This window comes from Lates calcarifer, linkage group LG16_LG22 (genome assembly GCF_001640805.2).
Source record: "Lates calcarifer isolate ASB-BC8 linkage group LG16_LG22, TLL_Latcal_v3, whole genome shotgun sequence".
In the NCBI taxonomy this organism is placed as follows: Eukaryota; Metazoa; Chordata; class Actinopteri; family Centropomidae; genus Lates; species Lates calcarifer.
The window spans coordinates 4,824,729-4,884,825 of NC_066848.1; the positions used below are offsets into that span (position 1 = coordinate 4,824,729).

Consider the following 60,097-nt stretch of genomic DNA (forward strand, 5'->3'; position numbering starts at 1 on the left):
CCCTTTACTATACTATGACATTTTTGACCATTTTTACCTTTACTTACTTGACCATTTTTCATGCCTTACTATATTTTGACATGTTTTGGTGGTTTTTGACTCCTTACTATACTATGACATTTTTTGACAATTTTTCATGCCTTACTATACTATGTCATTTTCTGACCATTTTTCATGCCTTACTATACTATGACATTTTTGGTGGTTTTTGACTCCTTACTATACTATGACATTTTTTGACCATTTTTGACCCTTTACTATACTATGACATGTTTTGGTGGTTTTTGACGCTATACTATACTATGACATTCTTTGACCAGTTTTGACCCTTTACTATGACATTTTTGACCATTTTGACACCTTATTATACTATGACATTTTCTGACCATTTTTCATGCCTTACTATACTATGACATTTTTGGTGGTTTTTGACTCCTTACTATACTATGACATTTTTTGACCATTTTTGACCCTTTACTATACTTTGACATGTTTTGGTGGTTTTTGACGCTATACTTTACTATGACATTTTTGGTGGTTTTTGACCCTGTACTATACTATGACATTTTCTGACCATTTTTCATGCCTTACTATACTATGATATTTTTTGATTATTTTTGACGCTATACTATACTATGACATTTTTTGACCAGTTTTGACCCTTTACTATACTATGACATTTTTGACCATTTTGACACCTTATTATACTATGACATTTTTTGACCATTTTTGACACCACACTATTCTATAACATTTTCTGACCATTTTTCATGCCTTACTATACTATGACATTTTTGGTGGTTTTTGACTCCTTACTATACTATGACATTTTTTGACCAGTTTTGACCCTTTACTATACTATGACATTTTTTGACCATTTTTCATGCCTTACTATATTTTGACATGTTTTGGTGGTTTTTGACCCTGTACTATACTATGACATTTTTTGACCATTTTTGACACCACACTATTCTGTCACATTTTCTGACCATTTTTCATGCCTTACTATACTATGACATTTTTGGTGGTTTTTGACCCTGTACTATACTATGACATTTTTTGACCATTTTTCATGCCTTACTATACTATGATATTTTTTGATTATTTTTGACGCTATACTATGACATTTTTTGACAATTTTTCATGCCTTACTATATTTTGACATGTTTTGGTGGTTTTTGACTCCTTACTATACTATGACATTTTTTGACCATTTTTGACCCTTTACTATACTATGACATGTTTTGGTGGTTTTTGACGCTATACTATACTATGACATTTTTTGACCAGTTTTGACCCTTTACTATACTATGACATTTTTGACCATTTTGACACCTTATTATACTATGACATTTTCTGACCATTTTTCATGCCTTAATATACTATGACATTTTTTGATTATTTTTGACGCTATACTATACTATGACATTTTTTGACAATTTTTCATGCCTTACTATATTTTGACATGTTTTGGTGATTTTTGACTCCTTACTATACTATGTCATTTTCTGACCATTTTTCATGCCTTACTATACTATGACATTTTTGGTGGTTTTTGACTCCTTACTATACTATGACATTTTTTGACCATTTTTGACCCTTTACTATACTATGACATGTTTTGGTGGTTTTTGACGCTATACTATACTATGACATTTTTTGACCAGTTTTGACCCTTTACTATACTATGACATTTTTGACCATTTTTCATGCCTTACTATATTTTGACATGTTTTGGTGGTTTTTGACCCTTTACTATACTATGACATTTTTTGACCATTTTTGACCCCACAATATTCTATGACATTTTTTGACCATTTTTCATGCCTTACTATGCTATGACATTTTTAGGTGGTTTTTGACCCCTTACTATACTTTGGTATGTTTTGGTGGTTTTTGACCCCGTACTATACTATGGCATTTTTTGACCATTTTTGACCCCATTCTATACTATGACATTTTTTGACCATTTTTCATGCCTTATGATACTATGACACTTTTGACACTATACTACATTTTTGATGGATTTTTGACACCTCGCTATACTATGACATTTTTTGGTCTTCTGGGATCCCTTATGATGACATTTTTTGATGGTTTTTGATGCCTTACTATGACATTTTTAATGGTTTTTGATGTCTTACTATACTATGACATTTTTTAATGATTTTTGATGCCTTACTATACTATCAATTTTTTGGCTGTTTTGATGCCCTACTATACTATCACATTTTTTGATGGTTTTGGATGCCTCCCTATACTATGACATTTTTTGGCCTTCTTTGACCCCTTATGACACTTTTGGCTGTTTTTGATGCCTTACTAAACAGTGCTCTGTGTTGGACAGTTGATGTAAAGCTGTTTGTGAATTACCTGGAGGCCTCTGTCTTGGTCTAAAAGAACATCTCCATTGTACGAAGACTCTCTGTGATCTTGGACTACATCTCTGTCATCGTGGACTACGTCTCTGTGATCGCGGACAATGTCTCTGAGATTATGGACAATGTCTCTGCGATCATTGACTATGTCTTTGTGATCGTGGACGATGTCTCTGAGATCATAGATGGTGTCTCTGTGGTCATCGACAATGTCCCTGATCGCGGGCAATGCCGTCAAATCGGTGACCCCCGTCTCCGCCGATTCTATCGCAAGGTCTCTACGAAGCATGGACAATGTCTCTGATCACGGACAACGTCTCTCTCATCTTTGACAAGGTCTCTGCGATCATAGACAATGTCTCTGATCGTGGACGAAGTCTCCCTCATCCTCAACAATGTCTCTCCGATCATGGACCATGTCTCTGCGATTGTGGATGATGTTGTGGACGAAGTGGTGACACCTGGAGGAAATCAAAGAGAAACATACAAGGGAAAATGATCAATACACTACTACCTATTCTTCATCAACAGTTTAACCATGAAAACACAAATAAATATTCAACATTACACCTGAACCTGGTTTTTGATGCCTTAATATACTAGGACATATTTTGATGACATGATGGTTTTTGACACCTTACTATATCATGACATAATTTGATGGTATTTGACACATTACCATCCTGTGACATTTTTTGATCATTTTTGACGCCTTACGATACTATGACATTTTTTGACCATTTTTGATGCCTTACCATACTATGACAGTTTTTGACGCCTAAATATACTATTACATTTTTTGACCATTTTGATGCCTTACTAAACAGTGTTCTGTGTTGGACAGTTGATGTAAGGCTGTTTGTGAATTACCTGGAGGCCTCTGTCTTGGTCTGAAAGAACTTCTTCATTGTACAAAGACTCTGTGATCTTGGACTACATCTCTGTCATCGTGGACTACGTCTCTGTGATCGCGGACAATGTCTCTGAGATTATGGACAATGTCTCTGCGATCATGGACTATGTCTTTGTGATCATGGACGATGTCTCTGAGATCATAGACAGTGTGTCTCTGTGGTCATCGACAATGTCCCTGATCGCGGGCAATGCCGTCAAATCGGTGACCCCCGTCTCCGCCGATTCTATCGCAAGGTCTCTACGAAGCATGGACAATGTCTCTGATCACGGACAACGTCTCTCTCATCTTTGACAAGGTCTCTGCGATCATAGACAATGTCTCTGATCGTGGACGAAGTCTCCCTCATCCTCAACAATGTCTCTCCGATCATGGACCATGTCTCTGCGATTGTGGATGATGTTGTGGACGAAGTGGTGACACCTGGAGGAAATCAAAGAGAAACATACAAAGGAAAATGATCAATACACTACTACCTATTCCTCATCAACAGTTAAACCATGAAAACACAGATGAATATTCAACATTACAGTTGAACCACAACATTTGATGGTTTTACATGCCTTAGTATAATATGACATTTTTTAACCATTTTGGACACCTTGCTATACCATGCCATTTTTTGACGCCTTACACATTTTTTGACTAGTTTTGAAGCCTTAATGTACTATGGCATTTTTTGATGGTTTTTGACACCTTACTATACTGTGGCATTTTTACTTCTATTTTGGATTACTGTTACTTCGGAATTGCTTTTATAGTACAGATTACTTTGATTGTGACCTCTTTTATCATATTACTTTTCCCTTTACATATTACTATTCTCATTATGTATTACTAAATTTACAAATAACTTTTACTGTTGCAAACTACATCTAGTAACAGATTACTCTTACTATTACATCTCACATCTGACATTGCTAATTACTTTTACATTACTTCTATTAAAACAAATTACTTATACATTACATTTATATTGCAGATTACTTTTATTATTACACTTTCCTGATGTATTGAATACTGAACATAAACAGTTTAATGTCAGTGCTCTGTGTTGAACAGTTGATGTAAAGCTGTTTGTGAATTACCTGGAGGTCTCTGTCCTGGTCTCAAAAAACTTCTTCATTGTACGAAGACTCTCTGTGATCGTGGACTACGTCTCTGTGATCGCGGACAGTGTTTCTGAGATTATGGACAAAGTCTCTGTGATCATGGACAATGTCTTTGTGATCGTGGACGATGTCTCTGAGATCATAGACAGTGTCTCTGTGATCATTGACAAATATCTCCATGATCGCGGTCATGCCGTCAAATCGAGGAACCACAGTGTCTCTACCGATTCTTGCGCAGAGCTCTGCAAAGCATGGGACAATGTCTCTGATCATGGACAACATCTCTCTCGTCTTTGACAAGGTCTCTGCAATCATGGACAATGTCACTGATTGTGGACGATGTCTCCCTCATCCTCAACAATGTCTCTCTGATCAGGGACCACGTCTTGGCGATTGTGGACGAAGTGGTGACACCTGGGGAAATCAAAGAGAAACATACAAAGGAAAATGATCAATACACTACTACCTATTCCTCATCAACAGTGTAACCATGAAAACACAGATAAATATTCAAAATTACAGCTGAACAGGAACATTCTCCAAATATTAGAAGAGTGTTTCAGAAAATGATCTGTTTACTGTCGCATATGACAACAAAAAGCATCACATCTTTAAGAATCAACAACAAAGTAACCAAAATGTTTGAGGCTCAAACTTGTGGAGGAGCACAGAGTTAAAATTTAGTTTTCAGGCAAAAATTTTACATATAACTGAGCTCAATCAAGTGTTAAGACACCACAAACAAATTTCCCATTACAAATATACAACTGTGGGTCGATAGATAGCTATGGAGAGATTACTGCCACAAATATACAAAGACAAACAAAGACAACTGCCAAAAAAACCTCAGATGGAAAACAATCACAATGAGATGCTTAACTGCCACGATGAAACAAAAAATGACCTCAAAAACATGTAAAATAATCAGGAATGGACACAAAACTATAGAGACGCAGTGGGAACAACCACACAGAAACAAAGAAGTAGACCAGAAATAGATGTAAAATAACCAACTAAAGACGCAAAATGATGCAATAAAACCACAAATAGATACAACGATAAGCAGACAAACAGACTACAGAACAGTTTCCTTACCTCCGTAAGGTGCCCACAACTCATGTCATGGACGCTATAGTCACAGAAACACAAACACGCCTTAACCCACGCAAATAAAAACAACAGAAAGTGAAAAGTCTCAAAGGTATTAGAGATAAAACTGATGCTAGCGCTCGCCGCTAATGCTAACGCTAATGCTGACAGTGTATATGCCAGGGAACAGACGCAATAATGCCAAAGACCACAAATAGACACAAACCGATGACAACGACATGATAGACCGCTATAAACTTAACTAAGGTGACCAGGATGGAACACAAAGTTACAAAGAAATGCAACATGTAGGTAAAGTGACTGTAAACTATTACGATAGGGATTTAAACAGACTATCAGGAGCTAGTTGTGTTTTCACCCGTCCACGTTGGGGATCCACAACTCACCTCAGGGACACCTCAGTCACGGAAACACAAACACTCTTACCCACTCGATAAAAATGCTTGGAATGGAAATCAGGTCAAAAGGAGAAGGCTAATGCTAACGCTCGCCGCTAACGCAAATGCTAACGCTAGGCGCTAGCTAGTTACCTTCACGCTGCAGGTGTATTGTCCAGCTTCACTCGCGTTTCGTCAAAAAAGCAGCTCCAAAGCTTGTTTTAGCTTCCAGGCGTCTTCGGTCAATAACTTTTATTCGGTAATTAACTTTTCTTAGTACTGGCAAACCGAAGGCAACAATTCAAACGTTGGTTTAAATCTGCTTTCCAACTTCGTTTCAACGCCTCTCTGCGCTCCGCCTAGAGGGTCATGACCGATGACGACACACGCAAACTGACAACACACGCAAACTGACAACAGCAGAAAAAACATCAATTGTCAGCTGATTCTGTACCACCTAGCAACCGCCTCTGATTTCCCTTATAATACATCCACCATGAATGTATTATAGGAACTGGATACGGTGCCTTTAATGCCTCTAATAATACATCCATTAGTGACAGTGATTGGATATTTACTGAGGGCTTTTTAGTAGGAATTTTAAACTAACAGTAAACATTTAACTCCATTTTTAATGGGTAATCTATGAAAATGTGTTTTCTTAGCTTATAAAATTTTGATTTGACGGGGCAAAACATTTGTTTGGGGGGGGTGCGCTGCTCTCTCGTGCCCCTGCGTAGAGGCGGCCCCGTGACAACCATTTCTTCGAGATGTTGGTTGTTTGCTTTGGGCCTTGCACTTCAAGATTCACTCCATCTCATTTCCTGTAAAGAAACAATATTAGTACGACACAACTAATAAAATAGACTACTTAACATACTGCCACATAAACACATACTGTATTTGCTGATTAGTCATGATCTCCTAAATTGATAATTGGTTATCATCCAGGTAACTTGCTAATTTAAGGGACCACATATGGACTCTGTAGAATTTTTTTAAGACTTTGGTTTCAACAATAACATTTGTCTGGGGATCAAACCTTTGTTCAGTCACGTGTTACACACATATTTGTCATTCTTTTAGAGGTGAAATGACTTGAATAATTCAAATCCAAAGGCATGGTCATTTATCAATGATACTCCAATCCTCACTACCACCATGTGAAAGGGCAGATTCTCAAACAGGAAGGGGGAAATTCAGTTTAATTTAAAGTGGTAGGTGGGGCCCAGATACTGTACTGCACTATATATGAAGTAGTTGTGAGTTACAATAGTAATGATGCTTACATACTGATGAGCCAAAGCTAAAAACTTACATGATTCTCCCTGTTGGATGCCTCCAGTCCAGATGCAGTTAATCTGCATGTCCATCTTTGAATCCAGGTGAACATTTGAGCTAAATTTGAAGAAATTCCCAGGGTGGTAGAGTCCCATTTTAGGCCACAATTAGGAAAATGGTTGGATGGAGGTTTATAGACCAAACACCCAGTTTTGTCATTTTAGTATTGCATATCATGAAATCCTAATGCAAAACCTTGGTAAGAATACTAATCTTAATTCAGTTCACAGCAAAGGGAAAAACAGTGGATTGGGATCACTTTAATTGTTAAAAATGTACAGAGCAGACAATTGGCTCAGGGTTTGAAGCAGACAATTTGAGATGTTTTTTGTACGTTAGAAATGCAGTGATTTACAAACAGTAGGAAGAGTGCAAACAATGGGAGATGAGTGGGAGGTACATTCTCAGTTTAATTACCTCCATATCAGCTCCTTAAAACAAAAAACAAACATTTTCTGTCTACAAAATAGAAATCTGTTTAAAGGATCAGACATACTGCTAAAAGTAATGCCAGTCATTCTTAACACACTGAGCTGTCTTGCCTTTTTGAAATCAGTTCCTCCAGGTAGAAGGGATAGAATACAGTTAAGGAGGGGTGTCTGAAGACCCATCAGGACCGCAGCCATCTGATGCTATCAACATAATATCAACACGTGAGACTTGAATTTGTGTCTTATACAACACATACACACCACACCCAGCAAGCAGTATAGGGAAATACAACCGAAATTATGCAAATCTGCAAAGCCCAGTGGTAACACTTTGGGACTTCTGCTCAGGAAAGCAACAGGCTGAGCTACAGGCCACTCTACATGTAGTCACTCCTTCCTTGCTCCCCACCCTCCTGCCAAAAAAAAAAAAAAAACAACAAATGTCCAGTCCCTTTCCACCATGACATCTTTCAAAATATCAAAGTTAATTTAAACATAAATTGCAGTCATTTAAGTCTATTAAAAAAGGAAAACAGGACAAAAATTAAAAGTGGGAAGCGGCTCTACAGTATTTTTTCTTTAATTCCCTACAGATCAGTTTGTGCTGTTCTTCCTCCTCTTCTATACCCAGACATGGCGTTTGCAGTGAGCCACAGCCTAAAAGACAGAAACAATTGGTTGGACAGGCCCATCAAAGCAAACTTGTATGTAAAAAGTTTACATGATAAAAAAAAATAAAAATAAAGTTACAGTTACACAATATAGTTAAAGTGGAATCATTAACTTAGTGGCAAAGAGTTTAAAAAAAAAAAAAAGAAAAAGATGTAGATTACTCACATTGCACCGAGTTGCCGTCTCCATGTTCTTGCACCAGAATGCAGGTCCCCAGCTGCACTGCTCTGTTCCCAGCAGCCTACGGACAGCTTCAGGACAGGCTCCTAGTTTCTGTTATACACACAAACACATACATACACAGCTTAAAAAAAAAAAACAACATCAGGAATGACTTAATTTCTCTTTTAATCCAGGAAATTTTTGAGGAGTTTATGCTTCCTGTTAGATCCAAGTGACTTGAACTTCTGCACAATGAAGATAAAGTGTTCATCTTACTTAATGAATAATAAAATCACAGAATGAAGGAGTTAATCTAGTTTTACTATTTACCATGCACACGAAATCTGGATCAAGCATCTGGAGCAGCAGCTGTACAAGCACTGGCTCATACTGTTCAATCATCTGGTCACACTGTTGACACAGACACAAGGGGGTTAATGCAAGGCTGTCACATGAGGATGGATAAAAATTACACAAGCTTGAAGATGCAACTACTCACCTCAGTCTGGAGAGTGTCAGGCAGGAAGCTGCACACTTTCCTCACAGCCTCCTCAATCTGTGCCTCTGTGGCGTTCTTCTCCAGGATCTGGTCAATGTAAGAGACGGCCATCTTGCACACCTCACAGTAGCCACCAGCCTTGAAACGAGCCTGGTCAAGTACAGCTGGAAAAAATTAGAGCAGAAATCGGTGTTATTATCCATATGTGGAGAAGTGCTTTTGGCTGTATAGCAGTAAATAAAAACAGAATCAGACCTCACACCCCTGCACAACATCTCTGTAACTTCTCTGCTGTCAGCAAAGCTAACATCTGCATTCAGTGTGTGCTGTAAAGAGTGAGAACTTACGGACGTATGCACGCCTGGCATCTTTACAGAGAGCCAACACTGTGCAGACAGTCTTGGGGTCAGCCTGCTGCACTAGCAGCTCAATGATGGCCTGGCCATAGGTCTCAATAAGGTCCTTACACTGGGCAGACAGACTGTCAGGCAGAAGTGTGCACACCTTCTCCACAGCTTGAATCACCTCCTCCTGAGACAAAGACGTGGTCAGCTTGACACAACAGCTATGTCTAACTGCACTGGCAGCAGATTTGTAGGGCTGTAGTGGATACATCTAGTTGCATATATCTCACCTCGGTTGTCTGATCCTCCAACATACTCTCCAGCTGCTTCATCACAAACTCACAGATGGCACATGATGGGGAATCACGGACACGCACCATGGGCTGGAACACAAAGAGGAAATGTCTCATGTGGGTGTGTAATAGTGCACTACAAGACTGATTTTTATCTTGCATCACTATCAAATGCTGATAAGCAGGCAGTCAAGCGCCCACCATGACTTACCTTAGCAGAATCCATCTTTGTGGCAGGGACAAGTTTGAGAGCAGGTACAGTCTTGGCAGCTGGCACAGTCTTGGCAGCTGGCACAGTCTTGGCAGCTGGCACAGTCTTGGCAGCCTGCAGCTTCAGCATGGGAATGGACTTCTTCATAGCAGCAGAACAGAAGCCAGCGTGGGCACAGATATCCTTGGGTTGCTGAGGGCACAAGAAATTATTTTAGGATACACAACTAGGGGTCAACAAAGCTTGCCACATTGCATGCTGTTAGCATAAACCACCTGTTTCTAATGTGCATACCATTCCACTGCATTACCATTCATGCAATATTGCAAAAGTCTCCATATCACCCCACCCACCACCCCTGTCCAAAAAGAAGACATCTAATGCAGTTTACCTTTAATACCAAAAACAGTGAAACACACATACTGGCAAAAATGTTTACTTCTGCAGCTCTGAACTTCAGCCATATATGGTACAACAGAGATGGTGTTTTGTGATGGTAACTGCCACCAAGATTATTAAAAGACCAGTGCATCTCTGGGTTGACTTGTTCATGCAGTAAGTCTTAAGATCCAAGCACACATCACAAGATCCAAGCATACTTTAAATATGACAGCATTGTATGCTCATCTGATGTGAAGAAACAGGAGAGGATCTTAACATTGCCCTTTGCTGTGGTGTTCCAACAGGCACTTAAGTGTCAAGTCATTAACCAAACAAGCAGAGTGTTCAGGTGAAGTGAAGTAGTCTCACTCGTAATTACACCATCATTCAACATGCAACTCTACAGTGTGAGGTGAGTAGCTCTAATGAAGTGGACAGTACAAGAAGCAAGAGCTAAGGGTTAAGAGGCTACAGGCTGAACACAGAGAGACCTACCTGTTCCTGTGGAGCAGCACACAAAACCCAGAGCGGGAGAAAACAGAGCAAAACCACATGAATGGAGAGAAGGAAAGTAAAGAAGAAACACAGACGAAAAAAGACAACAGAAATTGAGAAAATGAAAAAAAAAGTAAGCGATTCAAAGATATGAATAAATTCTGTCAGCAAGCCAGTAGGTGCTGGATATGGGCTTAGCACCACCAAAATGTACAAATTACCACAGTCATTAGTTTTGATGACCAGTTCAATAAGCTTATCATTGAATATTAGAATAGAATGGCCATTCATGTTATGTGGTTTATGTATGCAAACACAAAAACTTATCTTAAAAATCAGTGAAGCACATGAAGTGGAGAAGTTAGAAGACTCACCATAGACATAAGCTGCATAATAACAAGGGTGCCATATTCGTTGACATACTGCTTGCACTGCAATGAGGAAAAAACACTGTTATACAACATTTTTGGAGAGAAAAATATGTTTTTAAATCAAAACTCCTCCACTTGTAGGATTCTTACCATTGCAGACAAGCCTGGCCCCAGCAGGTCACACTGGTTCTCAATATTCTCAATGAGAGCATCAACAAATGAGGAGTTTTCCTTGGCTTCAGCTTGAGCATCGGTCAGGAACTTGATGCAGTCCTGGCACACTGTATCACTTTCCTATAGGGAAGACAGGATTTAGGGCAAAATGAAGACAATGCTCAACAACAGGAGGATAAGATTATGTTGTGCATGTAGGTGCACAGGAGGGCAAAAGTACCTGCTTTGGACTCTCCTGTTTGGGAGCCTCCTGCTTGGGACTTTGAGGATAGAGGAGCTCGGGAACATTGAGGAGGAAGGGAGCAACTTGCTGGGAAAGGTCAACCTGAGGGATTTCATTGGACACGAGCTGCTCCTGGGCCTGAGCCTTTGCCAGGGCTGCCTGCTGAGACTTGCACAGCCCGATGGCACCACACACCACACTGGGATCCTCCTAAAAAACAACTTAAAGTTACTTCAATAACTGGCACATTTTAATAGTAACTTTATAGTGAATTGCTTTCTTTAAAAGCCTTGCATACATGTTAGCTATAAGCAGCAGAAGTAACTTAAGTGACTCCTAGCATTATGGCAGGATGACACATACAAGAATGCAACCTGTGGTTTATATCTAGAAAAATCGGGTTTTGTTTGTGTAGGATCTGTGGAAGGGTCTCTTTTGCTCCCACAGTTGCTGTAGCAGGTGAGAGTTGAAACAAAGAAACTTAAATCAAATGCTCTCCCAGTCATGAGGTTTAGTATTACACAATGACTACTCTGTTCCCATTTAGACTTGGACTCACTTCCCCATCAAAAGCCCTTATTCAGCTCACTGCACATTGCTCACAGCCACTTCTGTTTTCCCTTTTTTTTTTCCCTTTTTTTTGACACCAAGTGGCAGATGGATCATTTTAAGAGTCTTAGATGAAGCTAACGATAAACTGACAAACAACCAAACCCAAATAAGCTTTATTAAGATCTTTGTTTACAGCTCAATTGAAAGCATCCACTATGGTACCCAATAATGGTAAAATTAAAGAGACTAGTTTGTGGTAGCCCTGAACTAATGTTCAGCTAATTATTGCATTCCTGAACCTTTCACCACTGACTCCGTATTTAAACAGAAAAACAAGAGGATTGCATAGACGGGCTGATGGTGCCTACCAGTTCTCCTTTAATGATTCCCATGATGATTGGGTAGTAGTCATCCACCATCTCTTTGCACTCTGCTGTCAAACTCTCATCAGGAATGAGCTGGCAGGCCTTCTCCAGGTACCCAAGAACCTCACTCTGTTATCACAGAAATAACCAGATATCAGTTTTCCTAATTAGTGTTTAAATCTAGGTAGTCACATATCACTTATCACACAGGGAGTTTTTTTTCCTTTTAATCTTACCTCAGTGGCATTGTCCTTCAGTATCTGCTCCACCACAATCAAAACCTCTTTACACAAGTCACATGGCACTGATTTCTGGAAGTAAAATAAATGTAGTTGTCTTAAATTTCTAAGTTTACAGAACACACATAAGAAATTCATGAAACTTGAGGCAGAAGAGCTGATAGTGATCCATGTCAATACAGAAGAACCCACAAGGGAACAATATTTTTCAATTTATTATTTTTTAAATAGCACACGTCACTTCCATTAGGAGGGAAAGCAGTCTCACCATCTGGGGTTTGTTCCACACATTCTGCTGGCAGTGAGTCACAGCTCCACACAAAGATGCCGTCTTTACATTCTGACACCAGTAGGTGGGGCCCCGAGCACACTGCTCTGTGCCCAGAAGAGGGGTTGCCACAGCTGCAAAGTGGGGAAAAAAAGGGAGACAAATTTAATACCTTTGGAGAAAACATATTCTGGATATTTTATTTCGGCTTTTTCTTCCTTTAAGAGGTACTGCATCTATTGGTTTGAGGTTTTACCCACTCCCAATACATCTAGAATAGCCATTAAACAGGTCATCAGAGTGCCTTTTGTTGTGTGAAGTGAAAGTCTTGTTTTGTTAAAAGCAGACACTATGTTATGCCACAACAATCTGCCTGGTGATGAGGATGAGGAAACTATTAACTGTAGGGGGGAAACTCAAAGTTCACATACTTCCTCATACCTTTACAGGACGAAGATTTAACAAAATAATTTTCAACTATGCTTCCCCTGGCTGTATTTAATTAAGAGATTTAAAAAAAACCTCTGTCAAGAATGAGTTTAAGATGTTTTGCTGATGTCAACAAGCATTGTTGTATTTTGTTATTTAAACTGAACCTAATACCTCAGAGCTGTCAAGTCTGATAAAGCTGAACTATTTGAATTTGGCACTGGAGAGTGCAAGTATATTGAATTTGCACTTTGCATAGCTGGGGTCAAATGGGATTTTTTTTAAAGAACAGCAGCCATGTCTTTCAAATTTAGGGAATAATTTATTTTGATGTTTCAATAAAGAAGTGCACCTGTCAGTCATATGCTAGTTACAGGCAAATTCTACCATCTGCCAGCCTACCTGAACCAATCAAATGCAATTAAGTTCTGTTGTTCAGTAAGCTGACAAAAAAAAACAAAAAAAAAAAAAAAACAGTGTGCTTGCTCTGTGAAGCTAGAACTCCTTCAAACACTTAGCATTGTGGGAAAATAATCTGCCTAACTGTTTTATAATCACTATCAAGGAAAAACAAACTAAATCCTATTAGTTCAAGTTGCTGAGTTGCATTAGCATATGCCTCTAAATCCAGCATGATTTCCCACCACCAACCACCACAAACTAGACTGACCGTGTCAGTAAGAAAGCAACAGACCAAGAAGAGACAAGGCACAAGGGGGGAGATTTATTATCTACATGTAAATCATGGTCACAGAAGTGAGTAATTTGTGGCCAATGCAAAATGCATTTTACTGAAGTGAAAGAAGTGATGTGGGAAAGCACCTAATACTTTGCACTGTTTCCTGTTTTATCCATTGCTTTCTTAACCCTTCTTAAAAAAAAAAAGAAAAAAAAGGGAGGTACAGATCATGTCCATGTAAGAGAAACTACATTTGGAAAATAAGACTAAAATGTTTTCAGATGAACAGGTCTAAAACACAGCAGAGTAAATAGAAAATAAACAGATCAGTATGCGGATATTGTGAGCGAGTGGTGATAACAGCCAAGAATTGGCACTGCATGTCAGTCTGTATAGACAAACCTTCAATCACCAACCACTGTGAAACCCCTCCTGCTCAGCATTCATACCAGTACAGTGCAGGCAGGGCACTCCCGCCCTCCACATGAGTCACATGAGCAGTCAAACAAAATAACAAGCTGTTCTCAAGCAGACAGACTGTACTGATGAGGGCATCTCTGGCTGTGGCTTTAGCACTGCAGTAAACCATTTTGTGTTTAAAAGGTAATACACAGTAGCAGAAAATATATACTGTATATTTACATTGGTTTTATGTAAATCGTTGACAGAAGAAAGACAAGCCACAGGTTTACAGAATATACGTTTTATGAGAAGTCAGCAAAAAAAAGCTGTGACAGCTAATGTAATATTTTTGACTCACTTTCTGTGACCCATGACTGAAAAAGAAAAACTCATCATAATGAGAGTGAATCAACATTACATGACACAGCAAAGTGCAAAAGGCTTTAAACAGGATTCAGATTGCATTGTTCAACAACAGCATGTGACCTGTAAAACTGTTTCAGAGCAACCGGCATAACCAAGCAAAAGATTAATAGAGGGGATATGAACAACATAATTGAGCTCTAAATCTTCAATTAGGAATGTCTGCAGCAAACATGCAAGAATGTGGAAGTGCAAAGAAGGCATTATATACAATTGATGTTTTAAACCACAAGTCACATTGCAGATAAGCACTAAATACACAAATATCATGACTTATAGGAACCAATATTGCCACTGGGCTGCAAAAACACAGCTTCTGCTCTGATAAGAAGTAAACAACTGATGTTCATTTCAGATCCATATTCCAAATGCCACAAGACAAAGCCAACAATATGTAATGTATTAATAGCCCAGGTTTCTGCAGATTATGTATAGCACTGAAGCAATATCATCTGTTGCTTTTACTGACCCAGATATGTCTGAACATAAAGATAAACTGGCCAGGGCTATTACTGACGAAAGTGCACAGGAAGGCAAATACAGGTATAACAGAAAGTAATCCAGAGGAACAAAAAAAACGAAAATAAAACTGTTACAGTTTCTACCTTTTTACAGAAAAGCTGAAATGAAAGTTGCTTGTTGAGAGGATCTATCTACACCTTTTGGTTAAAAAAAAAAAAAAACCAAGGGTCAACAAAGGACCAGATGCAGTGTTTTATCTGGTCCGAGCAGGTAGGGCGAGTCAGCCCTGACTGTTTCAATGATAAAACATTAACCCACGCCAAAATATAAGTTAGCTAGCAGCTCAAGTATCTAGGTAATTTTATAATGACGTGCCTATATATCTACAAAAACAAATACTAACCTAAGGCTAATGTAGGGGTGATGTTTACCTAGCCAACTAGCGCTAGCTGGCATGCTAACGTTAGCCGAGCCGTTACCAACTGAGGCTGCGGGCCAAACAAACCTCAAAGACAAACGGTCAACATTTGTGTAACACGACTTCTTTACAGATTTAGGACAGGTATGGCAAATTAAAACAATGAATACTAACACCGGATTTGCTTTTATAATTCACAGCCAGTGTTCGCTGTTTGAGTTAACATTAGCCGATTTGCTTCTGTTTATTAAAGCTAACGTTGCTTGAGACGTTTCCGCGTTTTGATGTTGAAACGCATTTAGTTACACAACCACGCAGCCTTAACTGTGAACTGACAACTGTCTCAACAATATCACCACCATGTACAACACACCAATCATTATTTCTTTGCGTACTGACATTACCTGAAGACACGAAAAGCAGAGTTAAAAGCAGCATGACTGCGCTGTTTTCCGGCTCGCCTCTCTGTTCCTGTTTCTCTGATGGTTGAAGCAGACCGGAGGGTAGAGAGCACTGCAATGCAGACGATAGAGCTTGTTGATGCCTTTATGATGTCTCACTGTCAGGTGACCTACTACTCAACAAGACATGTGACTCGCCTTCGGATTTGGTGTGTCTGGTGAGATCATTTAGTATCGAACATCAAGAGTCTTTAAAAACTTATGCGAAAGCCATTAAAAAAAAATCCAAACACATCCGTATGTAATTACCAAGACTGAGACAAATCAGATTTTAACAGTTGCGCAACGGTTGGTGATGTTTGGACCTGTCGGTTAATTATTGTACATATTTATGTTTCTACATTGCACACTAGATTTTTACTTTGCACAGCAGTAGTTCCAGTGGTGGCTGAATAGCTTCTCATCAGTATCTAAATAAAAAGCCATCTGAAAGACTATATGCTAAATAATACAATTTTCATGAAAATCGTTTAATTTATCAGAAGTCCAGAAATGTATTGTGTGGTGTTTACTGTATGTTTGAATAAAGCATGGACAAGCACAGGTAGACTTATACAACATGACTAACAACTGATTAAATTCAATCAGCCTGAGAAAGTCCCTGAAAAACATTAGTAACTTTTATCTCTTATAGTCAGGCAGGGCTGTGTAATTTGATCAGGTAAGGAAAACTCACCCAAGCTTGGTAGCCTAATAGCCGTGTCTTATGGGACCCTCTCAGATGATAGTGGTCAAGGCTGGATAGATTTTTACAGTAACTTTAGGCATGTGAATTTTCTATCTGAATTTTAGACTTTTTAAATAAACAGAGACTTGAAATCATGTTTTTTCAAATTTCACAACCTGAGACTGGAAAAATAGTTTTCAAAGTCAAAATATTTCAGTGCAATAAATTAAGTGGTATTTAAAGTTCAACATTAAGTATCCAATAGTGATTAAAATTCAAAATGTGTTATTCAGTTACTAAGATAATTCAAATTATTGTACCAGTGAACATTTTTATACCTACATGAACCACCTCTAAGAATGAAATTGAGAACTGAAATCACCACCACTAAACATTATGTGAAGCACAATGTCTAAAGATAGAAAAAAGTACTTTATTATGACATAACATCCAAATGCAGGCCAACAACTATGGAAAGGTCAAAGACAGAAGCATCACGCTGTACATCATCTGGACATGAGTTGTGAAAACCTGTAAAACAAAAGGAACAACCATTACATGGGGTTAACTTACAGCACAGTCAGCACGACATGAGCTCCATAAAGAGAAGGAAAAGGACACTGACTGTATGAACAGTAACTGAACTCACTAACCACATTTTAGAGAGTTTAGAGGAAGATACTAATATCAATATTTGAAAGTCATTCAAATCTCAAACTGGTTTGTTAGTTGTTTTTGTTTATCATAAACACTTAGCACTAACATTTTGATAAAGATCCACTCAAGTTGTTTGTTTAAGAATTGTGACAAAGTTGTTTACTGAGCATAAAATTTAACAAATGAAAAATAAATTTGTCAGTACTCTCTGGTGGACAAACTGTGTAATGGCATCAGCTTTTTGTTAGCTTATACCAATGTATCTATGATAAACCAAATAAGACAATAATATCTGCCATGTCAACATATTGCATATCTGCTTCTTCTTCTTCATTTACCACATATTCAGACAGACTGGCACTGATCATGGAGAAATACTTCTAGCATTGCTGGTGCACTTAGGATGTAATAGTCAACATTTTTGATATGTAAGCTCTATAGACAACTATTCATCTTTCTTGACCTCAAGGAGGTCACCACCTTTACATCTTACACTATTATGCATGATACTGGAACACATTTTTGTAGTAGTTTTAGTATGACTTTTCAAAACTTAATCTTAGTATTTCACTTGTCATTTTACAGACCTGGGAATTGCAGTTCTGGACATCACTCTTATTGTTTGTTTGTTATTGTTAGTGTTTTAATCAAGAGTTTCATTGATGTCAACTGGATCAAATCCACAAATATAGTAATAAGTCTTAGAGCTGTCCTTTATTTGAGGGACAGCTCTGGATCCGTAAAACTGCCAAGGATAAAACTTAAATATAGACAAGGTCCTTGCCATAATTTGCTTCTTGTTAACCCAATTTACTACTGATGATTATCCATGAGCTGGTTAGCACACTGACAGAAAATTCATTTACTCCCATTACTCCATTAACTTTTTTATTCAATTAATGCATGCAACATCTAAACTTAGATGCCACAGCTACAAAGATGCAATGACTTGTTTCATCTTTTGAGCTTTATATTACAGAATATTTCAGGTATCCATGCACATATGTGTATGAAGCCATTATTCCTGCTCATACACAAGCTGTGGGTTTCATCCAACAGATGCATGGTTTTCGACTGGTTGCACTTTAACCACATTTTGCCATTCCTTACATTCAGTCACTGTTGGGGGCCACAGCAGTTGCTACTGGGAACCGGGTCGTCCTTCTTCAGCACAGTGGGCCTCACCACGTCTACATCACGGTGCAGGTGATTCAGTAAGCCCGGGAGGATGTCAGGGGCTGCGTAAAAATCAACCAGAAAGTAAGCCCCACGGCTGTGCCTCTCGTTGTGTTTGGTTATCTTGTAGGGCAGCACTCTCTCTCCCAAGTTCTCTAGGTGCCTGACCACCGCGCCCCGCTCCATCAGAGTCTCCACCGTCCGCCGGAGAGTAGCCGCCGTTTCCGGCCGCTGCATTGCCTTCAAGATCAGGGCCAGTTCGTACCGAGGCATGGCTTCACCGAGAGGGTCCTCGAATCACAAACTTCTAATTCAGCTTCTTCTAGGTCGATATCATTGCCACACTCCTCACCTCAAAGACGACCATATTATGACACGAGGGACAGGAAAGGTCTTCTGGTGATGACGTGTAAAGCATGCGCCTGTATTGACAACAAAATGGCTAACAAAATATACAAAAAATAGTGTATGAAAACATGCTGTTAAACTATTAACCTGTCAAATGTAACTATTGTAATCCTATACTGATTTAATAAACTAACGCCGTTTCTTTTGAAAAAATATTTTGTAAGTATTAAATGAAAATGAGCTAGCGAAAGAGGTCTCACTCTACCTCAATTTCATGATACCACCGGGCCGATTTTTTTTTAATGTAGAGCCCTAACGTTTATATATGCCTATTTCTTATTTTATAGAGATATTAGTTTGAAATTTTCTGATTTTTATACAATTTCTCGGCAATAAACTGCGGGTAAAATTAACCCATGATTTTTCTTCAAAAGTGCGTCAGATATTTTCGAATCGAGTTAACCATCTAATATCCAAAGAGTGTGTTGACGACATCATTATGCGCCGGATTCCGGACTCCTCCTTCCTTTCCAGAAGGAGCGTGGTGAAGATGGCGGCGCAGAAGTCGGTGCCGAGTGATCTTTTCAAATGCGTTTATTCATTTCTGCTGGAGAACAAGTTCACTAAGGCGGCGGAGCAGTTTCTGAAACAGACGAAAGTGGTAAGCGGCTCTTGTTGTTATGTGGCTGACAGCCGTTTGAACGCTGTCTTCTCTCCAGGCGCCTTGTGGTGAAGTTGTCCACACAGACCACGCGAGGAGTTGAACCTATAGCTACGTATAGAGAGAAGTTAGCACGTGTAGCGGCTCACGCGCAAGTTGTGTGTCAATTGTTTATTCTGAACTAATTAACGCTTTCTTTCAATAGATCGCGAAGGGGAATCATACAGTGCTCTGCTTTATAGCGAATTAAAACTGAGTAGTAAACTCTACAGAGTTTACAAACTTGAGGTGACTGGCTAATTTAGTGATTCATCTGTTTTCTCTACAGACTCCACTAGATGAAAAGGAGGAGAGCCTCGTCAACATCTACAACTTCTGGGTGAAGTAAGTTGTTTATTGTCTTTTCCCCTACTGTTTCAATCGTCAAGTTTTTTTCGTTAATACCTTTATTACCTGGATAATATGGCCAAACCAGCTGTGTGGTTCGTGTCTTATTTCTGTCAAGTGCTGTCACTGCTTAGATTTAGACATATTGGTCTACTGTCTAAACCCCGTAAAGCAAAATATATCTTAGCAGTGATTGAACTGCTGACGTAATCAAATGATATTTACTTGGTCCATAAACACTTGAGTTTGCTATAATTGGAAATGGACCCATATCCAATTAAATACACTTAGTAGCTAACCTAATACCTGGCTGATAGACAGTAGTTGCAAATCTCAAGGATTTATCTTTAATTATCATCAGTACTCTCTTGGTTGTCTGTTTATCTTAAGGCTGGAATCGGTCATATTTAAAACTAAAATATAAACTATTTGTCATTTTACAAATGGCACATGAAGTATGCTTTAGGATGGACTCTTGCTTTAATATCACTTCACTTTGGGTCTTCCTAGGTCTCCTGAGGCCAAGAAACGAAAAGCACCTAATGAGGCAGACATTACCAACGGTCCATCGGCCAAGAAATCAAAAACCACTACAGAGAGCTCCAGCAGCGAAGAGTCAAGCAGTGAGGATGAAGAAGCTGTTGCAAAACCAACTAAGGCCCCTGCAGGTAATAGTAATGCATTTGACACTAAGACTGTTTGAATTCTGTCGGTAATGTGCCATTCAGAAACCTTCTACAGCATTATCAGATTCAATTTCTCTACTTTAGCAGCCAAGGTGGTGCCTGCTAAAGCAGCAGCAGCTGCAGCTACTAAAGCTGCATCCAGCAGCAGTGAAGACTCCAGTGACTCTGAGGAGGAGGAGAAGGCTCCTGCAAAGGCTCCCACAAAGGTAGGAGGAAACATCCTGTTTAAATGCATCCCACATCTAGCCATCGGTGCAAGGTTTAAGCTATCAAGGTCTACGCTCTTACTTAAATGTTGTTTTTTGCTTGTAGGCTCCTGTGAAGCCAGTTGCTTCTGCTCCCGCTGCTGCAGGCAGCACAAGGAAGAAAGACAGCAGCTCCAGCAGTGAAGAATCTGACTCTGAGGATGAGCAGCCCGCTAAAGCCCCTGCACCAAGTGAGTGTATTGCCAGATGTCATTAATATTGAGTAATGCAACAGTCTTTCATTGTGAGCTAAATTTAAGCTGATGATGAAAATGTATGTTCTGTCTAATTTATCCTATAGAACCCAAGGCAGGTGCAGTCACACCATCCAAACCAGCTGTTCCTGCCAAAGGAGCAGTTCAGAAAAAGCAGCAGAGTAGCAGTAGTGAAGACAGTTCCTCAGATTCTGAAGATGAAGAACCAGCTAAGGTATGCTAAATAATCTGGCCACATCTAAATATTATTACATGGGTTTGATTGTCTTTATTCCTGAGTTTAGAATAATGTTGATTATTGACTAAATGTATACATCAGACTGCTAACTTCCTGTGTCCTGATAGGCTCCAGTCAAACCCACCCCAGTAAAGGCTGCTGCTGCAGCTGCAGCTGAATCAAGTAGTGAAGATTCTTCATCTGAAGATGAGGCTCCTCCCAGCAAAAAACCAAAAGCAGGTGTGGTGTGGGTTTTTTTTTTTTTAACTTTTGCATGCTCAGTTACCTGACCGTGTTTATTTTGTAGGAGAAAGTCTGTTCTGTTATCTTTTCCCCACCCAGAAACTGCTTCAGGTGGCTTTCTTTTTTTTCTTTTTTTTTTCATTTGTCTGTTTTGCTAGTGCCTTCTTGGAGGCCAGACTTGAAATCACCTCATCCGACCTGGAATGATATCAAAGTGATTCAGATGTTGTATGATTGTACAGAGTCCCTGTGTTATACATCATGATGCTGATCTGCTTCCTCTGTCTTGTTAGGAGCGTACAGTGCAGTCCCACCACCTGCTTCAATCCAGAAAGCCCCAGCTGCACCGGCAGCCAGCAAGGCCAAGGACAGCGACTCCTCAGACAGCAGTGATGACAGCAGTGACGAGGAAGAAGAGAAGAAAGCAGCTGGTAAGAGGTGTCCACTTTTCTCAACTTGAAGTGCCAGTGTTTAAATGTTGTGTCTAACAGCACTGCAATCCTCACAGCGAAACCTGCACCGGTAAAGACAGCTGCTGCCAAACCTGGTGTGGCCAAGCCTGCTGCAAAGAAGCAGGAATCCAGCTCTGAGAGTTCAGGTAACAACTGAGATTTGAGTTAGTAATTTTGTACTCAGTGTAGCCCGATGCTGATGGAGTGATAAGCATTCTTCTTTATGGTTGTGGCCTTTCCAGATTCAAGCTCAGATGAAGAGGAGGCAAAGAAACCCTGCAGCCAAAGTCACTCCAGCTAAAGCGGCCCCAGCCAAACCTGTCCCGGCCAAGGCTGCACCCGCTAAAAAGGAAGACTCAGACTCTGATTCATCAAGTTCAGAGGATGAAGAGGAGGTGAAGAAACCTCCAGCGAAGGTGACCCCTGCTAAGGCTGGCCCAGCTAAACCTGTTGCAGCTAAAGCCACACCAGCTAAAGAAGACTCCTCAGAGGAGGATTCCAGTTCAGAGGAGGAGACAGCAGCAAAGAAGCCCCCGGCTAAACCTGCACCCGCCAAGACTCCCCCAGCTAAAAAAGATGAGTCCTCAAGCTCAGGTAAGAGATGCCAAAAAAAGCATGTGAGTTAGCCATGTCTGCGAGACTGATACATTTCCTGCAATTCCTTAAGTTTGCTCTCACTTTGTAAATCTCTTTAGGCTAGAATCCAGATCACCTACAACCCAAGAACTGTCAGTTATGATTTAAATATACTTTCTATTTCCATTCTTCCCTTGCTATATAGTCATGTTTGTTTGAAAAATGTTCAAAATGCTTTTTTTTTTTTTTCATCTCAGATTCAGACAGCAGCTCTGAAGATGAGGCTCCAGCAAAACCTGCCACCAAAACTGCAGCTCCAGCAAAACCTACTGCTTCCAAAGCCCCAGCCAAGAAAGCAGAGAGCAGCTCTGATTCAGAGGACTCCTCCGAGGATGAGGAACCAGTGAAATCTAAGCCAGCAGCCAAACCATCCACCCCTGCTTCAAAGGCTGCTACCCCTGTTGCAAAGCCTCCTGCAGCAGCTGAGAGCAGCTCTGACTCTGATTCCTCTGATGAGGAGGAGGAACCAGCTAAGGCCAAGCCCACAGGAACTAAACCTGCAACTCCAGCTTCAAAGGCTGCTACTCCTGCAGCTAAACCTGCTGCTGCAGCAGAGAGCAGCTCAGACTCTGACTCCTCTTCTGAAGATGAAGAACCAGTCAAGGCTAAATCTGCAGCAGCTAAACCAGCTACTCCAGCCTCAAAGCCAGCTACTCCTGCAGCAAAGCCTGCTGCAGCAGCAGAGAGCAGCTCAGACTCAGACAGTGACAGCTCAGACTCAGACAACAAGGCCACCAAACCTGCAGTCAAGAAACAAGCTCCAGCAGTAGCAGCTGCTGCCAAGAAACCTGCCGCCGCTGCTAAGGATTCTTCTGACTCCAGTGATGAAAGTTCCAGTGACGAGGAGGAGGAACCCAAGAAGGCAGCACCGGCACCCAAGCCAGCAGCCACAAAGGCTGCTGCTGCTCCAACAAAGAAGGCTGAGGAGAGCAGCTCTGACTCCTCCAGATAGCTCTGATTCTGAAACCGAGACCAAGTCCATCCCTGCTGTTACCAATGGCAAAGCAGCAACACCCAAGACAGCCAGTGCAGCAGCCAAGGCCCCAGCAAAACCAGAGGAGTCCTCATCCAGTGACAGTAGCTCTGAGGAGGAGGAAGAGGCCAGTAAAAGTACAAAAGTACCAGTAAAAGTACAAAAACCTGGTACACCTGCTGCAGCAGCAAAGACAACTCCTGCAGCTAAACCTAAAGAGAGAGCAGCAGCAGCTCCTCAGACAGTTCATCAGATGAGGAGGAAGCACCGCGCAAAGCAGCCACAGCACCCAGCACCCCTGCAACTAACGGTACGTCTCAAGCAAATACTGAACATCATGTGTCCATTTAACAGGGAAATTAAATGTATTTATGAGTAAATGGCACACTCAAACAACTATTATCACTAAGTTCACTTTTCACCCCACCTTTATTGGCCTATAAGTGTTTCATTTCATGCATCTTAGGTTTATGGAACTCTCGTAGTGTTTACTGGTACATAATTGTTCTCTTCATGCAGGTACCAATGGAAAGAGAAAAAGAGACAAAGAATCATCAGAGAGTGAAGAGGAAGAGACAGAAGTCACGACACCAAAAAACAAGAAAGCAACAACAACACCTCAGACTTTCCCTAAAGCAAATAAGAAGGTAAGACCTGCTAGAGACTAGAACTTGGTCTTAAGCCTGATTTGCCAGCGAATGTTAGGTTTTCTAAAACTTAATAAGTCAAAACCCCTACACCTGCACCTTCCTGATGAGATGAAATTTGATGGAAATATCTTGTGTCTTTCAGTCTTCCAACGTCCCTTTCCGTAGAATAAGGGAGGATGAAGTAGAAGTGGATCCCCGTCTTATGGACAACTCTTTTGATGCAAAGGTGAGTTCAGTAGGGATTCTCGCAGCAGTGCTGCATATCAAGATTGCTAAGATGACCACGTTATTTACTGTCATGTTCATTTGTCTTTTTAATTCCAGCATGGAGCCACAGGGGATTGGGGGCAGAAAGCCAATGAGATACTCAAGTTCACGAAAGGCAAGTCATTCCGCCACGAAAAGACCAAGAAGAAGAGGGGAAGCTACCGTGGCGGAGCCATCTCCACCACAGTCAACTCCATTAAGTTTGACAGTGACTGAGCACCTTCTCCCCGTGGTCCCTCCCACCTGAACTGTACTGTACCTGTGTGATCAGGACTTCTCAACTGTCTGCTTTCCCCCCTTGTATCAAGTCTCTCTGTCGTCACCACCCTGCAGCAGCAGATTGACAGAAGAATGTGACCCGTAGAGCTGAGCTGGCACTTGCATTTAGTTAGCTGCCCTTAGTTTGTAATGGAGACCTTTTGTTTGATCTGTGTGGCAGCAGGAGAGATGTACCCAGCTGTGACCTCACACTTGTACTGGTTGACATCCATGTGACATTATTACACTTATAGCCACTAGGTGGCTGCAGGCCGCCTGATAATGGTTAAAAGCCAATGTGTGTGTTGGGCCCTTTCCTTTTTTTCTTGTTTTGAGTTTGTTAACCTGTTCTTTATTCTCAAATGACAAATGATTTGTCATTTTTTCGGTGACATTAATTTTTTTTTCGTCTGTCTGAATGACAGCCAGCCATCCTATAAATTTCTTTATTATATGTTTAAAAAGGCTGATATTGATTTTTAATGGATCACATGGATTCTTGAAGTTTGTTTGGTTTGTCAATTTTTATGTAGCCACATTTAAATGTAGAGAGGGTGTGTGCTTGGGCTTTTTCTCTTAACATTACATAAAAACATTTAGCGAGTAGAACTGAGTTTTATACAGTATATTTATTAAGTTTTATTCCATTTCAACCTCAAGCCATTTTGCTTTGAAACCATTGTTTCTTCTGATGTTAGGATGCCCCTGTAAGCCCCTCCCTATTCTGTTAATCAGTGGTATTGAATGAATTGTTCACAGACATAACAGAGAGCCATGATCGTTTCTATTATTTGAATTTACTGTTTGAATTTGTCATTTTTTATTACCAGTTCTTGTAGCTGTAAATAAACAGACTTAACAGATTAAATGTTTGTGTGATGGGAATCATGATTTTATCTATTTTTTTTATCCTTTTCCTTCCCTCAGATTGGACACTGACACTTATTTGTGGCCACTGAGTCAGAAAATGAACTTGAAGGTGTCACCAAAGCCACTAGATGGCAGTCACACATTTCTACACTGCAGTACTTACCTTCAGTAGTAAATGTGAGACAGTTTAGTACATGAGCTGTCTCCTTTTTACTTGATGCCATGGGACAGATTTTGAGGGTGGCTGCTGTGTCCAGGCCTTGCAGTCTGCCCATTCCTGCTTTTGTTTCCTGCATGACATGGTACATGTGATATTTGACTTGTTCACTATAAACAAAGTAGAAGAGAGCTGTCAGAATTACAGGTGGAAAGTAACAATAGAAAACATCAAACATCAAAACATCAAAATACAGATACCCTGACAATGAATGGACCCTACACTCCCAATATCTAAGCCAAAACAGAGATAACCCAGATTACATCACTGACATCACATAATATATTAAACAGCTACTTTGGTTGACAGTGTAGTACTCACCATGAAAAGTAAAGTGACATTTTTGTGGAAAATGGGAATGCCCCTTTTATTCCAAACATCTGAATTCTTGGTCTAATCCCCTGTTCAGTGTCATCTTTACATTCTCATTTGGCCTCATTAATCTGTAAACACATTACTGGTACATCAATGATGCTCAACTGGTTCTCACTAAAACCTGCCAGTCCAACCAGGTTTGCCTCAGGGATTCTGAATCATGAGTGTCGCAGAACATTTTACAGCACAGCAGTGGTAGTTTGAAATGGTTTTAGCAGCTCCTGTCACTCCCTGCTCTTACAAAACAAAGATAAGTGGTTGTCTTTGCATGTTGGCAGTAAAAGCTAGTAGTTCTTGTCAGTGACAGTAACACTAGGTTGGTGGATTGTATCAGAAAATAAATAACTTTTCTTAAGACTCCAGAAACTCCCTTTAAACAGGCCTGAGTGAGCTCTATTATTGCTACTGCTAACATGCATATGAAAACAGTTAATATTTTGTATTAACGTATAATACATGACAGATGCCACAACATTTGCCTTAATGAAGCATAGACTCACTGCATTCAGTGTGAGGTAAAAGCTTAATTCTTATGTACACCTGATGAACAGTACATGCACTGTCCATACAGCTCATGTGTATATACACTGAGATACTGTGTACATTTCTGTGCCTACACATAAAGAGTTGTTTACTTAGGAGGGAGGTCTGCAGTCACTCCAAATATAACCTCCCTCCCAAGTCTGATAACAGTGAACCACTGAGCGTGGCCCCAGTGCTCAACAAGCGGGGAAATCTGACAGAGCGTTGCTTGCTTGGGGTTTACATGGCTGAGCTGCTGAGCAGGAGAGTGTGCTGCACAGCTACTGGAGAGCTGTTACTGGGCAAGTTTACGGTGCAGAGACTCGATGCATTTGGAGGCCATGCTGCTCGGCTACATGTTGTGGTCTACGAAGTCTCTATGGGCCACAGAATAAATAGGTGTTTTGCTTTGTTAGTAGTGCTAAAAAAAGTTAATTCAATGACAATGAGAAATGACTTTGTATTTAATTAGGTTTTGATAACTGATAAGTTATAACAGTCGTTTATCAGGCAAATACTCTACACAGTCTCCATCTCCACAGGTGTGCACACTGGTTGCTGTTTTCTGCTTTTAATATTACATTTATAAAAATTAATTTCTTTGGGTGTTGCTCCACATCTAGCAGCAGGGCATAATGGGTATTTTACAAAATGTTCTGACATTGCATAGACTTGTTAATTTATCAGTTAATTGACAATCAACATATTAATGGTCCATGAAAATAATTTCCTGCTCTGGTTATAGTGGACGAACTGCTGTTGGGTAAAGCTGTGCTGCAGATAAAAGTTTTGTGTAATGAGAATGAGTTACTGTTGCTATCCAAAGAAAACTATGTATCTCCAAATTAGATGATTTAGAATTTTATGAATAATAATGGGTTGAGAAAGTTCTCCCATTTTTTAAGCTACATAAACCATTTAAAACCCACTGGATTAGCAAAGGAACACACTTTCACAAAGCTGAAATCAAGCAGTTTTCCTTAGCTCATTAAAAGTTGACACTTTGGAGACACATGGTTTTCACTGGACAACAAATTAATGTTTTGTTGTAAAGTTGATGCAACAGTGAGGAAGGATTTTCTGTTAAAAATCATTTTATGTTCCATGTGAAGTGTAATGCCAGACTTAAGCTCTGGAAAGAACATGGGTTAAGAATACTGATGAGAGGCCCTTCAACCTAATCTCCTAAACTAGCAATCGCACCCAAGTACCACTTCCGTCTGTCAGCTGCAGTGTGAGCAAGAGAGCGAGCCAGGTTGTTCTGGGCCAATGCAGCAGAGTGTGTGCCTGCGAAAGGGCTGCAGGACAATCTTTTAATGGGCAGCAGAGGCCGAGGACTGCCCATCCTGTCCATTTCAATTAGACAAAACTGCTGACTTCTCTTGCACACACAGACACACACATTACCATATTTTTCTGCTGGCACGCATTCAGAACCACTGCATACAATCAGCCATGCATTTTCTGACTAAAAATGTTACACTCAATTTCATTACACATGACAAATGACTTCCTTGGTGCCCCATAGATTAGTCTCACTAATCCTCCGCTGTGCTTTTCTCCGAGTCAGAGTGAAAATGAGAACATGGCAGGACAACAATCCAACTTACAAGTCAAGCAGAACAGCTGTTTGGAAATAAAGCTTAATCAGTTTTACATTATTAAAACATCTTTAATAGAGCGTTTCTTTTGCCATCCATCTTATATAAAGTGTTTCAGTGAGCAACAATTAGAAGGATACACACTTTGAACAATACATTGTAGAGCAAGACAAGCATTGTTGATCTATGGGACAAAATGACAGGAGTGAACTGCAGCTAGCAGACTGAATGAAATGCTGTGCTAACAAAATTAGAGTTCTGCTCTGTCCCAGCAAAGGAATAACTAAGAGTCTGTTTTCAGTATAGAACAGACATACTGCGGCATTTATACAGCTGAAGGTCAAATAAGATTGATTTCACTTCTTGTCTTACCTTTTGCAACAGCTTAAATACAGATATAAAAGTGCTGTTTTTAGCGTCATACAGTTACCCTCTGACACGACTTTCCTCTGTAGAATATGGCAAAATACACATACAAATTTTGGTTGTATGTTTCAAATATACAAATACCCACAATGCCTTAGACAGGCACACCAGAGAAGCCTTTCAAGACACACTGTGCTGTGTCAGCATGCTTCAGTCACTGTATTGATAGCTTGATCTACAGCGGTGTGTGTTAATGATTGATGATGCCCCTCAGAGCTGTAGTCCTAATGAGTTCATTGCATTAATTGTCTATTTAAATTCTCAAGACCTGTTGAAGGAGAAAGCCTTTAATGCTTTGATGTGTTGTTGCTTTATTCGCGCATTGCCTCTCTCTTTCTCTCTCTCTCACACTCACATGTTGCCTCCTGTCTCTATTATGTCTTTGGTGTGGCAAAGTCCCAGGCGGTATCCTGGGCACACTTCCACATGGCACGCACCAGCCGGGTGAAGCCCATGTCCTTGGGTTTCTCCAGCCCACGCATCAGTCGCTGCTTCATGATGGCTATGAACTCCTTATTACTAAGCTCTCCATTCCCTGAAGAAGACAGACAGGGAGGAAGGGGGAGAGAGGGGTGATGGACAAGGGGAGGGAGATGATGAAATAATAGAGGAAGAGGAAGTCAGAGGAGGAGAGGACTCCCATTTATTGAAGATTTCCATCTGTCAGCGGAGGCGTTATTTGCTTTCCATAAATATTTAGAGATGGGATGAACCTGTCAGCTACTTACCATCACAGTCAAACAGAGCGAACACCACATCGCACACATGATCCGACAGCTCCACCTTGGCCACGGTGCGGGCCACCTGCTTCATGGTAACTAGGAGACAGAGAAGGACGGAACCACAGATAGAGAGGTTCAACATTTGTGAAAGAGAGAAATAGAGGTGCGAGTGGGCACAGACTCTTAAGAGCCAGCTCATAAATGGCCCATGTGGAGGACATCGTGCGTGAGTGCAAACTGCTTCGGATCGATAGCAGGCAGGACTCCCATTCACTGAGACGACTATGTGATAGACATGAAAAGGAGCACGAAGGGGGTGAGAGCAGGAGGAGTAGACAGCATTAGGAAATCCAGCAGAGAATGAGACTGGCTGAGAGGAATAAAAAAAGATGGAGGGTGGGTCAGGATGGAGGTGTACGGAGTAAGAAAGGGAAATGAAGACACAGACTGGGGGTGGAAAAAATGCCTCAGGATCCTTTCAGAAAAACAAATAGATGATAAAAAAGATGAAAACTCTGTATTCTCAATCAGAATTATTGATTATCAGGCTTCAAAGGCACACAAGTGGGAGGAGGGAGGGTAAAGAGAAAGAGAGGGTTAGTATGAAAAGAATAGTGCCTGACAAAATCTTCCTGCAAATGGTGACACCAAAAAGAAAAAATGATAAAGAGCTGAATCACTCCAGCAGGAATCTCATTAGTGGGCTTCTTTTCTACCTTTAAGAGAGACAATATGCTGTTCCAGATAACACACCCACAAATGAGATACTGTACTAAAATGGTGGAGGTAATCATTGGATTTGGGTGTGAGATGACAGAGATGAATCAAAGATGTAAAAGAGAAGAGAGAAATACAAGATCTCCTTTAGCCTTTAGGAGAGTAAAGGAGGTCTTTCAGAAGTTTCAGTGCACACACAGCGGGAGGATGGAGATCCACGAACCCACAACAGCCTGATGTTTTCAATATCCCTCCACAACACACTCACACAAATGTACTGACACACACACACAGCTTGTTACTATGTAGACATACAGCCAAAACCATACGATGGAAATGAGCACCTCAGGGTAGACCCTGCACTGCCTTAAAGCAGCAGCTGTTTCATCACTGAATCAGAACTAATGGATGTGCTGACAGAAAACATATGGAGACATATTAAAGGACTGAATCACTGCAATAAATGAAAGAAACACTGACTCATCAAACAATGGCCACATTATAAAAGCTACAGGTCATCACTGTCTGTGCTGCTCTCATATTAAATTGACTTTCATTGTTAGGATCTGAAAGATGAATTAATTCAGTAAAAATGAACGTGCCGAGGAAGATAAAGGAAATAAGACTAATTTAATGACTGATTTGACACTTAGTAATTGGTCTTCTTGAATAATCATTACAGGCACATTCTTCAGGAGAGAGAAAACAGATTGTGACTCACAGTCAACTTTCTGTCTGGTATTTAAAGTAATAATCCTTGAGATTTTCATAAACCTAACTCATTTATGATGCTATGTATGGCCAGCATTTTCTCTACAATAGCCATACAATGTATTTCATTCAGTAATTATGTCTTTATAGAGCATTTGTCACTATTAGCTGCAAAGAACACAAACTGAAAATCCAGCTGCAGCTGCTTCATATTAAAAGTGTTTAACTGGCAAAAACAAGGGGTGGCTTCTATTGTGAACAAGCCGAGAAGTGCAACTCCTCAGCAAAATAACCAACTTTTTTACAGTGTCCTTCTTTTGTATGGACAAAATCTGATTTCAGTTGCTCATTGCATGATGGAAAGAGGCCAATTACTGACTGACGTGACCATTAAAAACCATTCCAGTTTGGCTAGCCGCACTGTAAGCAGATACATCAGTTGCTTGTCTGTCGTATTTCTGCCAAAGCAGCTGCTCATGTTTGCTGTAATATACTACACTTACTGTGAACATGGAATGAAATGTAAAGAATTACAATTGTAGCATCTTGCTTTTCCTTGGATATGTTGATTAAACTGTTATCCACCACCCTCCAGTCACCAGCTCAACCTCCCCTCCCTCCTCTGGTGATGATTTCAGCATGTTTCAGTGAGCATCGGTAGCCTGTACTGTCACGTAGAAAGTGATCTGTCATGTGTGTATGTGCATGGTCTTTGGATTTAAGAGTGTGCTCTCCTGCTGGCCTGGAGGAAAAAAGCTGTAGACAAATGGATGGATGGACAAACAGATGACAAATGGCCGAGTTACAACTGGGAGCAAAGCCAGGCAAAAAGAGATGTGGGAAGCGGACCCAACTGGTCTGGCTGCAGTGTTAACAGCTCTGAGAGACAGAGGATAAAAGTGACAACAGTTGAATCTAAGGGAGTAATTAGAAGGAAAGAGAGAATGTCAGAGGAAAAAGGCAAATGTGTGTGTACCTTTATCTATGGAGGCTCCAGCCATGTGGTAGAAACTCAGGGCTGTGTCCACATCATTCACGTTCTTTAGGAAAGTAAAGAAATTCTCCACCTCCTCAAATGTGATGCCCTGCACAAGAGGGGAAAATATGAAAAAAAAAAAATTAGTCTGGGTGAGAAACCCTGTGACAAATCAGAGACAAATCACTCCTGCAGCTTTACCTGAGCCATTAGAGCACTGCAATCCTGTGAACAATCAGCCAAACATTGTCATGACAAGAGCTGCGTCTGCACAATGCCATTTTAGAGGCACTCAGCAGTGTGACACAAATGACAAGAGGAAGTAGGCAGAAGCAGCTGACACACATGGATGAACAGAGAGCCACGGACGGACAGGGGAACAGACGGTCTTAGACACACATGCACATATATAGATATAAAGAGACACACAGTCACACAGCTGCCACACAGCTGATGAGCTCATTTGCAAAGAAGAGTGAGCAGCTGGTCTTCAGCAGTAAATAACACTTTTCTCATTTACATTACAGGTAATGCCTAGTGCTGAGACAGACACTGGGATGGAAGAAGAGAGGTTAAACAGGGAAAGAGAGAAAGTGAGAGAGATGCTTACTGCAGTTTAATTCCTTACGGAGACACCACTCTGGCTGCACCCAGCCTCATCTTTTTCTCATGCCTTGGAGGAACGGCAGTGTCACAGCTTTCTGTTTTCTTTTCTCTGCTAATCACTGCATTTAACCATCTTATCATAGCTCAGTCTGACATCTGTGGTGCTTTAAAGCTACAAGGTGAAAAAAAGGGACAATTTTTGCTGCCACACCTCTGGGGATACAATATGCATGGGCGTAACTTTAGTCAATTGACTGATGGGGTTCATTACAGTGAAGCAGAGCTGGCATGAAACCAAAGTTGATGTTACATCCTGGAAACAGTAAAGGGATAGGCATGTTCTTTTGTTGGCTTTAAGCCTTCTACATCTCGAATATTTTCACTTTTTCCCTTGTTTGGTCTGTCCCAGTGGAGCTGTTTTATTGCTTAAAGTAATGTGGCTGTGTTTGGGTGAAAGAATGGCTTGGTGAGGGAAAGGTGAAAGTCTTTTTGTTGGAAACCTTGCGTGTCAATACTCAGTCTTAAATAAACTAAGCTGAATAAGTAGTAGTTGATTAATATAAGAGAAAAGGCGGAGGAGGGCAAAGCCTGAAACAGAGTGCGAGGCAGGGGAGACACTGACAGAGAAAGAGAGAGATGGAGGCCTGACTTGTGCCCTTCTTCTAAGCACTGGCTGCTTTGTATTTGGTCATCACAAACAGAGAAAGAAGAAGGTAGAGGAGTTGGAGGGAGTGAGTGTCAGTCAGGTGGATAACGTCGGACTCTGAGTGTAGTGTCCTCTCCCAGTGATGTATTACATCTCATCCAGTCTCTCTCACACACTCACAATGTCCCAGCTCCTTCTCCCTCAGGCACACACCGTCTGTCACACATCCTCGCATGTAGGCCAATTAGTTAAAACACTCACACCACATCGAGCTCTATATAGCACCAATTACTTATCCAGAGTTCTGTGCAAGCATGAGATTTATCTACCTGTGCATCCTTAAACATCTTCTTCAAGCCCTTCTGCATCTGCTTGAGTTTACGAGACTGGACGCCACTATAGGCCAGCAGCATACCTCCAAACTGTCTCTCGGTGATTCTGCCGTCCATGGGATCGTTCCTCTCAAACTGGAGGGGGGAGGAGAGAGAGATGAAGATTGAGTGCTATGCAGAGGGACAGACAAATTCATAGGAGGAGGGCATGGTGAAATGGGAAACAGTAAATACTGGTGTCAGGTCTCAAGTTGAATCATGCGTGGGGCTGGCGTTGGTGACATTAAATCTACATGTGCATTTTTTTTACAATGCTCCACTGCAGCATGGCTTAACAGCAGTGGGCCTTGACTGTGTCAGGTCAATCCAGTCGATTTATATCTGAGGTTGTTTGACAGCCACACGGCTCCCTCCCTACTTTCTCTCTGAACGTGCCGACCTCTAAAAATGTTAATTTGTCGCACTTGTGGGAGTCAGCTCCTGACCAGGCCAGAATAAGCCTGAAGTGAAGATTTTAGGGGTGACCTGACTACTTCCCCACCCTGGAGGATCTACCTTTTGTGAGGTGAAATGTCTGAGTATTATGACCTTTGCGTTGTTATGCATGATTTATAGCTAGATCATTTCTGCATTTAGAACATTTATATATTATGCTCTGAATTCAGATTGCAATTTCAGCTCTACTAGGGAATTCACTAACTACAGATATCGTAAGAGTTACAAAAAAGCTCAGAAGAAGACGAGAAACCAAGCAAAGGAAAGAGTTCAGCACCTGCAGAAAAATGGCTACAGCTGGTAAAATATGGTGCAGGGTGACCAGCAGCCTAAACAATTAAAGGAAGCAGGCAAATGCATAAGATGACCCGTGTTAAAACCTTATTTGTGGTGATATGATTGCACTCTCTGAACACTGTGGTATCATTACAATCTGACAGATAGTGCTTCTTTTGGGCAGATGCTCCGACTCGAGTCCTATTCTTAGAGCTTCAGATGACGGCGCCCATTACGGTTCAGTGTATCAGTTAGGCACTACCCACGCTAATTAAAAGAATAACCATATGCTCAACAAGACCGATCAGTTGCTGTTACTGCAGAGACAGAGGAGGGTGCCTGGTGTCACTGAGGAGGCAGAGGATGTCTTTTATACCTCACTGTAACAGCTTTGAGAATGTGACACTGACCAGCGCTGACAGACAATCCACACAGCACATTTGTCATCCTCGGGCCTTGCTTTCTTTTGCATAGTGTATCACGGTCACCTGTCACTCCACCTCTCTTCTCCCCTAGGTTTTTGACATTTTTTTGGTTCATTTGTTTCTTTCTTCTGGGAGCAGTACAGTAAGATTTACTTCATTTGATTTAGAAGGCTGTTAATATAATCTGTGAGCAGGTGCAGAGGAGATAAGATTTAAGATTACAGCAAAGCCATAACTTTCAAATTAATTCATTGTAACTGTACACGATAGTGCGGTAAACCAGCAGATGAATATTCTCAGTATAATACTCTTTCTCCAGTCATTCATTTTCGTCTTTCATTACCTCTAATTTGAGCACATCATGCTGCAGTTTCCTCTGAAACTCCAGGAAGCTGCCGATGGTGAGTTTTCCCTTCAGGTCTTCTCCAAAGAAGTAGGTAGTGAGAGCAGAGCTGCAGCCAGCTGTCTTCAGGGTGTTTCCTGTGGTGGAGCGGTCACGGTGTCGCATGCCCATGCTGGTCTGGGAACGAATGATGCTCTGGACCTAAGGATGTAGGATGAGAGTGTACACATTTTTTAGAAGTAGTTTTGACTACTTTATGGAGTAAATAAATCTCTAAAAGTCTCACAGAAATAAAAATGATTTAACAATCAGAAAAGTGACAATAATAAAAAGAGGTTTGTGTAAGATTAACTTAATTTAAAATCCAGAGGATTTTACTTTCTTTTCATTACATTTCAAAGCCATTAAATTAAAAAAAAGCCTTGTTTATTCTCTTAGATAATAAGCTGTAACTTTAAAAACCTCTATCATAATAATACTATGTGTACTTCTGTATATCAAAAACCCCATCAGAGTTAGTAATATATCACAGACTGCAGCACAGCACTTATCTTTTCCCTCTGAGAAAATGTCACAGCAGTGCACATCCATTGCAGGGACCTATATTTTATTGGCTGTCAGTGTGTGTTATTGGTTACTGTAATTCAATCAGGAGCTACTATAGATACACAGTCCAAACCTGTAGGCTTGCTGTTTTAACCTTGTGTCCCCTTTAATATGTAGATTTAGTGTATGTTTGTATGTGAAAGCTGTATGCAAGACGAGCTGCTCACCTGTTCAAACTCCTCCAGGTCCACCTCTCCATCACCATTGAGATCAAACATCTTGAAAGCGATTTCAAAGTTCCTCTGGGGAGCTGGACACCACAGGACAGAAACACACACAAAGAAACATGTTCAATACTGACTTCATCATTACACATCAACTGCACAGCATTTTCAGCCTTCATCTCACCCCCAGTGGTGCAATATGGGGTGCCTTAGAAGCTCTGTTTTTTGAGCCATTAGACTGCACAATGAATACTACACAATTTGGCCCAACCTCAGTCAACAGGGAATCTGCTAGAAGACACACTTCACAGCCTATATGAGCAAATCTGGAATACTGTTTTTGGCACAGCATGACATAACAAGGTCCAGTTCGCAGTGTGAACACCCACAGTCTGATCATGGTAACTCCATCCAGAACTGTTTATAAAGCACCTACCTAAACACACAACTTTTAGCTCTTGCACCTTTTTCATATCAGATATACAGGCTATAAATTCAGATATTAAAATTGAATCAAATACTTTGTACATTTAATGCTGCTATGCATATTTCTATTTCAACTATAAATTCAGTTTCTCACTTTATACACTTTATATACAATTTATGCAACCATTAAATACCATAAATAAATTTGATCTTTTTTGGTCCATTTCTGAAACAATAATATTTACAAACCACATTATATAACCTCTGTTTGTTTCAGTGCTTCACATTTTTACTGTACAGCAAACTACTATAACTATTTATTGCTTCAACAACCCATCACCTTCAAGGAAAATATTAAAGATTCAGATTTTTTTCTTATCTATCAAAGGATTCAGACTGAAAGCAGTTAATATGTAGCACTATGAGGCTTGAACCAATGTGTGCGTCTGTTGGGCAAAATATGTCCTCCTTTGTACTATTTTTGTGGCCGTGCTAAATGGATTGAATCCAACCATGAGGCATCTTGCCCTGTCTGCTTAAAAATGACTTGTCCTTGAAGACTTCCCCAGAGACTTTCTCCATATGAACGGATTATAATAAGTGGTCAAGCTAAGCTGGGGGAGATAAGTTTACTAGTCAGAGAGGAAGAAGTCAGAGCTTCGTTATCATTAAAATGAACTCTGACACATTCGGAAAAGAGGCATTAATGTGAAATGTAACCCATGTATCTACCACTAGTGATCCACTTAAAGCAAACTGATTCTGTGAAACACAACATCTCACATGCAGCTATCTTGGTAGACTGGTATTATTAAGAGATCATACTGAACAGGCAGCCTGCTCAGTAACCTGTCTAATAATATCATATTGGAAAATTTCTCTGTTTGAACTGATGCAGCATGAAAACAGAGAGAGAAGACACAGAGGAGATCGATTTGGGATTTGATTTTAGATCAGTGTGAAGGATTTTAAGGATGTGGGATTGAATGGGATGGGTCACAAGAACCATTAGATCTGCAGGAAGACTTTAAAGTTCAACAATGTACTTACTGGACAGCACAGTGGTGAGGAAGATATAATCAGAGAAGGAGATAAGGCCACATTCTCCCAGTGTGTAAAATATGCTGTCCTCATCTGCAAACTTCTCCCTCTCCTGGGCAATCTTCTGCTCATCCAGGCAAGGACAAAAAAAGCAAAAAAATTATATATTAAAAACATTTCACATGAATCAGCACAAGCCTTACGGCCTTTACAGCAGCCCCAGGTGTGGCTTTGTGTGTGTGCAAACAAGTGTGTGTGTGTCTGAGAGCATAACTCTATCAGAGACACGCAAACACAGAAATATACACACATACTGTGCTTACACACACACACATTCAAAATAGTTCTGGTGTATAAGGATGACAACATATAGACAGTTTATCACAATAACAGTCATGCAAGTGCTGCATACACATGAAGCCATACAAACAGGTGAGAGTGGCAGCGATGAACAATTAGTTTGTGGTCAGTTCAAGTACAAAACACATTATTCACCAGAAGCTGTACTCACAGTGTGAAATTGACATAAAGAGAGGAAATACATCACAAGAGACTGTCGCACAAACACAAACAAACTATTGATTAACCATGTCTGTAACACAATCCAAATGTAATAATCGTTAAAAACAAAGTGACTTTAGTTCTCTTTTCACACACAGACGTTTTTCTGTTAGCATGTGTATAACTGCAGCATTGCATGAAAGTGTGACTTCATAACATGCACACTACACACTCAGTGATAGAGACTTGAAAGACAGTGTCCCACTAATAGGACATTCCACCAGAGTGGACAGACGGACAGAGCATGCCTAAGGAGGTGGAGGCTGGGTCACGCTCAGCCCACGTGGAGTTACCTCCGTCTGCAAGGGTTCCATTTCAGAGGAGGAGGAAGGAGGAGAAACAACTGTTAGAGAACAGCATGGCCTCTGCTGTCTTTAGCAGGGCCTTCAACGACAAAGACACGCATGTGCATTCATATTGTCACACACAGCATACGCATACACACACAGAAAACATCTTGTTCAAAACAAGATAATTGGGGGATACCACTCAAATTTAGAATGCAATTATGTTTTGCAGTCTATAATTAAAATTTAATTAAAATTTGCACACATGATCAACAGTGCCTGCCAAAAGACTGTGATTTGCCCAAAATACAAAATAATATCACTGCACTAACAAGGCTGTTTTAAAAGTCATTTAAACCTATTGTCTGTCTCCTTTCCAGCTTTCCTAAGTATTGTCATTGGAGGCATATGCTGAATGCACATTGCAAATGAAAGCTGCACAGTCACATATTCACTTGAAAGGGACGTAAATTAACTGGAAAAACAAACCTGAATACTAAAATTTGGTGGGATCCCCCTTAATAGCATAACATGAGCACATTCTTTTAAATTCTTTCCCCATGAACCGACTCCCTCCTCATGAGATACAGATTTTTTAATGGCTGCTAAAGACTAGTGGTATAAGCTTAGAAAATGTCTATGAAATCACGATCCCCAATTCATGTCCATCTTGACTCTTGCATGTCAATGATACAAATATAGAAAACAGTGGTTTCTATTGTCACATTTATTATTGATGGTATTTACAGTACGAGTATAAGGGGAGAAGGGAGTGGGGGGGTGAGAGAGAAAAAAGTTATTTTTGGAGCAGTGATACTGGTTGAGAGAAAGAGACAGACAGAGGTAACAAAATGCAAAAGAGTTGAAGGGTTTCAGCTGTTTGTATGTGTGTAAGGGCAAGAGAATACTAGAAATGGACAGGTATGTACATACAGAAAGAAGAAAGAGCAAAATGAGAAAGTGAGAATTAAAGAGGTTGGTATTTGCCTCTGGAGTTTGGAATGATGACACAAGGAAAGGCCCTCTGAGGTGAACCATAGTCGTAATGCCAGTCCACAAAACAGAAAAGACCCAAACAAAGGCATGAATGTGTACTTCAGTGGGCAAGTGCATATTCACAGCCACATTGACAATTACACAGCTACACACATAAGAGACATAAACGCACTGGAGCTCATTATAATGATCAGATGAGAGGCACAGAGCACATTAGGCATAATAACTCATTTTTCTCCCGCTGTCCTGAGTCAAGGACAAAAACACCCCCACAGAATGGCCAAAATGACATTCAAGGAAAACAAATCCAAATGCAGTGGCCAAAGAGTGGAACCAAATAGCATATTCAGCTGATAAAAGAATAGGTCTCAGAGTCTGCACGGACATGCTAACCAACAAACACAGAGCTTTTTGTCTACTTTGATGCAGCCTGTGTGCCAGTCAGACAAGAATATGACTCTCTCTTGTAGGATCCCACTCTATAGCTACAGACTTCACCGCTGAGCAGACAATATGGCTTTGACTCTCTTTCTTTCTCTCATACAGTGGGCTATCATACTATACATTTCTTCAACAAATGTGTGATGTAACACAGTGCACTCTCTCAAGCAGACACAGAGGTACAGCAGTGTATATATCAGGCTGTGCTGTGGGTCTCATCTGGGCTTTTAAACCTTTTCCATGGAGCCTGCCGCACTGCTGCAAGATTGTGTCCTATCCTCTCCTTCATCTTCCATCTTTCTGTCACAAGCCTCTGACATCCAATATCGGGTGTTCCACCAACAAGCCATTTAACAGTAAAAAAGAAATGCACATACAACCAGATAAATGGTAAAAAAATCTACAAGAGTTACCCATTAGGTTATTAGATTTCTCAAACAGAGTTACTCTCTGTGTCTCATCAGTGTAGTCTTTCATTAGCTTTGATTCATCAACCCAGAGGACATTATGCCTATAAAACAAACTGCTGCTATCACTAAAAAGATACCAAATACATTGGAGTCGGTATTTAACACTCATCGTAGATTTTTACCAAAGCACTGATCTTCAAATGACTGTGAACCTAATTGCTGCAGCACTCAAGTTAATTAACAGCTAAAGCCTTGTCTGTCAATGTGTGTCTTCGGATCAGTGACAACTCCGTAGCTGTCTGTGTGTATGTGAGCATGAGTTCTTTTTTAAATTTCTGCATTGAGCCTGTTCATGTGATCATACATTTCTTCATGTGTCAGCAACGATATGGTCAAGTCTGCGAGCTGTGTCCAGATGACGGACTGAACAACCCAACTAGCCTGTGAGCTCAGGCAGAAACACAGTGCTGACAGAGCTGCTGGCTGAACGCTGCTGGCGGTGGGGCAGTCAAATATACTGCTGTCATATACACACACAGATGGGGTTAAGGGTTTGGTCAGGGCTAATCTCTTCAGTGCACCAGGCTACAGAGGAGCCCAATAGCTGCCCTGGTCAAATTTCAACTAGCCAAAGCTTTATGAGCCCAACAAATGAGACCCATAGAAGTCAAGCACAGCTAGAGGCATGCATGCAAAAGGGCTAAATCTCTTTCTGCTCATTTCACATGAGAGGCTAAGAAACACTTTCTAAGCACCCCACTGGAAAGTGGCATACTTAAAAACTTGGAATGAATAAAAGTTCTTTAGGATTCTCACATCATCGTTAAATCCAAAACTGGGAAATTATACGCTTGTAGCAATACATTTTTAAATCCTTAGCTTCTACCAACTATCTCTGACTACAAAAAATTAAACAAATTATCAAAGCTTTAATAAATGCTGTCATAGCTTTACATGATCAAATCAACCACATGGTACTCATTGGTTTAATTATATCACAGCTGTCCTCATGAGAAGGCACATTTCTGACATCCTGCGTCCTCTTGTAATAAAAGAAAACAAGCAGCTGTTGAAGCAACTGTGACTGAGATAAGCTATAATTCAACACAGTATGCAGTAGTCTTCTAACATGGACATTTGGATAGTAAAAATATGTCTTGTGCCAACCATTCATTTTCTGCTAGCTTCACTGTGGTTATTTACACTGCTCCACAAGCACTTTGTGTGGCCAGACACTTGGCTTAGGAGCTGATGACAGCTTATACTTGGCCCTCTCTAATACCACTGTACCGGCTGCAGTGCTTTGTTATTGATTACATCTGTGACCCTGTCCAACACTGCAGCTGCAGACACCCCGATAACAGGAGAGAGGAAAAGAGGGAAGTGGATGATGAAGGAAGGAGATATAAGCCACATAGTTTGTGTTTAAGCTTTAAAATACTTATCACACTGCAGATACAGTGACTTTTCTATGATATTGTTATATCAGTCTGTCGGCTGCACAGTCTCCTTTGAGCGCCACAACAAAGTGATGAATTTATAGGTCTAGGCTGAGACCTGCCACTGAAGATGAAAAGATCAGGCTGCAAACAGAGGAGATCTGCTCCCACTCTGTTTGTTCATATTCATGTGTGTGGTGAGTGTGAGTGTGCCTGAGTGATGCCTGCCGCTGAGCGAACTCTCATCTCTTGTGCAGGTGAGTCTCGATAGAACTCGGTGTACTAGAGTGCTGCACCAGCAGGAATATAGAGTTTTTTTTTTTTTTTTAAAAAGAGCGGCATGTACAGTGCAGCAGATGGACAGTGCAGAGTGAGTGACGGAGGGGGGGGCGAGACAAATGCATTAAAAATGGATCAGTACCTTTATGTCCTTTGTGCCGCTTTGTGTGATGTTCTAGCTCTGGGGCTACTGTCACTTTGACAGGTACAATGGAAGATGTGAGTTTCAGGGGAAAGGGAATTCAGACTGACCTGCTTGAGGGTAAAGTCAACCCAGGTCTGAGTCTGACATTTCTGAATGGTGGCTGAACGCTCTCACCGTGTGTTAGTGCACTTCCCCCGTACTGCGACATATACAGTAAGGGCATAACCTACATTCAAGCCTCCAAAGAAAAACCACACACTGATTCTATACAAGGAACTCAGCCTTGAAAACCACAGCTAACATGCACACACAACCAAAAACCACCCCTAACCATTAGAGCGGTCAGGAGCACATATTCTCTCTTTTTTCAACATATGACGAATCCTTGGGACCAAAACATCACAATTTGTAGGTGGGCAGGTAGGTGTGTGGGCGGAGAGAACATTAATGTATTAGCTTTCCACCTCTTGTCCCAGGGGTAACTGCAGAGTAGGTGTACCGTTCATAACTCATAATTATTCTGGGAGCACATTCAGAATAATGGACCCTGATGTGGAACGCTCAATAAACAGATTTCGGTCGCTGAGGAACGGCAGCTGTCTCATAAAAGGAGAGGGGGAACCAAATTAGCTGACCAGGTGTACAGATAACCCAACCTCTTCTAGACTAGGAGAGGGAAGAGAGAGAGAGAAGGAGAGAAAAGGATTTAGGGTGTAAGTGTGTGATTGTGTGTGAGTTTTTGTTTAGACACCAAAATAGACAGAGAAAGCAAAGAACGCATGTGAGAATTGAAGACAATGAGAAAAGATAGAGAAACAGAACAGTGACAGTCCTAACAGCGGCCCCTGGGAGCTTCCTGTGGAATCAGAAATAGTGAACATGACAACAGTTGATGTGACAATAGACTTGTTTCCATTGGAGCAACCCCCGCTGCTCTCCCTCTGAGTGACAGGTGTCCTCTCTCTGTCGTAGCAGGTCATGCGGCAGACGCTGTGGCTTTACATACAGAGAGGGCCACAGCATGTAGGAACAGTTTGGATACATTTCAGATTCACAGATAAAGTCCTGTCTTCATTGATTCTAAACCATGCTCTACAGAATTCATGCAGCACTGACATCCGGACAATCCAGAGGATGGATTTGTGAAGGCTATCAAGCACATCAATTCAGCCTCAATGTTAGCTATCAGAGCAATTTCCTGGGTCTAAAACCACCCTGTGATGCCACCATGCGCTAAGAGGGGGCGCCACCACCAGCTACTTTCTCTGTGAGGCACAGGCAATACAGCAGTGCATGCTGGGAAAAGGGCTAGAGTGCCAAAGCAAGTGGAAAGCTAGAGCTGATATTTCTTGGAAGATATGAAAGGATGAAGAGAAAGGGTGTGTTTATAAAGCAAGACAGAGGGAGTGCAGGGGAACAGCACTGCTACGATTTGGCATTGACCAATAAAAGTTCCTTATAAATGACTCATTTTAGCTGCTCTTTGTATCTCAGCTTTGCAAGACTTGACATTGTTCTTAAAAATTCCACTATAAATGCATGGGAACTTTACTTTGGAGCACTGACTAGTGTGTAAATTATGTAGCTATACTGCAGTGTTTAATAATCCCTGTAGAGGTAAAGTATAAAATCTTCACTTTAAATAATTCAGCAGGGAAGGCATGGCATGCAGCTGCTTCCAAGAAGCTATACAAAGAGCACAGGGGAGGTCTCCAACACACTGTCCAATAACAATACAGAGTTTACGTTTGCATATTTGATATGAGTGCAAACACAATGGAGTGCGTGTCAACTTCAGTTTCTGACACTCCCCATCATTATAAGGTGAACAGGTTGTAACCTGCCCTTTGCTGCGCTTGGCTTATCTTCACATGACAGAGACATTCAGAATCGCTTAAAGGCCAAATCATTTAGAAGATAAAACTAAAAGGTCAAGGCTAATTTATCTAAACTCACCACTATAAATGTGTACATTACATTTTAGCCACAAAAGGTTTCTCCAAAGCACTCTGGTGAAACATTTTGGAGCCTTGCTGGAAACTAGGAGCAAGTAATTGCTAAAATGAACAAACTCATACACATTTATGCAAGTGATATAAGTGTGACTTAAGTGCTCTGGTATATGAAATTAACAGATATGGCAGAGGTGGAGAAGAAAAACAATCCAAGTGGCATTTCCTCCACCAAATTTGTTATTTTCAATATTATCTCAGAGTATTATTGAGCTTAGCAGTATTCATATCATCAACCATCTTCAAAGTTTGTTTAAAAATGGCTGACAATGAAACACATCTAACACCTGGTTAGCGAGATGTATATTGTTTTGGTTATTTACAGTTTAATGTACTTTTGCACTGTGGTTAAACTGTTGACCAGCCAATCAGAAACAAGTGCTTCCCATGGCCATGATATAATGTGCTCATTATATAAGAAAATACAGTGGTGGTGCTTTAATCTACTTCCATCCTCATACGGTTTGACTTTCCCCCTCTGGCTGTGCTCAACGCCTAGAACATATCTAGAGAAGAGCTAGATGTAAATTCAACATTTTATTACCAGTCCACTGATTTCTTGTTGGGAATTATACACTTTAAATGCACAATTTGGCTGCTGTCCTATCCATGGCGGTTGTTACCATAACTGAGGCAACATCTCTGGGTTCACACTTGATGAGGTTAAGAAAATACTTAGCTGTTCCCCTGGACTAACAACAGTGAATAGCTATGTCCTCCATATTATTACAGAGGAGTGAAAGAGTGAGTAATAGAAAGAAAGGAAGAGAGAGACAAAAGTGGAAGAGGAGAGAAAGTATAAAGGAGAGGGAGGAGTAGGTAGTGACTACAAGTGCAGTTTTTCATTCAGGTGCACACATGCTGCTCGGCACACACCCCATACCTGCCAGAAGTCCTGAAGAGAGGGAGGGGCAAAACAGGGAGGGAGGGAGGGAGGGAGACAGAAGAGGAGGATGAGGTTTGGGGAGTTTGTGGGCAGAGAATGGGGGATAAGTAGATGAAATGATTGGGGGGAGGAGAAAAGTGGGGATTTTGGGAGACGGGGAGTTGAGGATGATGATTATTCACGAGGAAGAGAGGAGAGAGAAAATGGAGGGATTACTTGTTATGTGAATGAGAAAGAATGGCTGATAAGAGCATGAGAAAATAATCAACAGTTAACAATGGCAATGTCAGGTCACATCAACATAAGATTACGGCAGCTGAAAGCATGCCCTCATGATCAGGGTAGGCAGAGATGATCAGAGAGTGAATTAACACCAGAGAAAAGATGCAGTGAAACAACTGGTTGATCAAACCAAGCAAGCCCATTGAAGAGCTTCTAAAATAACTGTGTTCCCAAAGACAGGAAATTAAAAATAAACAGAGGGTGAGTCAATATGAACAACAGTTATTTACCATATAGGGTATGTAATGTTTGCCTACATACAAACTGAACCTGGAACAAATTAGTGTCAGCAGGAGAAGGTAGGGAGGGGGAGGGGAGTAGTGAGAGGTTTATAACACATACACTTCTTAACAATCTTCCACTTAGCTGCTGCCAAACAGTATGTATGTGACAAATTTCTCTGTTGGCTTGGCTATTTTTAAATGAAACCATGGGAAGTGAGATACAGAGGTCTTTTAAAAGAGCTCTCATGTTACTCTCACACAATACTGTACTCCTGTTTGCTATCCACCTTAGCCTCAATCACAGTTTAGCACCCAACCCCCAGCTGAAACACTCCCCTCGTACTTCACCACACCCTCTGTCAACTTCATGATTTACACACTACAAATATTCCGCTACTACACTTGCCATGGTCATTTCATCTAGGTCCAATTCATTACAGTTTTTTGTTTCATGTGAACCAGATTTCATGGCTTCTTGGCATGAAACAATAATGTTTTTTTCCTCCTCAAACTAGCTAGAGGCGCCCATTAAGCCAATGAGGAGCAGGCACATGTCTCTGGGCAAAAATGGGCTGAACAGACAGAGGGAAGGGAGCTCTCGTGGGGGCCACTCTGGCCATGGCAGGAAAATCTCAGGGGACAGCCAAAGCTAAATACAGTATCAGAGAAAACCATGTGTCCAGAGATTTGCCTGGCAAATAAAGGAAACATGAGGCCTGGAGATAGGGATGACATTTACATTAGTAGACAAGGGCCATAAATGTACAGTGCTCCATTTCTATTTGAGGCCATCACAGAATTTAACATGTACTTTTGATAAATATATAACCCATGCACTTTAGTTAACACAATTTTGAAATAAGGTTGAGTCAGGGTTCTGGAGAATCTTTCACAAAACATAAGGGTGGTTAAAACACAACTGCAGAACAAGGGAGTAAGAAGAAAGTTGTGACAAAGAAATTGACTCACTTTAGGCTCACTGACTTGGTGTGGTTCATCTGACTACAACATGGAGATGAGTTACAGACTTACTCATCATAATCATACTAGCCTGGGGGCTGATGGATTTTGTAATGAGGTTAGAAACAATCATCACACTGATGATTAGCTAATACTAAATGAAAGAGGATGGCTGGCTAGTGGGTGTGAGAGGTGCTCTTTGAGATCAGTGAGGGGGCAGTGATGGTCACAAATCAATATCAAGGAAAGAAGTAATGAAAATAATGATGCTGGTGATTTATATTGATGGCTTCTATTTTCAAGACTGTGAACAGAGAAATGTTAGTATTTAGAGCACAGACTAGTCCATTAAAGTCAATCTGTGATCTTGGAAGGGGGGCTTGGTCTGTTCAAGGTTCGCATGCTGTTATTGTCTTTAAATAGGTAATTATGCACTGGGAAGGCCCACTTTGTAATTGTCCCTCGTAATGATAATAATAAGATTGGAGCTGTTTTGTTAAAGAGCCAGGCCTTTTTGAACTAGGTTTAACTAATTGAATGCTTTGAGAATGAAGGTAGAAAGGCAGAGGATCTCTGCATAGGTTGAAAACTATATCTCTTCATTACCTTTTAAACCTTTTTCCAAACTTTTAGAGCTCAAACAATATTTGGATTTTCTCTCACAGTAACTGACAGTTGAGAAGCTAACAATAAAGCAGGAGATAAAGCAGAGACATATGCAAAGACCAACATAATATAGAGGGTATGATCTGAAAAGCATCCTTTCACTTCAATTTTGACTGTTAATGTAATATATCATTACCATCATCTGCAATGTAAGTCAGTGTGAAAACAGCTTATGCACATTTTGCCAGATATCAACTGAAATAAGTAAAATGCACCAGCTAACAACAAAGTGGACACAGAAATGCCAGCTAATTTTCTTATGGCTGCCTTACCAGTATGGGTATTTATTTCTGGACTCTTTGTTGACAGAATGTAATGTTTTTTCCACTGTCTCTTTCCATGTGTCATCTTTTACGAACCCCACTGCCCCAAGGAGTATTTATTTCTATGATATTGAATTAGCACCTCAATTAAGACATTGTTTGTTCTATTTAGCCACTTTATTCAATGTCATTTCAGCCAGAAAGATAAATGAATGTGGCAGTTCTTTGAGTTATACTGCATTTCTTCAAAGGATTTTACTATGTTATTATCCAATATTACATTTATGAGAAATGAGATTCAGTAAAAGACACACTTAAAATAAGCAAAAAATATGCTGTATACTATTTACTGAACAATTTTAACTAAGTTAGTTAACTAAGTTAAGTTAACCTGTGAGATTACAAAGATTTTTTTTCTATAAGATACTATCTTTTATTTCCATTTCATTTCATTAAGTTTCCACACTACTGCACTGAATTAACACTGTACTTTTCAAAACCTCACTTTTAATTCCTTCTCTGTCTATGCATATTTTAAATCCAAAGAATGAACAGATAAAACCCTCAGTGTATTCTGGGGTTGTAAAGCCTAATTGTCAAGTACAGCTGTCCTGTGTTTAATCTTTTCTGTATGAAAATAAGATCCAATATTTCAGAGATAAATGACAAATTTCTGACAAAATTATGAAAAGATTACATTAACTTTTAAATATTCAGTAGTTTTCACTTGGGAGCAAAGTAGTGAAAAGTAAAGTTTACATTTATGGTGCTAATTTCACCTCTATTCACCTCTATAGTATTGTAGTGGCAGAAGTTTTAGAGGCAGATATCTTAAAACCTCAGCTAATAAAACGGAAATTATCTGCATGCCCAGACACCACCATGGGGAATTGGGCTAAGTGTGAAAATGTGTTTTTTGTACATTGGAGGAACTGAATCCTTAAGCCATTATTGACATTGGCCATTTTGGGGAATAAACCCCCCTGTGGTAGATGGAAAAGTTGCTCAGTGGGGAAAAAATAAGCTCTGATAATATGTTATTGGAAGAGAGCATTCTGGAGGAATGCAATACTCATTTAGCTTAGGATGAAAACAAGTCTAAGTCATTGTTATAAAAACTCCCTGCTGCTGACCTCCAAGATTAATTTGACCTTCTATCCTCTTTACCGCCTAATGCCCACTTCTTACCTTCCCATCGTAGCGCTTCACAATGAACTGATCAAGGCCTAGATCTGAAAATGAAAGGCAGAGAGAGAAGAAAAAGGGAACAGCATATTAGGAGACAAATATTCTCACAAACAAGAAGAGAGACTGACTAGTCACACAGCAGGGGCATCAAGATTTATGCCAAGCATGAAGCAGAGCAAATGTATTTACTTGGTGTCACTACTTAACCTCTAGTAATCACTGACATGTGCTAGAGATTAATAATAGTCATTAACAAGCCATTTCCATTTTGCCAGTTCTTTAAAATAAACAATCACCTGCATTCGGCTTTGACTCTTGTGATCATCAGTCATAACCAAGTTCTCAATAAGGGTTTATTTTATGGATCTAGGTCAGCAGCACGAGGCAGGCTCGACTGTATGTATTATTTATATTTATATACATGGTTGCTTGAAATGAGAATCTTAAGTTGTTTGGGTTTATCACCAATTGATGTCATTATATCACATAGAGGCTATGACTAATCATTTCAATGAAGCACACATAGAGATAGCAGAAAATCTGAAGTCTTCAACGTGGCCTCTCTTACTGTCTATCTCTGCATAATGTCTTTCTTTGCAAAAGTCATTGATTTATTTTCTAGCTGAATATAAATCTGTTCCCAGAAAGGAAGATATGAAATGTGACTTTCTCCACTTTTCACTCAACTTAATCAAATGAATGTAATAAATTTTCAAAAAGACAACCATACCTTGAAACTAATGCAATTCAAACAAATAAATCTTTATTATTTTCTAAATGCTTGTGAGAGGCAGCAGTTCTCATCTGTTAAATAATGAAAGATTTAGAACTTGAGAAAATCTGAGAGACATACAGGCTCCTTACGTCACGCAGAAAGACTAGTAGCACTGACCTGACAAAACAGCCTCAAATCAGATTAACTTTGAAGGTGACTATTAGAGTATAATCTCATTAAACGCAACGCTAATAAAGTGAACATCATAATTTTGTTTGAAGTTAGTTTCATTAACATTACAGAAAACCTAATCACACCTCTACAGCCTGCATACTCCCTCTGCTCAGTAAATAATTCTTTAACTTCAGGTCAGTTACTAACAATAAGATTCACACTGAAGGGGCTGGAATTCTGAGCATAAGCCCACACTTCTATGTTGTGCCAACAACATAGAAATGTATAGAAATGTCTGTCCCATTTTAAGGGCTGTTTCAAAAGCACCTGAAAATGGCAGCCTTCTTTTGCACAGATTTGAAAGGACACAGCTGCTCTTTCCTCAGCAGCCCTCCCTATTCTACAATCTGTTTTGTTAAGGGCAACATCCTAGTCATAAATTTCCTATTTTAGCTCAACAAGTTCATGAGGACCACCTGAAAGCATTATGAATAATGGTCCCTATGGGAATGGACTTTTAATTTTGGGAATGCTTTGTGTGCCACATTCTGAGGATCTAGCCTCTGAACTGGAATACAGTTGTTTTATTTACTGTATCTCTATATCTACTGTATCTCTGCATCTCCAAACCCTGTCTAAACAGACGATTCAAAATAAAAGGATGGCTAAATCTATCTTGTAAGTTATTTATCAGGACCATGGGTTATTCATCATCTATCAGCCAGAAAATCTGCTGAGCATTAAAACAACAAAAGCATCTGAGGCCATTACTTTTTAAATTGAACAGGGAGTCAGTTTAATCTCACTAGGGTTGGGGGCTTTAAAGAAATGGTTGCCTGCTGAAATAAACTGCAGTTTCTCATGGCTTTTTTATCTGCTTTGCTGAACTTTCCCTTACCCAACAGAGCTCAGCTCATCATTACTTTAATGCCAGTTTGGAGGGGCAAAAGACAGGATAAATGAAGAGCTGGGGACTCATGAAATGGGGAGGAAAGATACTGGGTCAAAGAATGGAAGGCCAATAGAGGCCAAGCTAGGCCAAGTCTTGAGCGTAGTTAACAGATGGAAGTGCTGAGGTGAGCAGGAAAGGCAGCGCAGACGTGACAGGCTCAGCTAAGTCCTTATTAAGTACTAACTGCAAACTTGCTTCCTCAACTATGGATGAACACTCACAATGTAATAGTTCTTACACACCAAGCATTCGACCGTAAGTCTGTGATGGAGACTAATATAGTCCCTTACTATAAAATGCCAAACAAATCTAACTGAATTTTGGTGTTGAGTTTTGGGATACAGACAGATAGAGACGAGAGTGGTGCTGAAACATGTCTATGCCAAGTTAAGCTCCCTGCTGTCCCAACCCTCCCATGGCTGAAGATCAAATATGCCTCACCGGCTCCATGTGTGACGCCTGAGATCTGCTCTGGTTTGAACCTGTTAATTGATACACCAACTGCTGTGTCGTGATTCCCTGAACTCAGCATGGTCAGACAGCCTTGTCAGTCCCCCCAATCCCCACCTCCCCTCATACTTGTGAACAGAGTCAGCTGGATCGTTATAACATGAACTGTCGTAAGTCCTGCACTGCCAAGCGTGAGAAAGTGGGCTGTGCTGGGTAATGCTCCACCAGTAGAGCGATACGATTTCAGCAGTGTTAACTGGAAGCATCTCACCCTGAATAATGATGACCATAAACTATCTGTGTGCATGTGCTATTATACTTGCTATGTTGCCAAGGTACTTGTGGTCTAAATAAACTAAATAATCTAAACTTTTACTTGAGTCTAGAACAAATCAGAATAAGAAAAAGGAGGAAAAGAAGAAGGAAGAAAGCAGGACCATGCCAGTAGGTGTTAAGACATCACTGATGAAGACTAAGCAAAGCAGCAGAAGGAAAGAGAAGAAACTCACTCTCAGGCTGCTTCTCATTAGGTGTGATGGAGCGTATAAAGTCCTGGGGCGTCATGTAAACCTCAGCATCTCCATGCTCACCGATGACCTTCAGCGTGGCAAAGTAGCGGAAAATCTTGTCTGGAGTTGAGTAGGCCCTTATCCTGTTCTCATACTCCATCACCTGCCAACCAGACAGGAAGCACAATTAATGACACACATTTTCACGCATTAGGTATGAGCACAATCTAATATACCTAAACAACTATATCAAAGAACAAGCAATATTTCAATACTGTGAGCAGCAGGGTAAATAATGTGAGGCTGAGTTAAGAGAGTGCAGAGGGACATGAAGGAGTGAGCAGAATAAAGAAACAGGTGATGGCAGGAAAACAAGTTGTCAGTCCTGATGGGGAGGTATATTAACCTCCAACTACCACATAATAAAAACAGGAAATAAAGTGTCAGGGTCAGTCTGGTGGACAGGTTAACATGAAGGGAGACTCCAGATGTATCACAGCTACACAAAGCTGTGACAACTGTGCAAAAGGCTTACAGCATAGCATCAGTGACGTACTGAAATCCAACATTATGGGAAATACAAAAACCTAATTTATTCAGCTCTGGTACACACATTAGCCACATCAATGTTTGTTTTAACACTGCCACCTGCTTTTCGGCAGAAAGTTTTGAACAGATGCAGCACAACTGGGAAACTGACAAAGCAGTGTTCAGATCCAGCCTCAGCCACGGTCTGCACAGGCAGTTATTTTATGTGACACTGAATGATTGTGTACACTACACAAATTCCCTGAGGATAAAGTAAAAACACATTTTACAGCTTCAACTTTTTGATAACAGTAAGAGTGAAAGAGAGATGCACAGACAGATCAAACTAGATTCTCTTCTTGACTCTGCAGCTATGATTAAGTGCTTCAGTGTTGGTTCCTCCTCTTTACCAGACCTTATTGGTCTTTAGGGAAATCACTGGGAGCTTGTCCCCCAGAAGAAGCAACCATCAGTGTATGGATGAGAGGTTATAGGACAGTCGTGTGGAGATGCCAGAGAGCATGACTGATGGAAAGCCCAGGACAAGCTGTCATCTCTCTCTAGCTCTCATCTCCTTAGATTTACAGGCTACTGAACTCAGCATCACCCACACTGATGGAGACTCAACTTTGTTCTTTTGAGCTTTCAGGCTTTCATGCTCTCTCTTTCTATTGCACAAATTGTATATACACAACTAGGGGGAGTGAAATTCAAGTCATGCCCAGTTATTTATTCATTTTTATTTCAGATTTTCAAAGATTGTTGTGCAATATCTAAGACATGAGTGGAAAATCAGTTTAGAAGTAAGAAGGTGAAAGCACTGAACATCAGAGTGAAAATTCCCTCCTGCTGCAAAATTGCTGCAGTTTTTATATTATTCAGAAAGTCACCATTACCTCAAAAAAATAAAAAACACACACACAGTGGGATCAAAAACTCACAAAACTTAACAAAAAATGTTAAAGTACTTCCCACCACACACAGTAAACCTTATCAACATTTGACCATTTTGACAGCAGTCTTATTCTGATCCACATGCACGTATATTTGCACACACTACACAAAGAATTTACATCAGACAGTATGCCTTATCAAACCTAGACTCCTTTGACACACGGCACAAACAACCTATTTTTACCAACACACTAGTGAATCCTGTGTTGCTGTGATTCACTAAATCGGTTTGCTCCCTAGACATATGCTTTCATCAGACTATGGCTGCTGCAGAAGCAAGAGTGATTGCGTAATTTATACACCTAGACCCATAAGTCAAACGTGTCATTGCATCACATCATTTGAAAAAAAAAAGAAAAAAGGCATCCATTGTTCAAAGTCCTCCTTCTTTCCCTCTCCCTGGTTCTCCAACAACAAAATGCAGAGTTACAAACCATGTTTACTTGGCATCATATCAAAGACCCCTTTGATATTCTTGTGCTTGTCCTTTATCATCTGCTGCCTAATTAACAGCAATAAAATCTTACGGGTGGTACATTGTTGTTGTTTATGACAGCAGAAATGCAAGCTGATTACGGTTGTGTGTCTCCGTAAAATATTCTGTCAAAAAATACTGGCGTTTGCATATTGGACATTGATTAGGAGGGCATTCAAATACCATTCTCGAGGTGAATTAAATAGGGGACTGTCTGAACGGCTGAATGTTTATTGTATATTGATTACCTTGCGGTCACGGAATCCAGAGCGTGGCTTCTTTTTTTTCCCATCTCCACCTTCATCTTTATCTCCACCGCTGGCCTCCACCGATTTCTCTGACTCGGTCTCAGAGTCTGTATCCTTCTCAAAACCTGCTTCCACTCCTCCTGGTTGTTCAGAGTGTCGAACGGAAGGCCCTGCATCTGCATATGCTCTTTTTTTCCAACACAGAGAGAGATTAGAAAAAGATTAATATCTAAGGAACAGTTCTATGACTGTCAAGAAGGTTAAGTACAGCAATATCTATTTGTGTTTCGCTCTGAACAAGTAGAACAAGAGAAGTATATGGATGACTACATTTTGTAGTGAGTGTGTTCTGTGGGTATGATGCTAAGCAGAGTTAAAACAGAGACGGGGAATGAGAGAGATTATGTGCTGCACTGCATTTTGCTTGTCTGTGCAATGCAGAGAGGTTTACCATGGCAAACTCCCATTTGACCATTTTTCTGACTAAATTGAGAATTGGGATAATAATAATAAATAGCTGGGTCTGTCTGGGGCAGGCTGAATAATTCAGTTTAATGAGACACAAGGAGAATGAAGCCTGGGGTGAAGGCCTGGAACAGTCTCGTCCCATCAGTCTCAAATGCCCTGAGGCACCATCCATCACTCTGCCTACTGCAGCACAGTCATTGTGTCCCCATGGTGCTTTCACGTCAACACCCTCTCTACCACTTTGCCTTAACTAAACACCAGCCTCCTTAGTAATGGATAGCCGTAAAAATATTGTGACACCCCTGGGGTGGTGACTTGGAATATCAACAGAAATGAAGGTAAGCACCTTCATGGGGTAGTTCCCCAACAGTTGCATCATGTTGGGAAACTAAATCTGGCATGCGCAAAAGTCGACCTGCTGTTGAATATTGCACCACAAGCAAATCCTAGTTTACTACATGAGGATCAAAGACTGTTCATTTATTGGGGAACACACCAGATGGAGGAGCTTGCAAGTCATTGTGTAAGCCACAAGACGATCCACTCCAAAGAGTGTTGTGTAGTTCAAGGGGGAATATCTTTTATGTGGTAGGAAAACCAGAAAAGACATGTGAGAGATGTGAGAAAATGCAGTCATGAGACATTAAAAAATGTTCTATGGCAAACCAGTGGCAGCTGGAGACAAAGTGTTTTCTAAATATTTACACTAACATATCTGTTTTTGGGGGGATTTTTGGTTATTTTTACATGTATGAAGAAATTCTTTGTGTGTCTGCAAACCAGCTTGTAACAGAATAAATAATTAATAATATATGACATTTTTATTTAGGATAGTAAGTAAAAGCAAACAAGTGTAGTCATGGACCAAGACCTACCTTTTCCAGAGCAGCCCAGCACTAGCAGACACACCAGTCACCCCAGCTAGGGCTGCCAGCATCAGCCTCCTCTGGCCAGACCCTCGCACTGCCCCACTGTGGTAGCGCCGGGACAACTGCACTAGCCCCACCGAGACAGCGGACACCGCCCGCAAGCGGAACATCATGCACTGAGAAAAAAATAAAGGTGTGGTGAAATACAGAGTTGACACCCTATGAGACTTTAAATGGTCTACCAGTATGTGCCAGCAGAAAGAAAACACAATAGCCAACACTGACCCCCTTCTGTTATTGCAAAAATTGAGGATAAAAGTGCTTCAAACCACATGACATATATCTTTTCAACATCACATAAAGGAGGGCATCCAGATACCACTGCTAAGCACATTCCTTTCTCCAGTCATAAGCCATTAAACTGTTAGGTAAGGATTTGGAGAATTTGACCAAAAACTAATTAACACTTATCTCAAGAGGCAAAGCTTAGAACAACAGCAGTTCACTCTTGGGATCCATCTTCACACTGCACTACAGGCAAAATTGTACCTTGGACAGTCAATGCATAAATGTCCTGGAATCCTTACACACCTCAATTAATAAACAACAGAAAGCAAGGATAAAACTAATTGCCACCAGTGCAGCTAAGCTCCAGAACTTCATTTTCAACCAGAGTGTTGCTTAATTCATCAGTGTCACGGAAAGACGATTAACAATTAAGCGAGGGGCTACTGGTGTGTATCTGTAGCTCCCATGTGTGCACTTTTCAAACTACGGGACAGAGGGGTTCACCCACTGAGGCCTGAAGTTGCCACCTGTCGATATCTTATTAACAATTCAGACACAAACTGTCAAACTGATTCAGCAGAAAGAAAAGAGAAGACATGGCATATGCTAATTGGAGTGTTCAGCAGCCCATGACAATGGGGACTGAGGGGAACAGTGAACACACATGAACATCATTTCTGTGGAACTAGAGACAGCTTGATCATAAAATACTGGTACCAAAGAGTCTACAGAAACCAGCAAGACTCAAGTAATGAAACACAACAATCTGAAAGACAGTCGCTGGTACAGACAGATTTCTAATTAAATACCAAACAGCAAGAGCAATGACCCATATTTGAACAAAACAAAATAAAGAATTGAGGCCATAAGAGATTTTGTGCTCGACTGGAATATTTTTTTCCTCTGCCCTAACAAAATCATGAGACAAACACCATACTCACATATGCCAAACGAGCCTTAATCATACAAAAGAGGCAGAGGGACAAACACAAAACACAGATTTATTTGTCTTGATCTCTTTGACTCCAAGCTGCCAGCTGAGGACCTCCTATTTTGGCCAGTATAATTTATGTCCACATGGGTCTTTGAAATGTGTCTACTGAGTTGAAATTAATCATTTTCAAAGTGAGAGTTACCCATGACCTGTAAAATCCCAAGCTGCAGGGTTTGGAGTTTGTGAAGAAAATATATTTTTTACAGCTGAGGCATACCAGTGCTCTCCTTCTAATAATAAAGAAATACATAAATGTTAAATTATGTCCAAAATTGACAGTTGAACCTTAAAAAATGTATCTTAACTCCTTCATCAAACCTCAGTCAAGAGTCCAGAGTCACATTAAGCCCTGTAAATCTGGTGACAAGGTACACTGGGAGTGGGACTAGGGACTGACCTGGGACCTGGTAAATCAATATGACTCTTGGTCATCAACACTGTCCACCACCTGACAGTAACATGTATTTCTGTAGTTGGATGATACCATCCTAAAAAAATGATTTAAAAAAAAAAAAAAAACAGAAAGCGACAGAAAACGAGCGGACAGTGTCACATCAATATCCTACAGCACAAAAATTGATGTTTTATGCCCTCAGTTGACATGAGTGATGCATTCATCTCAAATAACAGTTAACTTGGCAGTTCCAAGATGCTAAACTTTGCAGTTCCTCTGTTGCTCTGGGATGTTTTCTGCCTCCAAGCGGTAAATATAAACAGAGAGCAGGGATTATTGTCAGGGGTGCCAGAAGCACAGATGAAGAAAAGTTTTCATGAATACCTCCTACCCTCAGTGTCTCATGAAAACAAGAGTCACCAATTTGGAAACTTGCATAGATCTTTAAGCAGGTCTGTAATTTGCTCATAACTTATTACAACAAATTTATTCATTAAATGAAGTTGACAAATGCATTTTTTGAATGTAAGCAAGCCCATTTACTCACTGTTTACTCTTACCTGACTGTTTATCACAATAAAACAAAAAGCACTGGACAGACAACAACACTCAAAGGTTTGGTCACTTTGACAGTGTGGTGACTCACATCATAGTTAGCCACTTCTTGCTGCCAAACTAGTACATCAAGTTTATAAATACACGTGTAAAGACTGTATGTACTGCTGGTGAATTGGTCTAAAAGAGATTTAGGCTGATATAACATTTTAGCAAAGGTTACATAAATTGGTAAACCAACATAAGTTTGGTCAGATCACATAATCTCCATAAACCAGGTCCAGAGATACCCAAAGCTCCACCTGCAAGGTTCCCAAATAAACACTAACCTATCTGAGAATGATCAATAGTCTTCAGTCTCCTACTTGTTACTTTTATATCTAGCAATGTAACGTTAACAAAAGTCTTCTCAGGTGAGCACCCAGGAAACCAAAACTCCCCTCGTCAGGTGGGGTGTGGCTGGAGTGACCATTTGCTCCCCAACGAAGAGTCGGGGTGTTTTACATTAACACAGCACATTGTCATCAAAAGGTAGCATTACACGTAAATTGGAAATTGTACAGTAGTCAACACTATAATGGTTAGGATAATATTGGTGTTATGTTTGGCATGTCAGAGCGGAAACGTGAGCCGACAAACTTTTTCTCATGATGCACAAGGACCCCAATGTTTTGTTTTTAGCCACAAGTTAAGCTCGTTTACAACTATCTGCGGTAACACAATGTTTGTGGTAACCCGTCTGATAGCTTGTAATAACCACATGTTTTCAACGTCAGTCCTAAGCTTGTATCACTTGTTATTGTTGATGTGAAATGCTTAACTATCGAGTCCAGCATTCAGAAAATTGTTTCGTGGGGCTGCTAACGCTAGCTAGCTAGCAAGCTAACAGTTGACGTTAGGGTAAGTGTCTTCTTTTAGCTCCTGGAGCAGCTAACTGGTCATATCGGTTACACATTGGCAAAGAAGCGACACGGTAACTCACCTTAGCGACAATACAAACGCCAGTCAGTCCAAAATGATAGTGTCTTCAGCGTTTCAGAGCACGTCCTAACCTCTGCTGTCTGCAGAGATGGAGCGCAGCGCAGACGGCAGTTCCGTGTTCACCAGCAGCGGGTGGGGCAACATTTCTGCAGCCCGCCCTTCGCAGTTCAGGCGCCCCCTCCCTCCACCGCTAGGATGCAGTTACTGTGTAAAAGGCACAAAATCAAACGGCCAGGCATTTTATGTTATCTCATAGATTAGCAACATGACATGCTCCTATTCGGCACAGTCTATCACTGTAAATGAGAATTGAATTCTACATAGGTCTTTAATTGTTAATCATCAAAAGTCAAACAGCTATCTCTATAGACAGAATAACTTTTCACTATTGAAGAAAAGACCATTGTTCCCCAAAAGCACATTAATTTAAATCAGTCCACTCTGGTGTTATTGACTACAAACTAAAGTTAGAATAAAAATGGTGACCAAACTGACTCACACACAAACTGCAAGACAAAGATGGTTATAAAGGATCCTTATATTGTCACCAAATGCCATAGTGTTTGTGTAGTATTATTTCATATCAAACATTTTTACATATTAAATAGGATAAGTATCATTAGAAACCAGTTACATACATGCAAGGTTCAAATATAAAGTATTTAGCAATTCATTATGGTCTGTTGGGCGTACATTTTGAAATACATACACATTGAATACAGCTTTGGCAAATCTTTTTCTGATTAAAAAAACAATCATTTCAATAATATAACTGAATTGAACTGGGAGGTGGGGAGTCTCTGCTGTCAGTCATGCATGCCTTGATGGAGCTTCAGCATAAAAATGTATCAGAACTAAATGACTTGCCTCTTCACACTGTGCCAGTTATAATTGTTGCCTTGAATACATTTTTGCTGGACTGAATGCATAATATGAAAGGAAAAGCTGGGGAGCTGCTGAGCTGGCTGGGAATGTGTCATAGATGACTGGAGGTTGCAAGGACTTATCACAGCCAATGAAAGTGCAGGTCAGATTTCTGCTTGATGTGACTGTACATCAATATTAATGAGGTTTTGATAAAAACTGAGGATAGACTGCTAGACAATGCTACTCAGCAGTGACTGTTAAGTTCAATCCAAACTAATTTCAAATTTATGTCTCTCACGTCACTACTATCATTTCATTAAGTGCCATTGACAAGAAAGAAGTTGTATCCTAATTGGTCAGACCCAGCCTGATAATATTAAGCATTTAGCTCTCTGCTAAGTGAACTGACTGGACACACCTTGATGCACAAAGAAAATCTGTTGTAAAAACAATATGAGCCAATCCACCAATCCTGCATTACTTTGCTGTATCAGATCATCACTTCGTTAGGTGTGATGCATAATGCAAGGATATTTAATGAGTTAAGATCGATTCATAAGCTATAAATTGGTGAAAGTGGAGCCAAATGTTTCTCCTTTGAAGACTCATGAAGGAGAATATGATTTAATGCATTTATAAAGGAAACACTGTCCTGACGAAGGGGGCCTGAATCTGAGCATTCTGTCAATATCCTGCTTAATCAATACAGCTACAACAGGACCTGAGGTCAGTAAGGTCAGGGGCCACAGGCAGTTCTCTGTGACTGTTTTCTGATTTTGTGTACTTGCCCCGTGGAGCTAATACACAGGAGTTTCTTTTTTCAGTAAAGTTTTATTTTAATTGAAGTAATTATTGTCTTAACAGAACAGTACTTTAATATCTAGTACACACACTCAAACTAATATCTGCAGTTACCCTCCCTATTACAAATTATTATCTATACTAATCTCTTTGTCTTTTCCCTCCACCCTTTGTTAAAGCAATTTTCAATACCCCCCACCCCCCTCTATCTCTTCTCTCTTCCTCTGTTTTTAATAAAGAAGGCTACTTAGCTGTGCCTGCAGCCCTCCAGTGCAGGGTTCATTAATGCAAGCAATTTATCACAAGAACCCCGCAATATGTAATTGTCGACTACTGAAATTTCACATTGAATTTGAATAGCCTCACAACAGGAGTAACATCAGCATGGGCTAGGTGTCCACAATTGTAGTGCACAT

At 40.4% G+C, this 60,097-nt stretch overlaps 4 protein-coding genes across 7 annotated transcripts; 1 reads left to right on the top strand and 3 right to left on the bottom strand.

Annotated features, from left to right (window-relative positions):
* Positions 1-7,475: 7,475 nt before the first annotated feature.
* psap (prosaposin) lies at positions 7,476-16,297 on the bottom strand. Of its 3 annotated transcripts, none has more exons than XM_051076802.1 (15): positions 16,129-16,297; positions 12,912-13,045; positions 12,641-12,715; positions 12,408-12,533; positions 11,485-11,697; positions 11,241-11,384; positions 11,094-11,150; positions 9,926-10,035; positions 9,844-9,889; positions 9,630-9,722; positions 9,343-9,526; positions 8,996-9,159; positions 8,827-8,907; positions 8,500-8,607; positions 7,476-8,319 (listed from the first exon to the last, which is right to left on the bottom strand). In XM_051076802.1, the coding sequence occupies exons 1-15, from the start codon at positions 16,160-16,162 to the stop codon at positions 8,284-8,286; spliced, it is 1,605 nt and encodes a 534-aa protein (XP_050932759.1). In that variant the 5' UTR covers positions 16,163-16,297; the 3' UTR covers positions 7,476-8,283. The 3 variants fall into 3 exon arrangements, with proteins under 3 accessions (XP_050932759.1, XP_050932758.1, XP_018515600.1); XM_051076801.1 differs by having other exon boundaries at positions 7,476-8,075; positions 8,254-8,319; positions 9,844-10,035; XM_018660084.2 differs by having other exon boundaries at positions 9,844-10,035.
* A 968-nt stretch (positions 16,298-17,265) lies between these two features.
* On the bottom strand, positions 17,266-19,096 carry mrps6 (mitochondrial ribosomal protein S6). The gene is made up of 2 exons (XM_018660085.2): positions 18,620-19,096; positions 17,266-17,383 (listed from the first exon to the last, which is right to left on the bottom strand). Exon 1 carries the CDS (start codon positions 18,956-18,958, stop codon positions 18,626-18,628), a length of 333 nt encoding a protein of 110 aa, XP_018515601.1. The 5' UTR covers positions 18,959-19,096; the 3' UTR covers positions 17,266-17,383; positions 18,620-18,625.
* A 421-nt stretch (positions 19,097-19,517) lies between these two features.
* On the top strand, positions 19,518-25,791 carry nolc1 (nucleolar and coiled-body phosphoprotein 1). Its single transcript, XM_051076800.1, is given in 17 exon segments — positions 19,518-19,694; positions 20,023-20,078; positions 20,592-20,749; positions 20,852-20,973; positions 21,080-21,203; positions 21,314-21,441; positions 21,573-21,684; positions 21,981-22,118; positions 22,196-22,285; positions 22,382-22,401; positions 22,403-22,733; positions 22,973-23,721; positions 23,723-23,966; positions 23,969-24,058; positions 24,268-24,395; positions 24,541-24,624; positions 24,723-25,791. Coding segments are annotated over 17 exon segments (2,895 nt in total). The 5' UTR covers positions 19,518-19,532; the 3' UTR covers positions 24,882-25,791.
* Positions 25,792-28,558: 2,767 nt separating this feature from the next.
* On the bottom strand, positions 28,559-58,167 carry micu1 (mitochondrial calcium uptake 1). 2 transcript variants are annotated; one of them, XM_018660089.2, is made up of 12 exons: positions 58,015-58,167; positions 54,808-54,977; positions 53,465-53,651; positions 51,260-51,422; positions 48,460-48,503; positions 37,430-37,544; positions 35,957-36,039; positions 35,184-35,384; positions 33,642-33,779; positions 32,061-32,169; positions 29,663-29,752; positions 28,559-29,469 (listed from the first exon to the last, which is right to left on the bottom strand). In XM_018660089.2, the coding sequence occupies exons 2-12, from the start codon at positions 54,972-54,974 to the stop codon at positions 29,309-29,311; spliced, it is 1,458 nt and encodes a 485-aa protein (XP_018515605.1). In that variant the 5' UTR covers positions 54,975-54,977; positions 58,015-58,167; the 3' UTR covers positions 28,559-29,308. The 2 variants fall into 2 exon arrangements, with proteins under 2 accessions (XP_018515605.1, XP_050932744.1); XM_051076787.1 differs by lacking the exons at positions 48,460-48,503; positions 51,260-51,422; positions 53,465-53,651; positions 54,808-54,977; positions 58,015-58,167 and adding an exon at positions 38,275-43,753.
* Between the last annotated feature and the right edge of the window lie 1,930 nt (positions 58,168-60,097).

What these genes read in the sequence shown, in the direction of transcription:
- psap (XM_051076801.1), bottom strand. Translation starts at nt 16,162, where the DNA reads ATGCTGCTTTTAACTCTGCTTTTCGTGTCTTCAG. An exon ending in CTGACACTCTCCAGACTGAG is followed by an intron (nt 8,908 to 8,995) that starts GTGAGTAGTTGC and finishes CTGTGTCAACAG; the next exon opens with TGTGACCAGATGATTGAACA. An exon ending in AGACGGCAACTCGGTGCAAT is followed by an intron (nt 8,320 to 8,499) that starts GTGAGTAATCTA and finishes TCTGTCTTTTAG; the next exon opens with GCTGTGGCTCACTGCAAACG.
- mrps6 (XM_018660085.2), bottom strand. Translation starts at nt 18,958, where the DNA reads ATGCCTCGGTACGAACTGGCCCTGATCTTGAAGGCAATGCAGCGGCCG.
- micu1 (XM_018660089.2), bottom strand. Translation starts at nt 54,974, where the DNA reads ATGATGTTCCGCTTGCGGGCGGTGTCCGCTGTCTCGGTGGGGCTAGTG. An exon ending in TAATGAGAAGCAGCCTGAGA is followed by an intron (nt 48,504 to 51,259) that starts GTGAGTTTCTTC and finishes TTTCATTTTCAG; the next exon opens with ATCTAGGCCTTGATCAGTTC. An exon ending in TGGAGCCTCCATAGATAAAG is followed by an intron (nt 29,753 to 32,060) that starts GTACACACACAT and finishes TCTGTCTCCTAG; the next exon opens with TTACCATGAAGCAGGTGGCC.